Genomic DNA, 59,886 nt, shown 5'->3' with positions numbered 1-59,886 from the left:
ATAGTAATAGTTAATAATAATAACAGCAATAATAATGCTAATTAACCATTAGGAGGTAACGGACTGCTCGCTCCTACTTTGTATAATCGTGGGATCGGCGATACGTTAATAATAATAACGATGATAATAATAATAATAATCCTTGCATTTGATACAGCGCCACATCACGCAAAGGCTCAAAGCGCTTCGCAGGATATTGCTGCAAAGTGGATCGACCTGTTATGTTTTGTGGGCGAAACACGGCAGCCAATTGCGCACCCGCAGGTTCCCATAAACAGTAACGCTCCCATCACCAACCAATGTGAGGTTTACTGTACTGGTATTATTCTAACATTAAGACTGTTATGTTCGCATCGGTGCCAGAAAGCATATCGTATCAATACTATGCAGGTCAATTCACTCTGCAGAATATTGCGTGGAGCGTGTGGAGACGTCACAGAGACATGATAAGGCACTGTATCAAATGCAAGGATTATTATTATTATTATTAATGTATCACCGATCCTACGATTATACAAAGTAGGAGCAATCAGGCTGTTACATCCTAATGGTTAATTAATCTCCACTGACTTTGAGTTGGGAAGTGAGGCCAGATGACATGTACAGTGGTACAGTTGTGGCATCCCAAATGGAAATCCTGTGCAGCTAAGGGCTGTGATGTAGATCATTGTGCAGTTGACACGTTGCACAAAGCTTTATGATTGAGAAGTTACATATACTGTAGTTGTTTGTGGCCTTGTGTATTATTAGAATGACATGAGATAGATCACATGGCAGTTTGAGGGATCACCAAGTCCAAGGTATTTGAGAGAGGCTACAGTAGAAATGACTGACTCAGACATTCGCTATAAAAAACTTTCTAAGATCTCCTTTCGTGCTTAACTTACCAGTTGCTGTGCAGAGCAGCAGTGAAAGTGGACGGAAAAGAGGCTTCTCACTTGATTTGTTACCTCCCCCTGTGACAACAGAGGACCATCTTTTACCTTTGGCCCCCGCATTCACTGTAAGTGAAACTTTTAATAAATTATAGAATTCCAGCAACGCTCGGTACATGTGTGAACACGGCAGTTTGCACGGCTGCAGTAGCTTAACGTGTAATAATTTGTCACAACAACATTGTTGAAAAGCAGCTTTCTTAAAAACGAAAACAACCCACACTCTTTTCCTCCCTGCAGTTTTTCAGTAAAAATGGTCACGCTATATTGAAGTGCAAGGATTATTATTATTGTAACTTAACCATATTCCACACGTACAGAGATTTAAAATTCATAAGCAAACTTAGCCTCGTGTTGCTAACACTATTTTGTTAATTCCAGGGAAATGGGTATTCTGGCTATATTGATTCTCCCTTTACTGGTGGTTGGAATTGCTGGGATCGTTTATATTTACAAAAAAATAATGCGACTCATGTCCAAGTCAGCTGTGAGGAACAAAGTGGTGGTTATAACTGATGCCATATCAGGGCTTGGCAAAGGTGAGTTAGTTCTTTTCTGCTTTTTAAGTGTTTCTGGAAGCTTGAGACTAGAATACCATTATCATCCCCTCTTTATCTTTAAATCCCTCTTGAAGTCTTACCTCTTCGACTACACCTTTGGTCACCTTCCTCTCCCCTTCTCTCTCTCTCTCTCTCTCTCTCTCACTCAGTGTCCAACCCCACCATTAAGTTGTCATTGTTATTGTTATAATCCCTCCAAAACCAAAAACAATAATAAATTGGTCATTTTCAATCTACGACTGTTTGTGGGACATTGCTGTGCGCAATTGGCCGCCGCGTTCGCCCACAGTGTGTTCTGTGAAGCGCTTTGGGACGCCCTCCCGACGTGAAAAGCGCTATATCAAATGCAAGGATTATTATTATTGTTATCCAGTAATTAAGCTGCTATTAACAAGTCCAGTTTAATAGCAGATCGCACCCTGACGATATTTGACTATATATTTTAGAATGAATTAATCAAGAGAGATGTTTGAATGATTTAATTTCATTTTAACTCCCATTCTCCCATTACAGTTCAAGCTGTTTCTTATATGCAGCCTGGCCTCAACCACCCTTGTCTTCCATTCCAATCATTAATTACCTTCTGTGTGTTGTTCATTCTGAAATTACCTTCTTTTTTCTGTTGTCTTGGTGTATCTGAAAGTATTATTCGGTGCTCAAGCCCATTTATATACCTCTCTAAGATATTGCTTTTCAAGGCTAGACGATCAGACTGATCCATCTAACAGTGTCTGAGTCAGAAAGTTGTGGGTTCAAGTCCAATGTCGGGACCTGGACCTCCCAGTTTAGGCTAACATCCCCACACAATGTTGAGGGCGCACTGCATTGTCGGAAATGCTCTCTTTCGAAAGAGCCATTATACTTAAGCGCTGACTACCTGTTCAGGTGGATGTTAATGATTCCAGCAATGTGGGACTTCGCTGTATGTAAATTGGCTGCCATGTTTATTTCACAATAAAATCCTGTGAAACACTTTGAGATGTCTCAATGACTTGACAAGGTGCAAATTCATGGGTTATTATATTAGTCTAACTTTAAGATTAAAGATTGAAGTACTTTATTGTCATAAACTCAGTACTGAGAGTTTGATGGAGCACCGCATAAAGTTCTGGGTGCCCTATTACATAAAGAACACCAATGGTTCACATGGATCAAACCAGGGAGGAGAGGCTACGGTTGCAAATGTTGGGTTGAAAATTGGGTCTGTTTTCACTGAAACAGAGAAAATTAAAGAATGAACTTGCTTTAAGCATCAAGCATTTTTAAAAAAAAAAACGAGCCCCTGATCTTCTAACCTGTTCCATGTCCATAGTGCTCTGTTCAAAAAAAAAACTTTGTAGTGTCTGCCCTAAACATGTCCTTCACAGCCCTGAGCCTGTGACCTCTTGTCCTGCTGCCTTTGCATGTCTGAAAGTATTCTTCAGGGTTTGCTTTCTCTGTCCCATTCCTGTATTTATAGATGTGTCTTTGGAGCTCGAACACTGGGATACAGTGGCAATTTGGCCCAGTGTTGTATATTCCAGAAAAAAAAGGCATGAATTAAATAGTTTTCATGTCCATTATCTGTACGGTTTCATGGAACGTTACTGCAAGCGTCACCATCAAACTGTAGGATTAACTCCACGCAAGTGATATGGCTACCATCACTGCCAGCTGATGTCAAAGCTATTTACGTAACCTTTTAACAGCATAAACGGCTTAAAGCTACATATAGAGTGGTCAAAATGCCTTCAGAGCTCTTCTAAATCCTATATTTAGTAGCTCTCTGCCTTTCTCCTATGCTGAGCAATTAACCTTTCGTTTCGCTGTAACGTTCAGTTTAACCCTTAAAGTGTCACCCGAGTGCAATTGTGTTTCCACAACAAAAACACAAAGACTCTCTACACACTCGGTCTCAAGTCCCCAAAAATGGGTAAATAACTTAACGGCCAAATCATTTGACATGTCCCAATGTATTCTGATGGAAAGACACTCTATATTATCAGTTAGCTGTATACAGGAGGGAGAGGGATCAGTCATCCTAATAATAATTCTAGCATTTGGTATTCACCTTTCACATTGGGACACCGCTATCAAGTGGAACACAATCTATCTTATATTTAAGTTATCAAACCCTCTCATAATTTTAAACACCTCTTATCGGGTTCCCTCTCAAATGTATCATCTCTGGGCAAAAACATCTCTAATCTGTCCAACCTTCTGCATCCTGATCTGTCCTCTCAACCCTGGTAACTTCCTCGTAAATCTAGGCTGCACTGCCTCTGGCATTGACTGACGTTACCAGTTTAATTCTGTGCTTCACAGAGTGTTCCAGAGTGTTTCACAGTGGCGGAGGACGGGTAGTTCTGTGTGGAAATGACTGGGAAAAGTTAGAAGCTCTACAAGAAGCCTTGAATGACGTGGCTGACCCCAGCCAGGTGAGTCTATTGGAAACGTGCCGTCCTCTCAACTCTAAAACCATGTACGAGGGATTGAAACATAATTGTCTCCACTGCTCAATAGGGCGAAGAAGAAAGAAAGCTGATTATATATTTTATATGAAATATAATCATTGCTAACAATTTGCAGCTGACCACAATAATCATTTCCTAGAAAACATAAGTCCCTTGTAACTAATGGAAAATAACATAGATTTTACAACATTTTTTGCATTTAATTAATTTTGACCTGAGAGAAGAGATAGGGCCACTCTTGTGATCTGAGACATGTCATTATTGCAGTCAGAAATCATCGGAACTTGTTTGTTTACAGACTTTCACGCCAAAACTGGTGCACATGGATATGAGTGAAACGGAAACCATTCCCAAGATGGCTAAGGAAATCCTCGAGAGCTTTGGGTGCGTGGATGTGCTGATTAACAACAGCAGTGTGAAAATCAAAGGAGGAGCCCTCAATGTTCCTTTCGAAATGGACAGAAAGATAATGGACGCAAACTACTTTGGACCAATTACCTTGACCAAAGGTAACCAATAACAACTTGGCCGAAACTTGCTGACATCACTGATGCATGGTTACATTTTCTTCTGAGATTATAAATTCCCTCAAACCTGTTTTCAGCAACCACTCAAGGACGCCCGGACCAGTGGGCTTTATATAACGGAGGCCTTTGAGTAAGGGTTTGTTGATGTGTGAGGAATTTCTAAGGATAAGCAAAAATGCAGTGCACATATGAACTCATAAATCAAACTGGTTTTAATAAACTAATAAATCAATGACAAAATACACACCATTACTATTTCCGCTTGCCAAACATTTCCTTGGGCCCACGTGTGGACTCCCGCTAGAGCGGATCTGGCTACCGAAAAGGGTGTCTGCATCTGACAGGACTGAAAAAGATTGGTCACTGATTCCAATAGACAAGTGGTTGCTAAATAGAAGCAGTTTACTATGGAAAATCATTACGGACTGTTCCAGGGTGGTTGTTGACAGCAGGTGGTTGCTGAATAATAATAATAATCCTTGCATTTGATATAGCGCCTTATGTCGTTGAGACATCTCAAAGCGCTTCACAGAATATACTGTAAAGTGAATTGACTATATTTTGTGGGCACAACATGGCAGTCAATTGCGCACAGCAGTGTCCCGCAAACAGTTGTGGATTGAGTAACCAGATTATTATTATTATTTAACATTTTTTAGGGGATTATTACCCCTGGAAAAGCGATCCGCCAATAAAGGTTCCTGGGAACTGACGTTTTTTGACATCTTTGTTTTCCTTCACAGAGCTTCTTCCCTCCATGATATCCAGACACACAGGTCAGATCGTGTTGGTGAATAGTATTCAGGGAAAACTCGGGCTCCCGTTCCGTGCTGCCTGTGAGTTTTATACGGATCCAGTATTTTTCCCCCCCTCCCCATACTCTCACTTCCTTTCCTAAATGCTGTCCTAGCCTGGGATATTCCATTGGGTGTCAGCTGCCCTCCGCTACCTCATCTAAGTGGCTATTCTTCATGTTCCATGCTTTTGCCTACAAAAGACCCAGTCACTACACTTTACAGTAAATCCATACACTGTGTACAACTTGGCTGTTGGGTTCGCCTACAAATACACAGCCACTACACTTCACTGTGAAATCCTATGAAGCGCTTTGAGCCGCCTCAATGGCATGATAGGGCGCTACATTAAATGCAACGATTATTATAATGATTATAATCCTTTGATGTGCTTCAAGATGTGCTCCAGATGTGAAAAGCACTACATCAAATGCAAAAATTATTATATTCTAGTGATCCGCCAATTAAGAACATAGGAATTAGGAGCAGGAGTAGGCCATTCAGCCCCTCGAGCCTGCCCCGCCATTCAATACGATCATGGCTGATCTATTCTACCCTTAATCCCTTTATCTACAAGAAATCTATCAATCTCAGTCTTGAATATGTTCAAGGAATTGACTAAAAACCGGGTTCCTACTTACTGCTAGGTAACCAGAGACGTGTGTGTGGAGTAAGGAAACTTGCCCAACGTTTCGTCTCGCCCATCATTATTATACCCAGTAAAAGGCATCCTTTACCTTGTCCAAGCACAACAACCCACCAAAAAAAAACAATGTCCCTATTGGCGGCAAACAAAGCAACGCAGAAATGTGTAACGCTCTGCAGTATGGATGACTTTTTTCACCGAATGTTTCTTTGTACCTTGTAGATGCTGCTTCTAAACACGCCGTACAAGCCTTCTTTGACTGTCTGCGAGCGGAGGTGGCAGAGTTTGGCATCACCGTGAGCACCGTGAGCCCCACGTTCATCCGCGCTTATCACCAAATGCCGGACACTGGGAATTGGGAGGCATCCATTTGGAAATGTAAGCAACGCTACAAAATACGTGTTGACCTTCTTCTTCGACCATGCTTATGGTCACCTCACCTTACGGTCTTCTCGTCCTCTTCTCTGTCCCACTCTTTGGAACACCATCCCACAGTCCCTTCGTCTCGCTCCCTCCCTTGCCCCCTTCAAGGCATGCCTCAAGACCCTCTTCTTCGACCGCGCCTTCGGCCACCCTTGTACCTCTATCTTCCCTGCGCTCCACCCCTTCTGATCCCAACCCCCAGCTTGGGTGCAAATCCCTGACTGTCCAGTGCCTTGGGGCATTCTCCCGACACAAAAAGCGATGGGTAAATGTAATTTGTTGTTGTTGTTCTTAAGCGCTTAGAGATGCTGCCCCGCGTGAAAGGCGTTATTTGAATGCAAATTGTTGTTGTTGTTTCACAGTCTTGTGCCATTCAGTCTTTTTCAGGAAGTTGGTGTATGGTGTCCACCCAGTAGAAGTGGCTGAGGAAGTGCTCTACACAGTGAACAGGGGGAGTAAGGAGGTGGTGATTGGAAACCCTGTGCCAAAGGCATTCATCTACTTGAGGACATTCCTTCCTGAGATCTTCTTTGCAATCGTTGCTGCTGGAATCTCAGAGCATCAGGGTGCAGAGGAAGAACAATAGCACCCTGTCTCTCCACTGCTCGCTCTCGTCAAAGCCTTGTAGATTTGATGCCTTTATTTCCATTAATCCACTTTGCTGGTCCCTCTCCTGTATGTCTTAGCTGATGGATTTCATCATCAACTCTTTTCTTTCTTCTTTTAGTTTCCCTCTTTCCTCTCACTTCCTTGTTCTCTCTCGCTCACACTGTTTCTCCTCTCTTTCAACTGCGCAGTCAGTTGAAAAGTTCCGTATGAGTCAAGATACAGTTAATAATAATAATATAATCCTTGCATTTGATAATAGCGCCTTATCATGTCTTCGAGACGGCTTAAAGCGCTTCACAGAATATACTGTAACGTGAATTGGCTGTATGTTTTGTGGGCAGCCAATTGCGCACAGTAGTGTCAAGTTACAGTTCCACCAATTCTACATTAAGCCAAATTGTGAAGGTCATCTTTCCTCACATCGTGTGACACTCCTTAAGAAATTCACAAACTATGAGATACATTTTCTAATTTTAACAAGTCATAAAGCAAACATCTTTAAGTCTTTTATGGATTCTGAAGCTTATTATATTTGCCAGCTATTTATCTTATGTTCTATTCAGTTTAATTATTACTGCCCCAGTTTACAAGCATTTGCTGGAACATGCTCTACTAATAATAATAATAATAATAATAATAATAATCCTTGCATTTGATATAGCGCCTTTGACATCAAAAGGATTTCTCAAAGTGCTTCACAATATATACTCTAGAGTGTCATGACTGTATATACGTAGGTGAACAATATAATGTCCACTGCAAGATATTATTTATGCAAGTGTGGCAACCCTGTCCCAAAGGTTCTTTTAAGTGACTCAATCCTTTATGACCTTTATGAGATTGACAGCCTGATTATCTAATTGGGGATGAAACTGATACACAGCCAATTAGATTAATGGGAGTTAGGATGACTTGGGTCCCTTGACACCAGACTTTAAACCCTTCGCTTGTTTAGCTCAAATATATCAATGTGAAAACTACTGCAAGGATTATTATTGTCATTGTCTAAATTTATACCACAAGCCGAGTTTTGGGTTTATTGGTTTCAGCCAGGCGACGTGGGAAGCTAATTTGAACCTAGTCTTCCCAAGGTTAGGCAGGAGAAAACCAGCCAGGGTTCTTGCTCCATGGACCGCTTGAGCAACTGAACGTGTGGAGAGGTCAGGCTTTCTTATGGCACCTGCTACAGTCCATTGACCTGCCGACATTCACTGGCATGGTTTGCTCATGAACAATGGCTGGGGGAGGGAGGGCAGAGGGGTCCAGGGTGCAACCAACGTCCGTGCAATAGCACCCCAAGACGAGAAAGCTGGGGATCAGGAGCAGAGAGCAAAGCAGAGAGGAGAATTTAAAATCAAAAGGACACCCTAAACTTAAAAGAAAAGAAATTCAAGATGACAGACATCGTCACCTCCCATTTTTCCCATGCTGCTAGTTGGTCGTCATTGGTTTAGCTTCGGAAAGTAACTCAAAAGAGAGACTGTGTAGGTCAGTGTGATCCAGCAAATAATGAGTAATTTTTAATTGTTCTTTCATGGGAATCCAACCGTGTGCCAAGGTCACAGAAAGGGAGATGAGGAAAATGGACCCTCCCTCCACCTCCCCTCCAAAAAAAGGGTGCGCTCGGGAATGAAAGGACTTGACACAGGTCAAGAGGCAGAAAGTTACACAGTACACAATCTATTGCTTAAGAAAATAGAAAAATAGTGAAACAATAGATCTGCATCTTTGCCAACCATAATTTCTAACAATAATCTGATATATTGACAATAATCTGATATAAGAGTCTCAGCATTACACAATTTCTGTGACCATGTATTATGTAGGCAAATGAAGCTGCCAGTTTGTGGGATGCCCCACAAACAGCCTTGATGTGAATGATTGCCTTATTTTATCTTGGAGGGTGGGGATCATTTGACAGGTAGGTAGGAAACTTTTACTTTGAAGCCTGTTTCCTGGAGTTCTTAAAGAACTGGGTGCTGTTACAACAACAACAACAACAACAACAAGATTACATTTATAAAGCGCCTTTCACGTCAGGAGGACGTCCCAAGGCGCTGAAATGGGACATCACTCGCCACAGCACTCCTAACCACTAAATATCCCCAAGGTGCTGCAAAATGACACCGATCCCAATGTAACATCTGAAGCCTGCTCCCAGCAGAAGTGTTAATAAAGAACGAAGCAGGTGTTGTGCTTGCTAAGTTGATAGAAATTTTGCCATGTTTTGGTTCTTCAGTGCATGCTCAAATTCACTTGTGCTGAACTTAGTTGCTTGGCAGACTGACTGACATGTGTGAATCAGCAAAGTAACTGTGCAGCTTTATGTCGGACATGAAAAATAATCCTTGCATTTGGTATCGCGCCTAGGCATCTCAAAGAGGTTCACAGTTTCCGTGAAGTGAAGCGACCGAGTATTTGTAGAGAATTTGTGCATAGTGCAGTCCTGCAAACAGCTAAGTAGTGAATGGCCAACTTTATCTGAGGGTTTGTTGGACAGGACAGGGAGACTGGGAGAGAGACATTCCCTTCTCTTTTTGAAATACTGTCATGGGATCTTTATTGTCAACATGAACACCAACTTGGATTTATATAGCGCCCTGCTGAGTGGAGGGAGCAGGCAGGATGGTAAGGGGTTAGGAAGTCACAGAGGTAGGCGGGAGCAAGGACATGGAGGGCTTTGAAGTTGAGGACTAGGATCTTGCACTGTATCCTCTGTGTGATGGGAAGCCAGTGGAGTCGGGCAAGGATGGGGGTGATTGGGTCACGGAGCCTGGTGTGGGAGAGGACATGGGCTGCAGAGTTCTGGATGATCTGCAGCCTTTGGAGGGAGATGTTGGGGAGACCGACAAGCAAGGAGTTTGCACTGTCAAGCTTGTGTGTTATGAATGCGTGTATGAGGGTTTCGGTGGCCTGTGGTGTGAAACTGCGGCGGAGCTGGGCAATGTTGCGGAGGTGGGGGAAGGCAGAGCAGGTCATGGCACGGATGTGGATAGAAAGGATAGTTGACGGGCAAACAAGACGGGCATTCCACAATGTATTTCAAATTACTCTAAAGTGGGCAGTGCAGGTGGATCCTTTTTGGCTGCAGTAATGCATAAAAAATGTTGTCCACTATTCTATTAAATGTATAATATTATATGCATGTTAGGAAATTATATAATTAGTGTTAGGCTATGATATATCGGGTATTAATACCACTTCTAATGTCTTTTCTGACCCCAAATTCCTCCCGCTTAATCAGTCATTGGTCTCAGAACTGTTTTGATGTGTGCAAAATTGTTGCCTCGTTTGCAGTCAGTGTAGGTGACAGAAAATATTGTGACGGTCGGATTTGGTCTGACGTTAACCTTACGAGTGCTTAACAAAATGCAACTCTTTCTTCTTTCCAACTGAAAAAAAATCTTAGTGAGTATTTTCATATTTGTAGCTTCCCCCAAAAATCGCTGTATCATTTTATCAGTCAAATAACTTACTTGCGTAAATGTGATTTTTACTCTCCCTCATTTATGTCATTTCCCCATGTTTCGGTGCTTATTTACAAGGTAAATGCATATGTTTTCAGTGCAGGATCTTAAGATATACCGTGACTCTGAGAACGATAATTCTTCCTTTCTGTCTATAATGCAGATTGAAAAGTTCTGTGCAAAATATAATTTAAAGTGTGGAAAGTTTTACCTTTTACTGTGAAAATGTTATCAATGTTGTGCTGACTTTGTGTGGAATACAATAAGTATAAAATAATCTCTGCAATTCATATCATGTTGTCGAAATGTCTCAAAGTGCCTTGCAGGAATTTAGTGTGAAGCGCAGTGACTGTGCATTTGCAGGCGAACACATCCCTCAGAGGATTGAGTTCAAGATGTTACATACCTGTTCACTTCCTCTGCTGGGCAGGTGATGACCAACTCCATGTCCGGTCCACCATCGGAGATCAAGCCTCGTCCATCCCGGAGCCCCTCTGCCTCACCCCCTCCCTTGCCTCTTTTAAGATCCATCTCAAGATCTTCCTCTTTGACCGTGTGGTTATCTTCCCACCCGCACCCCCCTTGCCCTTCACCCCTCTTGACTCTGACCCCCCCCAGCTCGGGTCCAAACCCTTCAGTGTCCAGCGCCTTGGGATGTCCCTCCTGACGTGAAAGGCGCTGTGTAAATGCAATTTGTTGTTGTCGTTTATTTCATTTATTTTAATGAAACTGCCACACTAAAGCTTTTGTAGAATTGGAGGAGATTTAGCAATGTAACATATTTCAGAATCACATTAAAGCAGCAGTAAATTGATCAGCTCAGGGAGACTGGAATACACAGGCCAGCAATACAAGGGTTAACAAAGCTACAATTCTGAACCGACAAAGGGAGTGAGTACAGTGAAATGAAATAGATCTTAGTGTCAAAGCCATCAATGATTACGGATACAGGTTTGTTTTGCTACTTTGCTTCGTCGTACAGAAATTGCGGTCTGGAGTAGCCGAAAAGCACAAAGTCAGGTTCGTACAGTTTATAGAGCTTTTCGATCAGATTGATCGGAACGTCTCCGAAATATTTCCTTAAGAGGTTATTGGTTGTCGCACTCTGATATTTTGACGGAAACTGAAAAGCAACCTTGAGGTTGAGAAGGTTCATTAAATACGTGATGTCCTTGTCCATGGTCTCAATTTTCCCAATGAAGTCATAGTCTATCTGGCAGGGGTGGCAGATTTGATAGACCTGGCGCCAGTGGATATTAAAAAATCCTTTCTCATTTTTTGGGTCCAAAAGATACTGAATGAAGTGGGTGAAAGTCGGTTTGATTCCCATCTCAAACAGTTTCTTACTGTTTTCGGGGATGTTGGAGACATTGCCATACAACCTGAGCATTCTGGCAACATGATGGAAGACATACGAGTTTGGTGACTCAAACTTATTTCGGAACAAGGAAATGAGCCGCACAAAGGGATGACGGACAAAAATAAAGGTCTTGTGAGTATCCAGGCGAAGCTGCACAAACGTTTTGAGATCTTTATCGCTCTTCCATTTGTCAAAGAGGCCATGTTCGATGCCAGGTGGAAGGTGTGCCAAGTCTTTGTACACGGTGCTGTTGCTGACAATCGCCAGGACCCGCTTCCAGTTGCTGCAGGCAACTTTGGGTACAGCGCAATACACCAGTTTAACATTGTCAATCGCAATGAAGCTACCAAACTCTCTCTTCGGAATTTCATCGTAATCCCAATTTTTTCCCGGGAAGGTAAAGTTGGGATCTGCGCAAGCAGCAAGAAGCTTCTGTTTCCGCTGCATTTGGATCTCTAACAAGGTAGCGGGTTTATCTGTAAAACGGACTTTCTCACGAGAGCTGGACCGATGACTTATCTGAACAGCATGCCAGGTTTGTTTTGCTTCTCTTTGGTGCCAGTACAGAATAAACAGGATTTGTGCAACAAGAAAGATTGCAGCAAGTCCTCCACAAGACCAACACGCACGGAATTGACGCATTATACCCAGAGGTTTCCTTGTGTTTGTTCCCTAACTCTGTGTTTCCAAACTGTGCAGCCAAAGCAGGATTCTTGTAAAGATATGCTTCCAAAAGAGTTTCCTGGTGGAAATGATTTTGCCCGTTTAAAACTACAAGCTACATGCATGTGAAGACCAATATCTATCATGACCAATGAATAGCAGGTTAATATTAATAGGGTTATTAACCCCGGAAAGCAATCCGCCAATCGACTAATCACCGATTCCTACTTAAAGTGCTTCATAGGATATACTATAAAGTCCTGGAGTCCTGTAGCTTAGTGGTTGGAGTACTCGCTTCACAAGCGAGAGGCTTTGGGATTGATTGCTGGGCAGGGCGAAACGTTTGGCAAGTTTCCTTACTCCCATGCCTTTGGTCACCCAGCAGAGAGTATGAACCCGGTTGTTAGTTGATTGGCAGATCGCTTTACCAGGGAAAATAATCACTTAAAAAAAATTGAAAAACAAAATTTGGTCCCTCACTCAACCCACGACTGTTTATGGGACATTGCTGTGCGCAATTGGCTGCCACGTGTCGCCCACAAAGTACACAGTCAATTCACTTTACAATATTTCTGTGAAGAGCTTTGAGACGTCTGGATAAATAAAACGCTATATCAAATGCAAGGATTATTATTATTACAATATGAAACAAATAATCCTACCTTCAATTCCTGATATAGGCTCCTCTCGCTCTCTCTCCGTCTGTGGCTTGTTTCTCACAGCCCTATATTGAATTGCCCACAGCAGTTTGCAGCTCTGTCAACTCTATGGCGGTTTGGCAGGAAAAGTCTTGATTAGGACTGTTACCTACTGTTAATATCAAACCGAAAATTTTGCATAACTCAGTTTGGCAGCTGTGGGTGGAGTCTTTCATAGTGTAAAGTGATCTCATGGCAAGTTAAATATTTTTTTACTTGCTGTTTGCTGTATGAAAATGAGTAATCGATTGTAATAGGAGAATACACCCCGTCACTGTCCTTTATCATTATTGTTAATTAACCTGCATCTATAGTGAGCTAACAGGTTGTGATAATGGAGTCCTGTAGCTCAGTGTTAGAGCACTCGCTTTGCAAGTGAGAGACCTGAGTTCAATCCCAGGCAGAGGGCCAAACCTTGGGCAAGTTTCCTTACTCCACACAGAGCCTAATAATAATCCCTTCAAAACCAAAAACAATAATAAATTGGTCATTTTCAATCTACGACTGTTTGTGGGACATTGCTGTGCGCAATTGGCTGCCGCGTTTGCCCACAAATATACAGTCAATTCACTTTACAGTGTGTTCTGTGAAGCGCTTTGGGACGTCCTCCCGACGTGAAAAGCGCTATATCAAATGCAAGGATTATTATTATTATTATTATTATAATTGGGCACCAAGGAATAACTGAGCCCCAGTATGAGGCTGGGGGCTTGGAAATGTGAGAGGAGAGTCTGGAGAAGGTGGAGTACAACAACAACAACAACAAGATTCCATTTATAAAGCGCCTTTTATGTCAGGAGGACGTCCCAAGGCGCTGCACAGTTGGGTCATGACCCGAGCAGGGGGGAAATGGTCAGGGTGAGGGGAGGGAAGGGAGGGAGCGAGGAGGGGGGAAATGGTCAGGGAGAGGGGAGGGAAGGGAGGGAGCGAGGAGGGGGAAGAGAGTCGAGAGGGGAGCTGAAGGCTCAGTCAAAGAGAAAGGTTTTGAGACCGGCCTTGAAGGAGGAGAGGGAGGAAGCGGCGAAGGCACTGGGGGATGGAGTTCCAGAGCCTGGGGGCTGAGAGGCTGAAGGCCCGACCACCGATGGTAGGGCGGTTGGGGCGGGGGACGTGGAGCAGACCGGAGCCAGAGGAACGGAGGGTACGGGCAGGTAGGTAGGGGGATAGTAGGTTGGAGAGGTAGGAGGGAGCGAGGCCGTGAATGGCCTTGTAGGTGAGGATGAGGATCTTGAAATCAATCCTCTGGGGGATGGGGAGCCAGTGGAGGCGAGCGAGGGTGAGGGTGGGAGTGATGTGGTCGCGGTGTCTGGTGCGGGACAGTACACGAGCTGCAGAGTTCTGAATGACCTGCAGTGTGGAGGGAGGTGGCGGGAAGGCCGGCGAGGAGAGAGTTCCCATAGTCCAGCCTTGAGGTGACAAAGGCGTGAACCAGGGTTTCAGCAGCGTGAGGGGTGAGGTAGTGCCGTAGTCTGGCGATGTTCCGGAGGTGATGGAAGGCGGTGCCAGTTGTGGCGCAGATATGAGGGAGAAAGGACAGCTCAGGGTCGAACAAAACGCCGAGGTTCCTGACTGGCTTTGAGAGGTGGAGAGTGCAGCCTTGGATGCTGATGGTGTCAGCGCCTGAGGTGCGGAGGCGCTGACGTGAGCCAATCAGGAGGGCCTCGGTTTTTCGCACGTTGAGCTGAAGAAAGTTGTCTCTCGTCCAGGACTCGATGTCGGACAGGCAGCTGTCAGGACATCGGGGGTCGTGGAGTTGAGAGTAGAGGAGGAAAGGTAGAGTTGGGTGTCATCCGCATACATGTGGAAGTTAACTCCATGTCTGCGGATGATGTCACCACAGGGGGAGCATATAGAGGGTGAAGAGGAGGGGACCGAGGACAGAGCCCTGAGGGACACCACATGAGACAGTGCGGGGGGTGGAGGAGAAGCCATTTGTCGAGACAAAGTGAAGACGGTGAGAAAGGTACGACCTAAACCACTCAAGGACAGTGCCTTGAAGGTTGAGGTGGGAGGACAAGCGGTGGAGTAGGATAGCGTGGTCGACCGTATCGAATGCTGCCGATAGGTCGAGGAGGACGAGGAGGCAGAGGGAGCCCTGGTCACAGATGGTCAGGATATCATTGGTGACCTTGACCAGGGCAGTTTCTGTGCTATGGGCAGCACGGAAACCTGACTGAAGGGGTTCGAAAAGTGAATGGGTGGAAAGGAAAGAGCGCAGTTGGGAGGCGACAACTCTTTCCAGGACCTTGGAGAGAAAGGGGAGGTTGGAGATGGGCCGGTAGCTTGATAGCTGCGACGCATCAAGGGAGGGTTTTTTCAGGGTGGGCGTGATGATGGCAGTTTTTAAGGGAATGGGGACAGAGCCAGAGGAGAGAGACAGGTTGACAATGTCGGTGATATGTGGGGCAAGAAAGTGGAGCTGGGAGATAAGGAGTGGAGTGGGGATGGGGTCAAGGGAGCAGGTGGTTGGTTTCAGGGATAGGATGAGTTTGGTGACAGAGGGTGGGGAAACGGGTACAAAAGTGAGTTGGGGAGGATGGATAGCAGTCGGAGTGTGGGCGTGAGGGGGTGGGGGGTTGGTGGATGTTGGAGGGGAAGTGGCCGCGGAGCGAATTGCCTTGAGTACAGAGTACAGAGTACAGAGGTAGAGATTCCTTGTTAAAAATAAACCTTTCTTGTTTTGTTAAAACTACTGTCCCAGTTTTATTTTCTCAGGAGGGACCCACGCTTTCCTACATAAATGTGAATTGGGTAATTGATAGAAAATGAGTAACAGATATAAATCAATCAGAGTTGAGGGGAGGCTGAGTGAATGAGATCCCGGACGCAGTGTTTGAACACAGTAAGTGTCAAACCTGAAAGGAAAATTCCTTATGATTTAATTAACGAGTGAAATAATGAGTGGAATTTGAATTTTAAAACAATTGTTTGCTTTATTACAGTTCAACAGTTATACAGAGAGCATTGAACCACTGGACAAGATAATGGTAGCCAGTGATGGGTAATGATCAGTTACCTATCCCAGGGAGAGGAGCAGGCAGCTCTGCATCTCACTGACTCTGACTAAAACTGCTTCTTTTACATCTTTTATACCTGTAAGCAATCCCAGAATTTTGAGTTCTCTTAAGTTGACCAGAGAAATCTGCAAAGACTCATGGACCTGGTTACTTCATAAAAGCTGATGCATATATGACGCAACTGCATGGATGCAATGATAATGGCAGATGAAGTTTGTCCTTGGTTTTACAGCTGGTGTTTTTAACAACACGTTGAACAGACCAAAAAGGTATAAAGAACCAGAAATTTTGGGGTAAAAGGAGAAGAGGTGAGTTTTGGGAAAGGACCAGCTAACTGCAACCAGTCTCAAAGAAAGAGGAATGTACTACAATCAATATGGATCGACGCACATTAACAAGTCGATTCCTCCATCAAAGCCACTGTATGATCCAATCACCCATTGCAGTGAACTTTACTAACCCGTCATAAGCATTATTTTGATTTGATGAAATGTATAATCTTTTACTACATTTCATCAAAGTTAAATTTTATTACTTCAAACGAAATCTGTGTCAGTTCATACTTCATCGGAGGGTCACAATTTATTCGAACTTCACATATCCCAAAATTCTAACTTCTACATGCAGAGAGCCAGGCCAGGTCAGAGAACCTATTTATCCGACTGTGGCTGAGAACCATGACGCACCATAGTAGAGCTTGATAATATGTGAGCATAGTTTAATAAAATTTATTAGGCACTGAAGTGAAATGTTAATACAACAACAACAAAATGACATGTGTATAGCACCTTTCACATTGGAAGAACGTCCCAAGGCACTGGACTATCAGTGTTTCGGATCCGAGCTGGGGGTCACTATCGGGGAGGGTGGAGGGCAGGGGGGGATGGAAGGCGATCGAAGGCACGGTTGAAGAGGAGGATTTTGAGATGGATCTTGAAAAAGGCAGGGAAAGGGGTGAGCCAGAGGGACTGAGGGATGGAGTTCCAGAGGGTAGGTGGGAATAAGGCCATGGAGGACTTTGAAGGTGAGGATCAGGATCTTGAACTGTATAGCAAAAGGGATTAAGGGATATGGGGATAAGGCAGCGTCAGGTTATTAGCTGGAGTTAGATTAGAAGATCAGCCATGGTTGAATGGCGGGGCAGAGGCTCGAAGGGCCGAATGGCCTACTCTGCTCCTACATGTTATGTTATGTATCCTCTGTGTGATGGGAAGCCAGTGGAGTTGGGAGAGGACGGGGTGATTGTGTCACGGAGCCTGGTGCGGGAGAGACACAGGCTTGTAAATAATGATTAGTTATGGAGGATTATGTTATGTATGATCATGACTATAAGTGTTGATTCATATGATTATGGGTAATGTACTCAGTGTTGTTTAATAAGGAAAATGGGCAATTGAATGACCTATGAAACCCCTGAAGTCAGCAGTAAATTTAACCTAGCGGTCAGCAGGCTGGTACAAACTGGTTTAGAGCTCTCAAAGAAGTTAGAGCAAGTGACATTTTCCAGAATGTCAGAAAACAGTTTCAAGGCCAGGACAGCGAGACTGGGACAAGGAGATTAAGAGCCAGGAGAAGAAGTCACGAGGGGCGAAGGAATGTGTGAGAACTCATCACTGAGGGGCAACGATATAATGAACACCAGGTGCAGGTTAAGATGAGCAGATCTGAAGGAAGGTAACCGTCAAAAGGTGATGTGACTATAAGAGTCAACACTTTCAGAAACTGAGTGAAATTGTCTCGGATCGGGGAGAGAACAGAGGAGGAGGCTCTGTGGCCGCCCTTGCGAAGCGCTGACCTCTCCGACTGAAACCACAGAAACTCAAGATTGAGAAGGACTCCTCGGAGGACGAGCAGGAGGGCTGAAGGAGGGAGAACCACACGGACTCCGAGTTAAAACTCAGAGACCAGCAAACCGGCAGCTTTTCCAGTCGATCGTGCTGATCACCGGAGAACTCCGGACTGCAGACTTCAGGGGAAAGATCGACTAAGGCAGAATGGCACAGACACACCAGAGGGAGGCAGGGGCAGCCGAGAGAGAGAGAGAGAGAGAGAGAGAGAGAAAACAAAGCCTTGTCACAGACTCCAGAAACCAGTCGGATTTAACCGCTGATCCAGTCTCCTTTCCCAGCAAACCTGTTCTACCGACCAGGGTGGTTGACTGCTAGTTACCGGTAGTATAGTTTTGCACTTCCACACATCCATGCATAACGCGCCCTCTTTCACTTAAAACCTTTGATGTTATGTGATTCAAACTTATGATTTATCGAACTGTATTCGGGGTTAGTTTGCGACCAACTACGGGAAGGCATTTGATCTATTATCTGTTTAGTTTAATGTCTAATGTTCATTTAACCCTTAAGGTATAACCAATCACTCACCCTTGTGAGTCTTTCAACATTCGTGATGTCAGTCACAACCAGTTATTTTGATTAAATTTACTTATACTATCAAAACGGTGTTCAGATCTGTGTGTGTGTATCGATTCAGCAGTGGCTGTTTACAGTTGGCGAGCCAGCCAGGAGGAATGTAGTACAAATATACAGTCAATTCACTTTACAGTGTGTTCTGTGAAGCGCTTTGGGACGTCCTCCCGACGTGAAAAGCGCTATATCAAATGCAAGGATTATTATTATTAACATGGATGGCCCGAGTTTGATTAACACACACGTGAACAACACAATATTCTAGGATAAAATTGTCACTGTGGGTAACGACATTAATAAACAGTGGGGGCGGTGGGGCCCGACAATAGTCGACCAATATGTCTGCAGTCTGTGGAGGGAGGAGTTGCGATGGCTGATAAGCAGGGAGTTTGCATAGTCAAGTCTGGATGTTATGAGGGTTTCGGCGGTCTGCGGTGTGAGACAGTGGTGGAGCCGGACGATGTTGCGGAGGTTATAGTCTCTCTATCAAAGAGGTTAAGGATTATAACACCTATATCTGTGTTATTCTCCCTCATCAAACAGGTAGTTGGGTTTTGGATACCCAAAGAGTAGAAAATCTGGTTCGTAAAGTAGATAGAGCTTTTTCCTCCAACTTATTGGCACAGTAGCAAAATATTTGTTTATGAGGGCAGTGGTGCTCTGATTAGTATATTTTGATGGGAAGTGGAAAATCGTTTCAATGTTTAGAAAGTTAAGTAAATAACTGTTGTCCTCATCCATAGTCTCCATCTTTCCAATGAAGTCGTAGTCTATCTGACAAGGGTGACAGGTTTGGTGAAACGGTCGCCAGTGGATGTTAGTAAATCCTCTCTCATTCTTTGGGTCCAACAAGTACTGAATGAAGTGAGTGAAAGTTGGATTGATTCCATCCGCAAACATTTTCTCACTGCTCTCTGGGGCCTGGGAGACGTTGTTGTATAACATAACCATTTTGACGGCGTAGTTAAAGAGGTACGAATTGGGTGACTCGAACTTATTTCGGAACAGAGAAATCAGTCGCACAAATGGGTGGCGGATGAACAAAAACGACCTGTACGATTTGAGGCGAGGCTTCATGAAGCTACTGAGATGTTTGCCTTTTTTCCATTTGTCAAAGTAAGAATGCCCGAAGCCGGTGGAAACTTTATTGGGATCTTTGTGCACGTTGAGGGCTGCAAGGACTCGCTTCCAGTTGGTGCAAGCGACTTTGGCAACTGCACAGTAAGCGATCTTCCTCTGGTCGATTGCAAAGAAAGTTTGAAACTCTCTCTCCGGAATGTCATCGTAAGACCAGGTTTTCCCTGGGAAAGTAATGCCGGGATCTGCACAAACTTCACGAATTCTCAGTTTCCTCTCCTCTTGGATCTGTAACATGCTTAGGCGACTGTGGGTGGGATGGGTGAGCTGCAGGGAACCGGAATGGCTTGGCATCACAGGTTTCCAGGCGGGAGTGTTTTGCCTCTGGCACCAGTAAAGAATGATCAATGCCTGGACAATCAACAGCCCAGCAGAAGCCCAGAAGACATGGAGTCGAACCATTATGTTCAGAAGTTCCCTGAGGTTCCCAAACACTAGGGTCTAAATTCCAATGGATTTAACCTGAAACATTTTTAATATGTGAGAATGTTAATACTCCAAATTCAGGAGTTCTGAATAATATGCAGCTTGTGAAGGGAAGAGTTGCAAATTGTCTCCGTCTTCCCAATGAAGCAGAGTGTTGGCCTTTGCAAGCCTGGACGTGATGAAAGTACGGGTAAGTGACCCAAGGGAAGAGGTAGTGGCAGAGGCGGGCAGTGTTGTGGACGTGGGTGAAGGCTGAATGGGTCGAGGCACAGATGTGGGTTTTAAAGGACAGTTGAGAGTTAAACAGGACACTGAAGTTCTGTACTGGCTCAGGAAGGGTGAGAGTGCATATGTATAGAATGATGTTATCAGCGCCTGAGATGAGAAGGTGAGAAGATGCTGACAGGGGTCAAGCAGGAGGTACCTCTGTCTTGTCAACTGGAGAAGGTTAGCTGTCATCCAGTACTGGTCGTTTGATAGACAATCTGTCAGGACAGTCCTGGTCCCGGAATCGAGAATGGAGGCAGAGAAATAGAGATAGATTTATAGAGATAGAGTTGGATGTCAATAAACAAGGCAAACAGGATGCTGGGTTATATTGCTAAATCCGTTGAGATTAGATTCCACAGACATCATACATGAGCTGTAATGGACTCTGGTCAGACTACACTTTGAATACTGCATACAGTTCCGGTCACTGTGACAAAGAGGGGCTTCCCAGGTCTCAGGGAGAGGAGAGCAACAAGGGTAATCATCGGTGTTAGAAGAATGACTGAGGTCCCTTCTGCCTGTTCAGGTGGACGTTAAAGATCCCGTGGCACTTTTCGAAAAGAGAAGGGAGTTTCCCTCTCCCAGTGTCCTGGCCAACAATATTCTAAATAAAATTAGTCTTTTGTTTCATAATAATAATCCTTGCATTTGATATAGTGCCCATCACGTCTTCGAGATGTCTCAATGCGCTTCAGATAATATACTGTAATGTGAATTGACTGTATATTTTGTGGGTGAAACCTAGCAGCCAATTGCAGACAGCAGGGGTCCCACAAACAGTCATGGATTGAGTGACCAAATTATCATGGCCATGTGTGGGACATGTTTGCGCCCAAATCAGCATTTACCTACAAAATACAATCACTGCACTTCACAATAAATCCATGTGAAAGGTACCATATCAAATGCAAGGATTATTATTATAATCAAAACACGAAATACTGCAGATGCTGGAATCTGAAACAAAAACAGAGAGAGCTGGGAAAACTCAGCAGGTCAGGCAGCATCCATGGAGAAAGGAAAGTGAGTCAACGTTTCGGGTCCACAACTCTTCGTCAGAACGGATTATTGTTATAATTTCATTTGGCCTTATTTATAGAACTAATTAAAAAATAGAATCACACCACTTTTACGATGTATCCTCTGAGGTGCTTTGAGACAAGGCAGTACATAAAAATAAAAGGATTACATTTCAATATAAGTGCAGAGGATTCACATTAGGTTACAGATTACTTTATTGGGTATTTTGCATATCAGCACATACTTAGCATGAAGGTCATTGATCTCTATCACAAGAAAATATTTCTTCTCCAGTTTCCATTTCTAGATCACCATCTTTTCTTGGCATACGTGTCAAAAGCAGAACTTTGTCCTTCTATGTCACATTTAAAACTATTTATTGTCTCCACCTTCCTGTTACAAGAAAATGTCACAACACTGGTTCCCCTGCAACAGAGAAGGTTACATGGAAAAGGGAGGGGAAGGAAAGGGCGTATGTAATCTGCTAGAAGTTTTCACAATTCTCAATGCTTTTGGCATGATAAATTGAGTAAGAATATAACAAGGCGGTATAACTCTTTTTTGAAGGATCATGACAAGTAGAGGCTGGTCGAATTGTTTTATAATTGTTTTCTGAAGTGGATTGAAAGAAGGATAATTCGTATTGCGTTGTCTACACAGCCGGTGGTGAGCACAAGGGAATTACCACAAGTGACTGTTGAAGCCAAATCAATCATGGCATTTCCAAAGCAATTGCATTGCTACTTCAGGAAAACTAATATTAAAAGGAACAGGGCTAGAACAGGGCAATAATAATCCTTACATTTGATACAGCGCCTTATCACGTTTTCGAAACGTCTCAAAGCGCTTCACAGAATATACGCTAAAGCGAATTAACTGCATATTTTGTGGGTGAAATGCGGCAGCCAATTGCGCACAGCAGTGTCTCACAAACAGTCGTGCATTGAGTGACTGAATTATTATTATTATTTGGTACATTATTATTAAGATTAGGATTAGGTTAGAGAATTCCAGTGGTTGAGGGAGCACACGCACAGACACAATGGGTCGAATGGCCTCCTTTCATACTGTTAGGTACGAAAGGTATACCTAAACCTCCTAAATAAAACCACAATAAATTCAACTGACCTTCTTATCCTCTGCACTGCTCCATCAATTACGCAGTTGACTAACAGCTACTAGGTTGTTAATACTAACAACTTTATAATATTTGATAAAATGCCGTACACTCAGCAGCCAATTATGTTATGTATCCTCTGTGTGATGGGAAGCCAGTGGAGTTGGGAGAGGACGGGGTGATTGTGTCACGGAGCCTGGTGCGGGAGAGACACAGGCTTGTAAATAATGATTAGTTATGGAGGATTATGTTATGTATGATCATGACTATAAGTGTTGATTCATATGATTATGGGTAATGTACTCGGTGTTGTTTAATAAGGAAAATGGGCAATTGAATGACCTATGAAACCCCTGAAGTCAGCAGTAAATTTAACCTAGCGGTCAGCAGGCTGGTACAAACTGGTTTAGAGCTCTCAAAGAAGTTAGAGCAAGTGACATTTTCCAGAATGTCAGAAAACAGTTTCAAGGCCAGGACAGCGAGACTGGGACAAGGAGATTAAGAGCCAGGAGAAGAAGTCACGAGGGGCGAAGGAATGTGTGAGAACTCATCACTGAGGGGCAACGATATAATGAACACCAGGTGCAGGTTAAGATGAGCAGATCTGAAGGAAGGTAACCGTCAAAAGGTGATGTGACTATAAGAGTCAACACTTTCAGAAACTGAGTGAAATTGTCTCGGATCGGGGAGAGAACAGAGGAGGAGGCTCTGTGGCCGCCCTTGCGAAGCGCTGACCTCTCCGACTGAAACCACAGAAACTCAAGATTGAGAAGGACTCCTCGGAGGACGAGCAGGAGGGCTGAAGGAGGGAGAACCACACGGACTCCGAGTTAAAACTCAGAGACCAGCAAACCGGCAGCTTTTCCAGTCGATCGTGCTGATCACCGGAGAACTCCGGACTGCAGACTTCAGGGGAAAGATCGACTAAGGCAGAATGGCACAGACACACCAGAGGGAGGCAGGGGCAGCCGAGAGAGAGAGAGAGAGAGAGAGAGAGAAAACAAAGCCTTGTCACAGACTCCAGAAACCAGTCGGATTTAACCGCTGATCCAGTCTCCTTTCCCAGCAAACCTGTTCTACCGACCAGGGTGGTTGACTGCTAGTTACCGGTAGTATAGTTTTGCACTTCCACACATCCATGCATAACGCGCCCTCTTTCACTTAAAACCTTTGATGTTATGTGATTCAAACTTATGATTTATCGAACTGTATTCGGGGTTAGTTTGCGACCAACTACGGGAAGGCATTTGATCTATTATCTGTTTAGTTTAATGTCTAATGTTCATTTAACCCTTAAGGTATAACCAATCACTCACCCTTATGAGTCTTTCAACATTCGTGATGTCAGTCACAACCAGTTATTTTGATTAAATTTACTTATACTATCAAAACGGTGTTCAGATCTGTGTGTGTGTATCGATTCAGCAGTGGCTGTTTACAGTTGGCGAGCCAGCCAGGAGGAATGTAGTACAAATATACAGTCAATTCACTTTACAGTGTGTTCTGTGAAGCGCTTTGGGACGTCCTCCCGACGTGAAAAGCGCTATATCAAATGCAAGGATTATTATTATTAACATGGATGGCCCGAGTTTGATTAACACACACGTGAACAACACAATATTCTAGGATAAAATTGTCACTGTGGGTAACGACATTAATAAACAGTGGGGCGGTGGGGCCCGACAATAGTCGACCAATATGTCTGCAGTCTGTGGAGGGAGGAGTTGCGATGGCTGATAAGCAGGGAGTTTGCATAGTCAAGTCTGGATGTTATGAGGGTTTCGGCGGTCTGCGGTGTGAGACAGTGGTGGAGCCGGACGATGTTGCGGAGGTTATAGTCTCTCTATCAAAGAGGTTAAGGATTATAACACCTATATCTGTGTTATTCTCCCTCATCAAACAGGTAGTTGGGTTTTGGATACCCAAAGAGTAGAAAATCTGGTTCGTAAAGTAGATAGAGCTTTTTCCTCCAACTTATTGGCACAGTAGCAAAATATTTGTTTATGAGGGCAGTGGTGCTCTGATTAGTATATTTTGATGGGAAGTGGAAAATCGTTTCAATGTTTAGAAAGTTAAGTAAATAACTGTTGTCCTCATCCATAGTCTCCATCTTTCCAATGAAGTCGTAGTCTATCTGACAAGGGTGACAGGTTTGGTGAAACGGTCGCCAGTGGATGTTAGTAAATCCTCTCTCATTCTTTGGGTCCAACAAGTACTGAATGAAGTGAGTGAAAGTTGGATTGATTCCATCCGCAAACATTTTCTCACTGCTCTCTGGGGCCTGGGAGACGTTGTTGTATAACATAACCATTTTGACGGCGTAGTTAAAGAGGTACGAATTGGGTGACTCGAACTTATTTCGGAACAGAGAAATCAGTCGCACAAATGGGTGGCGGATGAACAAAAACGACCTGTACGATTTGAGGCGAGGCTTCATGAAGCTACTGAGATGTTTGCCTTTTTTCCATTTGTCAAAGTAAGAATGCCCGAAGCCGGTGGAAACTTTATTGGGATCTTTGTGCACGTTGAGGGCTGCAAGGACTCGCTTCCAGTTGGTGCAAGCGACTTTGGCAACTGCACAGTAAGCGATCTTCCTCTGGTCGATTGCAAAGAAAGTTTGAAACTCTCTCTCCGGAATGTCATCGTAAGACCAGGTTTTCCCTGGGAAAGTAATGCCGGGATCTGCACAAACTTCACGAATTCTCAGTTTCCTCTCCTCTTGGATCTGTAACATGCTTAGGCGACTGTGGGTGGGATGGGTGAGCTGCAGGGAACCGGAATGGCTTGGCATCACAGGTTTCCAGGCGGGAGTGTTTTGCCTCTGGCACCAGTAAAGAATGATCAATGCCTGGACAATCAACAGCCCAGCAGAAGCCCAGAAGACATGGAGTCGAACCATTATGTTCAGAAGTTCCCTGAGGTTCCCAAACACTAGGGTCTAAATTCCAATGGATTTAACCTGAAACATTTTTAATATGTGAGAATGTTAATACTCTAAATTCAGGAGTTCTGAATAATATGCAGCTTGTGAAGGGAAGAGTTGCAAATTGTCTCCGTCTTCCCAATGAAGCAGAGTGTTGGCCTTTGCAAGCCTGGACGTGATGAAAGTACGGGTAAGTGACCCAAGGGAAGAGGTAGTGGCAGAGGCGGGCAGTGTTGTGGACGTGGGTGAAGGCTGAATGGGTCGAGGCACAGATGTGGGTTTTAAAGGACAGTTGAGAGTTAAACAGGACACTGAAGTTCTGTACTGGCTCAGGAAGGGTGAGAGTGCATATGTATAGAATGATGCTATCAGCGCCTGAGATGAGAAGGTGAGAAGATGTTGACAGGGGTCAAGCAGGAGGTACCTCTGTCTTGTCAACTGGAGAAGGTTAGCTGTCATCCAGTACTGGTCGTTTGATAGACAATCTGTCAGGACAGTCCTGGTCCCGGAATCGAGAATGGAGGCAGAGAAATAGAGATAGATTTATAGAGATAGAGTTGGATGTCAATAAACAAGGCAAACAGGATGCTGGGTTATATTGCTAAATCCGTTGAGATTAGATTCCACAGACATCATACATGAGCTGTAATGGACTCTGGTCAGACTACACTTTGAATACTGCATACAGTTCCGGTCACTGTGACAAAGAGGGGCTTCCCAGGTCTCAGGGAGAGGAGAGCAACAAGGGTAATCATCGGTGTTAGAAGAATGATTGAGGTCCCTTCTGCCTGTTCAGGTGGACGTTAAAGATCCCGTGGCACTTTTCGAAAAGAGAAGGGAGTTTCCCTCTCCCAGTGTCCTGGCCAACAATATTCTAAATAAAATTAGTCCTTTGTTTCATAATAATAATCCTTGCATTTGATATAGTGCCCATCACGTCTTCGAGATGTCTCAATGCGCTTCAGATAATATACTGTAATGTGAATTGACTGTATATTTTGTGGGTGAAACCTAGCAGCCAATTGCAGACAGCAGGGGTCCCACAAACAGTCATGGATTGAGTGACCAAATTATCATGGCCATGTGTGGGACATGTTTGCGCCCAAATCAGCATTTACCTACAAAATACAATCACTGCACTTCACAATAAATCCATGTGAAAGGTACCATATCAAATGCAAGGATTATTATTATAATCAAAACACGAAATACTGCAGATGCTGGAATCTGAAACAAAAACAGAGAGAGCTGGGAAAACTCAGCAGGTCAGGCAGCATCCATGGAGAAAGGAAAGTGAGTCAACGTTTCGGGTCCACAACTCTTCGTCAGAACGGATTATTGTTATAATTTCATTTGGCCTTATTTATAGAACTAATTAAAAAATAGAATCACACCACTTTTACGATGTATCCTCTGAGGTGCTTTGAGACAAGGCAGTACATAAAAATAAAAGGATTACATTTCAATATAAGTGCTGAGGATTCACATTAGGTTACAGATTACTTTATTGGGTATTTTGCATATCAGCACATACTTAGCATGAAGGTCATTGATCTCTATCACAAGAAAATATTTCTTCTCCAGTTTCCATTTCTAGATCACCATCTTTTCTTGGCATACGTGTCAAAAGCAGAACTTTGTCCTTCTATGTCACATTTAAAACTATTTATTGTCTCCACCTTCCTGTTACAAGAAAATGTCACAACACTGGTTCCCCTGCAACAGAGAAGGTTACATGGAAAAGGGAGGGGAAGGAAAGGGCGTATGTAATCTGCTAGAAGTTTTCACAATTCTCAATGCTTTTGGCATGATAAATTGAGTAAGAATATAACAAGGCGGTATAACTCTTTTTTGAAGGATCATGACAAGTAGAGGCTGGTCGAATTGTTTTATAATTGTTTTCTGAAGTGGATTGAAAGAAGGATAATTCGTATTGCGTTGTCTACACAGCCGGTGGTGAGCACAAGGGAATTACCACAAGTGACTGTTGAAGCCAAATCAATCATGGCATTTCCAAAGCAATTGCATTGCTACTTCAGGAAAACTAATATTAAAAGGAACAGGGCTAGAACAGGGCAATAATAATCCTTACATTTGATACAGCGCCTTATCACGTTTTCGAAACGTCTCAAAGCGCTTCACAGAATATACGCTAAAGCGAATTAACTGCATATTTTGTGGGTGAAATGCGGCAGCCAATTGCGCACAGCAGTGTCTCACAAACAGTCGTGCATTGAGTGACTGAATTATTATTATTATTTGGTACATTATTATTAAGATTAGGATTAGGTTAGAGAATTCCAGTGGTTGAGGGAGCACACGCACAGACACAATGGGTCGAATGGCCTCCTTTCATACTGTTAGGTACGAAAGGTATACCTAAACCTCCTAAATAAAACCACAATAAATTCAACTGACCTTCTTATCCTCTGCACTGCTCCATCAATTACGCAGTTGACTAACAGCTACTAGGTTGTTAATACTAACAACTTTATAATATTTGATAAAATGCCGTACACTCAGCAGCCAATCACCATAAAAAGTTTATCTGAAGAATCTTGGTATAACCTGCCCTTGTCCTACATGAGTAAAATGTGGAGTCCTGTAGCTCAGTGGTTAGAGCACTCGCTTTGCAAGTGAGAGACCTGAGTTCAATTCCAGGCAGAGGGCGAAACCTTGGGCAAGTTTCCTTACTCCACACAGAGCCTAATAATAATCCCTCCAAAACTAAAAACAATAATTAAATTGGTCATTTTCAATCTACGACTGTTTGTGGGACATTGCTGTGCGCAATTGGCTGCCGCGTTCGCCCACAAATATACAGTCAATTCACTTTACAGTGTGTTCTGTGAAGCGCTTTGGGACGTCCTCCCGACGTGAAAAGCGCTATATCAAATGCAAGGATTATTATTATTATTATTATTAAATGTTAACCAGCTGAATTATGAGAAAGGCAATGCCCTTAGGATGTTTAGCCAGCAGATTGGGGGTGGGTGGACGGCAGGGAAGGAAGCAGGGAGATTGAAAGCACGTAGCCAAGACATCCCGAGGTGCTTCACACAATATACTGTAAAGTGAATTGATTATATTTTGTAGGTGAAACGCGGCAGCCAACTGTACCCAGCAGCGTCCCACAAACAGTCGAGGATTGAAGTGACCAATTTTTTTTTGAAGGGATTATTACACCTGGAAAAGCGATCTGCCAATCGACTAACAGGTGGGTTCCTATTTACTGCTAGATAAAAAGAGGCGTATGGAGTAAGGAAACCTGCCAATATTTCGCCCTGCTGGGAATCAGGTATCCTCTCGCTTGCGAGGCGAGAGCACTAACCACTTCGCTATGCGACTTCTGGTAGCGTAATGGTTAATCTAACCTTGAAGGTTGCACTTGTGCGATCAGAGTTCATTATGTTGGAAACAATAAACACTAAGCATCCATTGTCAACTGTGCCGGAATCTCTGATACTGATGACAATCCCACACAACTTTGCACCCAGCAAAGTTTAAGATCCTCTTTGCCATCCTTTTTATGGTTTAATGTGCTGGAAACACTTGCCAAGTTTTTCTTGTGGCTTTCAAAATATGTTCACATAAATGTCAAGCCAACGTTGCAGATCGATGGATAGACAGAAAGCCATTGATATATTCTTTACCATAGTAAGACTTTGTTCCGTGATCTTGGCAATGTGTAGATTTACTTTGGCAGGTCTCCATCTCATGAAACTGGTGACAAGAAATGATTTTGTTGAGAAAAATAACTTTGAGCTTCCGCCAGATAATGACGAAAGTCTTAGTTTCCTCTTCAAAAACGATGCCATAATAATAATAATATTAATTATAATCCTTGCATTTGATAGAGTACCTTATCATGTCTTTGAGATGTCTCAAAGAGCTTCACAGACTATACAGTACTGTAAAGTGAATTGACCATATTTTTGGGGCAAAACACGGCAGCCAATTGACCTTTCACTTTTCGACTATATTTATATATATATATATAATATTCCTTGCATTTGATTTAGCGCCTTATCAAGCCTTCGAGACGTCTCAAGACGCTTCACAGGATATACTGTAAAGTGAATTGACTGTAGATTTTGTGTAGTGCTAAGGGATCTTTAATGTGCACCTGAATGGCGGGGCAGGCTCGAAGGGCCGAATGGCCTACTCCTGCTCCTACATGTTATGTTATGTTATGTTATGCTATAACAGGCATGTCGCATCTGAAGGACAACGCCTCCAACAATGTGACGCTCTCCCAAGACTTGGAGAGTCAGCCTGGACAATGTATGCTCAAAATCACAACTTTAGGCTTAGACCCACAACCTTCTGACTCAGAGGCAAGAACTCTGGATCACTCTAACCTCCACTTTGCCCCCTCTCTCCCTTTTTTCAAGTCCCGCCTGAAAACCTTTCTCTTTGACCGTGCTTACGGTCAAGCCCCCACCGACACATGCCCCCCCCCCGCACCTTGGCTTGGAGTCAGGCTCCACCACTGTTAAGTAGACGCTCTGAGACGCTACCTTGTGTGGAGGGCACTATATAAGTGCAAGTTATTGTTGTTGTTGTTGCTACCAACCGGGCTGGGAGGTACACCAGCACAAGACAGCAGAGGGGACATGGCTTTCTGATCTGGGCAGTAAACCTTTTACAATTCTCTTTCATCCGGATCTTTTGTTCTCCTCTGTGTTGCTAATGTTCATAAACAATTTTTTTTTATTTTCCCCAGAGCAAATTTAACAAAAGTAACAGAAGGATGGTTATGTTCTGGTGATAAACATGGATTTCAGAAATGTGCTGCAGCGGCGAATACATTGGGTGTCGAGAATCAGATGCAATCTGGAGCCTCTTCATTGCCAATTACTGCGGATCCAATCGAGCAGATTGCAGGAGTCTTAAAATCCAGTCAGAACTAAATAAAAAAAAACGGCCTGCCTTACACTTTCTCTTACAATTTATGGTGGTGGTTTTTTTCACCTGTGTTGGATGTGCAGCTGTCAAAAACAAACCACTTTCTCTTGAAGTGAAATTATTTCCTTGGGTGGGGAATCCAGAACAAGGGGCACCATCTTAAAATGAGAGCTAGGCCATTTAGTAGAGAAATTAGCAGGTCGTCACTGACCCAAAGGGTAGTGTAATTATGGAATTCTCTCCCCACGAAGGCTGTGGATTATGGCTGATCCATACCAAGTCAGAGTATCAAGGGTTATGGGGCAAGGGCGGGTAATTGGAATTGAGGTACAGATCAGCTATGATCTAATAGAATGGCGGAACAGGCTCGAGGGGCTGAATGGCCTCCTCCTGTTTCTATGTTTCTAATGTCTTGCACTTTCTCATACTTACACTCGTGAAGACCTGAAGCATATTGGTTTAGAGGCAGACAAGTCTACAGGTTGGAGGTATAATGGTTGAGAGCTCAGCTACAGATGGTGGTGCAGAGTGGTCAGGGGAAGTGCACAGGACCGTGTTAGCTGAGAGTAAGGTGTACATTTTTTTCTTATCACCAAACACAGGACACAAAGCTGAAAGAGAATGAACAAGACACAAAACGTGTCCAACGCTTTGAGACATCCTCCCTGTGTGTAAGGCGCTGTACAAATGTAAATTGTACTTTGTATAAGTGACTGGGCATGTAAAAAAATCCCCCAAAGAAAATTAAAAACATGGATTCAAATTGACAGCAAATCCTGGTAATAATTGCACGACAGAATATATATGTATATCAGCATAATATAGCAGTGCAGAATTTTAATCGATGCCTGAGATTCATTGAGATTTGATTAATATCGATCCACAATAAATGAAATGCAATTAAATTAGATTTGATTGGACTCAATCAATGGTTATCTATGTTTTAAGATGTACATGCCTAATAAAAGCAGCAAGTAAGCAGAAGCATTTATAGAATTCCAAACGCGGTTGAATCTGATTAAGCTGTAACGAGCCAGTCAATAGGCAAACAAGAGCTCTCTCAATGCTGTTCTCGATCCACTAGAATATATTGTAAAAAGCTTCACAGAATATACTGTGAAGTGTAGTGACTGTATATTTTGTGGGCGAAACGCGGCAACCAATTGCGCACAGCAGTGTCCCAAGAACAGGCATCGATCGTTTGACCAAATTATTATTATTTACTTGGAAGGATTATTACCCTCGAAAAGTGATCCGCCAATCGACTAACAACCGGGTTCCTACTGACTGCTTCGTAAACAGAGTACCAAATAGGGCTCACAAATTTCTATTGTTCTATGGTTCAATGTCTTTCAGCCTCAGTTCGGGTGCCCAGTGAGCAATGTTAAGTGCTCTGAGATGTCCTTCCTTTCCCGACTTGAAAGGGGCTATATAAATGTACATTGTATTGTTTTACGAAATCGATGTGAAGCACAATTTTACTGTCATTTTAAATGGGAACTCACGGAAACAGCGAATCTCAGATTTAAGCTTCCAAAAAAAACACACTATTTTGGCCGAATGACAAGTTGTGCAAAACAATAGGAAAGAGAGTTAATGGCTTTATCCAGGGTTCAAGGAATAGTTCACCTCCGAGGATTTTAAGATCGTACAAACACCTTAATTGCATTACATCCTTTTTCATTTCTTCCCGAGTCACCGTTATTATTATAGAGTGAAATAATTGACTTCTTCAGAAGGAAAAGGTTTAAGAGTGTCTCTAACCATAATTAGATTGGCGAAGAATGCAGAGCCATTGAAAAATGTACAGCAATGGGAGAAAGTGTAGAATAAGCAAAACCCATTTGCTCCGTACTTTTCTCAGGCAAGAAAAAAAAATGAGATCAATAAAGTGTTCAGTAAAGTTATAATTCATATAGTCTTGTAGGCTCCGCAAATGTCTGACTCAGTAGTTGACTCTTCGATCATTTCATCTGTGCCCGTTGGAGCTAATCGTTCATGCTTGGAATTAAAAACATTCTTTAGGGTCAATCTAATACTCGTGGAAACCCATCACCATGCTAAAATAATCTCACAATGTACTTTTTTGACCTTGTCTTTGGTTCCTTCCCCACTCCCTCATCTCCCAATCCCAGTTTGTGTGCTCAGCCAGCACTATAAATAATAATAATAGTCCTTGCATTTGATACAGCACCTTATCTTGTCATTGAGATGTCTCAAAGCGCTTTGCAGGATGCAATGTAAATTGGATTGATTGTGCAGCTTGTGGGTGAAACGCGACAGCCAGTTGCAGACAGCGATGTCCCACAAACAGCCAGGTGACATTCACCGTCAGGGCACCGAACAATAATAATAAGGATATTATTATGAATTAGTATAGAACCTTTCATGTCACGGTGTCCCAAAGCGCTTCACGGGATATACTGTAAAGTGTTGTGACCGTGTGTTTTGTGGGCGAATGTCACTCTGTGTGAGAGACCAGAGGGGAAGAGCGGAGACCAAGTAAATGTTCCAGCTGCTGTTAAATCAAAAATGAACTTAGGAGGAGGATGTATTTGTGCCTACCGTAGCATGGCATCCAGTTTACTGTGCCATCTGGCCTGCTTAATGTGTACAGTCTAGTAACACATGCATTTATTTACCTGCTTTCTGAGAGTCATACGCAGAGACTGTTCACTCACATCTGTCGTTTAAAGAGAAATATGTGTGCAGCAGCTTATCATTAAATCATTCTTTTTTTCTTACATTTTCTATTCGTGATTTATGTAAATTAACAGAGCGTTACCATTGTTAAAAATTAATAATAATAATCCTTTCAGTTGGGAGGTTGACCGTAAATTGCTTTGAGATGACCTCCTGACGTGAAAGGTATTATATCAAAAGTAAATATGCTGGGAATCAAAGTCAGGTTTCTCGCTTGCGAGGCGAATGCCCGTCGATAAGACGTGAAAAGCGCTATATTAAATGCAAGGATTATTATTATTATAACCACAGAGCTACAGGACTCCAGTGGTTAGAGCACTCGCGGGTAACAAGCTCACAACATTCTTAAAAGTAATGTTCCATAACTGATACGGGACCTTATTTTATTCTTCAACGTTACAATGGTTCCAAGACTTGAAGGTAATTACTTTCAAATGCTAACTCCTGAAATCAGGAATCAATGAAAGAAGTTACATAATCGACGAGTACAGTATAGTGGTTTCCAATTTTTTTTAATATACAGCTCCTGTTAAAAGTCTCTTCTTGATATTCTTCTTTCCCACCTGGAGAGAGTTTAAAACCTTTCCAACCCAGGCTCGCGCACAAAGGGGTCCTTTTAGGGGAGGGAAGAGTTTGTTCATTTCTTTGTTGCGATGGGAACCTTGCTGCGCACAACTTAGTTGCCTACAAATACTCAGTCACTACAGCTGACGTCAATTGCCTGTGAAGCCTTTTGAAACTTCTCAATATTGTAGATGCCTTACCAGATGTAAGTGTGAGGACTAGAATTTTATGTACTTTATTTGATTGCAATTTGTCAGATATTCTCAGTGCTTTGACGTTGACATCACTCGTCTGAACATTTCATTGATAAATCCACAATAATCTCCATTTTTCCTTCCTATGGAGCAGATTATGCAACTATCCCATTTAACACACTCTCTCAGTTTTTGTTCTCTGAACAAACTAATTATTTCACCCAACCCCTCTCCTTCTGAATCTGATTGCTTTATACCTATTACTACTGCTATTATAAATCATCCACAGGTTTTGTTTTGGATTTTCTTGTCATATATATAGGTGTGTACATAGTTACATAGAGTCCCAGGATTGACCCAGCAAGTACATTGTGTGTAATTTATTTACAGCCCCAAAACATTTATTTTTCTTTTTACTACTCACTGGTTCCTGCTTTTAAGGCAATGTCCTTCTCAGTGCCATATTTTACTGCCTTTACAAAGTAGTTATATCCATTAATCCTGTTAAACCTTGTTCACAAACAGTGGTTGCCTCTGAGTCAGAGATTGTGGCTCAAGGTCCATTTCGGGACTTGGAACCTATGCAGTCTAAGCTGATATACCAATGCGATGCTCTGGGTGTGTTGCATTGGTGGAGGTGCCATCCTTTGGATGAGATGTTTAACCAAGTCCGCGTCTGCCTGTTCATATGGATGTTAAAGATCCTATGGCACTGTTTGAAAAGAGAAGGAAGTTTCTCTCTCCAATGTCCTGGCCAACAATCCCCCCAAATAAACTTGCTCCTTCATTTCCTGGCTGTTTACGGGATGCTGCAATATGCAAATTGGCTGCAATGAGTGGTCAGAAAAGACAGTCACTACCCTTTACAGTATATCCTGTGAAGCGCTTTGAGACCTGAAAGGCACTATACCAAATGTATGGATTATTAATATATTACTTATAAGCCAAAGCCCTTTGGTGTAGGATGGTCCTTGAGGGATAAGCGGTGGGAAGTTTGCCAGATACTGCTTTCAATGGCAAGCTATGGTTTTTAACATATTAAACTCCACCATTAACCCAACCTGAGCCAAGTACTCCCCAGAATTAGGTAAGCAGGATGTATCCGTCCAGGGAGAGGGCAGGGCGCTCATTCCATTCCAACAACCTATCTCTGGCATTTCCATGCGTCGGTCAGATGTATGGAATTGGCAGTTTGGTTTGGATACTATTAAGCACGGTGATGAGTTTCCGCATGTTTCAGACACCTGGCTGCCAAAGAAAAAAAAATCCCTCAACTAATAATAATAATAATAATAATCCTTGCATTTGATATGCGCTTTTCACGTCTTCTCGACGTCTCAAAGCGCTTCACAGAATAGACTGTAAAGTGAATTGACTGTATATTTGTGGGCGAAACCCGACAGCCAATTGGGCACAGCAGCGTATGTCCAACAAACAGTCGTGGATTGAAATGATCAATTCTTTATTATTTTTTTGAGGGATTATTATCAGGTGTGTGGAGTAAGGAAACTTGCCCAAGATTTCGCCCTGCCGGGAATTGAACCCACTTGCAAAGCGAATGCTCTAACCACTTAAGATCCGTTTCAAAAGTTTTTCTCACGACGGATGTAAAATGTACTAAACCGCACTTCCCGGTGCTGTTTGTGACCTTTCTGAGGATTTATTTTGGTTTCTTTATCTTCAGAAATTGCCTTTCCCGCCTGACACATAAGGGAGGTGTTTAACAAGACCAGAAGCAGTTCAGACACTCTTTCTCAGTCCCTTGTGGATCCGAACAGCACTGGTGGAGTCTGATAATGACAGGCGTGGTTAATGAACAGGAAAGTCTCTGTTCTCTAAGAGCTTTCGTTTACAGGTAATGTCGATTTTATTGGTGAGAGTGGTGCGAGCAGTTCAGCTGCAAAAAAATCTAATTTGGCCCCTGCGAGTTGGGGGAAGATGAAGGAGATCTTCCTGCTGTGTCCAAAATCATTTCAAAATCCTGGTCCTCACCTGCAAAGCCCTCCATGGCCTCACCCCACCCTACCTCTGCGACCTCCTAACCCCCTACCAACCCACCCGCTTTCTCCGCTCAGCCGGCTCTGGTTGCTCCACGTCCCCCGCCCCATCCGCCCCACCATTGGCGGGAGAGCATTCAGCCGCTCTGCCCGCAACCTCTGGACTCCATCCCCTAATCACTCCGCCTCGTACCCTCCTTAGCCTCCTTCAAGTTCCGCCTCAAGAACCTCCTCTCCGACCATGCCATTGGTCACTCCCTTTCCCCTCCCTTCTTCCCCCGACCCCAGCTCGGGTCTGAAATGCTGTCACTGTCCAGTGCCGTGGGACGTCCTCCCGATGTGAAAGGTGCTATACAAATGTAATCTTGTTGTTGTTGTATATCACCAGCTCCGCGAGGCACAGTGAGATGAGTGGAGGGGGGGGTCAAGCAAGCAAGAAATAGATCAGCCCTCGCTACATCTTCCTTCCTTACAATGTAATTTACCACGATTCTTGGAAAGGTTCCGTAATCTTTTGGATAATGAATTTTCCGCGCACTCATCGGGTGGTGCTGTGTCTGGGCTGGTGTCACTAAGGAACAGAACGGAGAGAGCAATAATGATCGCAGTCTGATTAGAGGTACCTCTAACTTTGATCGTCTTTCCCTCCCCATCCCTTCAGCTCCGCCCGCGGCCTGGGTGCTCACCCAGCATTTGGGACGGTGAGAAAGGCACTGTGTAAATGTAAATTGTATTGTAATGGGCCGCGAGGCTGATTCATTTGAATTCGGGGATGAATTTTGGATAAGGAAGGGAGAACATAAACCAGGAGAGACCGGGTTAAAGTCTCCACGGTTCATTTGAAGTAGAGACGACAGGGAGACCCTTTGCACCACCCCCCCAACCGTGCCCTGAATCACAAGTCAGACGGGAGCAGAAATTAATATCACAGTCAGAGAACGAGAATGGCCATCTCACTAAGAAGTGAAGCAAAACTTGCACTTTGATTATGAAAATGTGAGCGAGAGGAAGCAATCCAAGTGATCTAGATTGCCTGGCTGTTCAGAAACTTGCTCGAGACTTCCTTCTCCGTTTCTCCTCTGGTCGGGGGCCAAATGTCAAGATCTTGTCCGATTGCTTTGTTCAATACGTCACTGTTTCTTTGGCATTCGGTGCACTAGGTGGCAGCCTATTCCATAAGTTAATCACGGGCTCCCTCAGGTTCTGTTTCACTTGTGCCTTGCTCAGAAAATAACTCTACATCTACACATCTTATTTCCTATTCCCTGGTCAGGGTTCCCTGCTGGAGATGCGGTTTGATGGCGAGGACAGCCCTGGAACCTCATCCTTTTCGACCGTGCTTACAGCCACTTCCCCGAATCGACACCCCACCCTCCACCACCCACCAGCTCCACCACTGTTAAGTGTTCTGAGAGAACATCGTGCTTGGAGGACGCCATATAAGTGCAAGTTGTCGTTGTATGTGCTGCTATGATGTCTGATGAAGCTCACTGTCAACCTCACGTATGAAGAACAAGAGTCAATGCATGGAGCAGAGGAGGCGATGGGAGAAAATTGTCAAGACAGAAAAGAACTGTAATCTCTTAAATTCTAACCTATATATAGTAAAATATAGAGTAATAGTAATTTGGGCAGGAATAGACCATTGATTCATATATGCACCCATCCAACTTCCCAAACAATTTCAACCCATCTGTTTCGTAATCCAACAGCATGAGTTCTGTGTCAATATTTCTAACTCCCTAGAATCTTTCTCATATGAGATGTTCACTGCTTCAAACCCAACCGCGCTCCCCACTCTGTCCCACTTGGAGTATTTCTTCATCTCAGTCTGCCCCTACCTCTTAACTCTCCTTACAACACTGTTGTCCAGCAGCAGCAGTGTCAATCTGGCTCAGTCAGTAGCACTCTCGTCTCTGAGTCAGAAGGTTGTGGGTTCAAGCCCCACATCATGACTACGCCCGGTCTAGGCTAACCTCCTGTGTAGGTGCTGTTGGTGATGTGCTGTCAGAGGATTTGTCCTTTGGATGAGATGTTAAACCAAAGCTCCTGTTTCCCTGTTCAGGTGGACATTAAGGATCCCAAAACACTTTTCAAAAAAGTGAAGGGAGTCTCTCTCTCCTGGTGTCCTGGCCAACAAACTCCCAAATAAAATCAGTCATTTACTTCACGGCTGTTTGTGGGACATTGCTGTGTGTAAATGCGTTGTTCTGTTCACCCATAAAATACACAGTCACTGAACTTCACAGTAAATCCAGTGAAGCGCTTTGAGATGTCTTAACGATGTGATAAAGCGTTGTATGAACTGTGAAGGACTATTATTATCCAGTCCTAAATTAAACCTTTATGCCGCATGGCTTCCAGCTACAAACTAACGAAAAACTCAATTTATAGTCTGTCCTGGTAAAATTATACATTTAAAGTATTGAATTGAATGACTTGTGATACTTCTGAAATTACATAAATCCCCCCAAAAGTTATTTGCCACTATTTTTTTTCCCAGTGACCATTGGCGCTCATGAAGTTGATGGATCTCAACGCTGCAAATGGAATTTTCCAATTTCTTTGGTGGATTGCTACACATTTACTCAGGTTCCACTGCTCTTTCTTCATTGTAAGTGTTACAGGCTCTCGATGATTAAAACTCCAGGAGTTTCAGGATAATCACAATGCGATTGAGCCCATGTATTTGGTGGCAGCTGAGCTCAGTTTATAGCTCTCCCCCTCCGAGGCATAAGGTTGCGGGTTCAAACCTCCGAGTTGTATGTTGTGTGCAAAATGCGGCAGCCAATTGCAAAATGTTTGCAAAATACAGTCACTCCACTTACAGTAAAATCCTGTAAAGCGCTTTGAGACGTCCTCCTGATGTGCTGAAAGGTGCTATATCAAAGGTATGATTATTATTTTATCCCAGTTCCCACTTTACCATGACTTATATTCCCCTCCTTATCCAAATTTACCCCGATGATGCAAATGCGCTGGCTGCTCTTTTCATTGTTGTTTACGACCTTTACGTTGCTGTTGTTGTAGAACAAATCCTTTATCAATTGGACATTGCTGTTCTCTGCTGTTGACTCGTGGCTGCACTGTGTGCAGTGTCACAATTCACATGTACAACATTTCAGTGCAATGATTTAGAAAGGAAACACGAAAGGGCAATCCTTGTTTGTTTCCAGATTTATTTGGGCCTCAAAAGCTTTAAGTGAGGAGAAAGATCTGTCGGTATTGTTGATAAAATAATAATTCCTTTTCAGTCTGTTGAGTTTTTACTATTGGTCAGACTGATTGAGGGGGAAATGGGTTATTAGACCAGTCCTATAATAATAATAATAACAATAATAATAATCCTCGCATTTGCTATAGCACCTTAACACTTCATCAAATCATCTCAAAATGCGTCACTGGGTTTATTTTGAAGTGTAGTGACTGTGTTTTTTTAGCCAAATACAGCAGCCAATTTTTGCACAGCAATGTGCCACAAACAGCCATGTTTCATTTTATCCGGAGAAATGTTGGCCAGGACACCTGCAAATAACAGTATCACAAGTTATTCAATTCAATGAATTTAAATATATATTTTGTAGTGTTTCAACCATTGAAAGTTTCCCACTCAGCCCCGTCCCATCGCTGCTCCATGTTCACTCACTCACTCACTCACTCACTCACTCACTCACTCACTCACTCACTCACTCACTCACTCACTCACTCACTCACTCACTCACTCACTCACTCACTCACTCACTCACTCACGGGTTTCCCAGGCGAATCCCCGGATCGTGATCAGGAGCCAAGCTGATTTCTTCCTCTCCAGCCTGGAGACCCAGGAGACCCAGGAGACCCAGCCCCAGGCCCCAGCACAGTTTACTGACCCAAGACCTTTTGAATAAAATGCATAACATTGGTTTCAGCACTAGGGACAGTGATAATGTCCTGACACCAGCCAACCATGTCTGGTCTTGTGAAACAGGTTAATGGTTCGTTGATTGTCACTTCTGCATTTTAATGCTAAGGACCCAAGTCAAGAGGCAGAGGGGACAGAAGGTATCAGTCAGCCAGTGAGCTAGGATTCTGATTAAAAACAACTCAAATCAACCCACTGCCTTGTAATGAATTCCTATTGTGTAAAGGAGTAGATTGGAAACGCAGATCCTGAGAAATAGCCACTGCCACAATAACGCTGTCAAATACAAGGGGCTGGAATAATTGGTGGTCAATGTTATTTTATTATTGTACCTAAGACTAGGTGGAATTTGGGGTCTCTAAAGGGGGAAACAGTTACCGGCAAGAGCCAAAGTACAGATAAAACTCAGAATGCGATTCTCCAAAATGCCGGTACAAATCCTAGACTCCTGGTAAACCACAACACTGACTTATTTGGTCACTGAGAAGTTTAGATAAACGGTGGCTGTGGCTCTTGCTTTGGAGCGTGATAATAATAACAACAATAATAATCCTTGCATTTAATATAGCACCTCATTATGTCTTTGAGACATCTCAAAGCGCTTCACAGAATATACTGTAAAGTGTAGTGACTGTATATTTTGTGGGCAGCCAATTGAGCACAGCATCGTCCCACAAACAATCGTGGATTGAGTGATCAAATTATTATTTTTTATTTTACTTATTTGAAGGGATTATTACCCCCAGGAAAAGCGATCCACCAATCGACTAACAACTGGGATCCTACTTACTTCTGGTGATCAGATCCGTATAGAGTAAGGAAACTTGCCTCAGGTTTAGTCTTGCCCGGGAATCGAACCCGGGTCCTCTCGCTTGCGAGTTGAGTGCTCTAACCACTGAGCTACAGGACCCCAGGCAAGTTTAATTTATTGCCTCAAAGTCAAGGGAAATCCCCACCCTGTTGTCCCCCGCCCCCTGCAGGCTGGGGCTCGGAAAATTATATAAAAATCACCGAGCAACGACGTAAATAAATTGTCAAAGCATCGCTGATCCATTGATTAACTGAAGCGCTGTAAAAAATGTCCTCACTAATCTGCACAGCCCCGTGACAGACCTGATTACCAGCTCACCGCAGAATTTGTGGCTGGGCTGAGAGCACTGCCGACTGACAGCCAGGCTTCAAAATAAATTTTAAAAATCAATGAATAAAATTACGAAGTTATTTATGTCCACTTAAGTTCATTTTATGGCCCAACTGTCCTCCTCGCAGAATCAAACGGTGACTGCAACATTGATGGATGGCTTTTCATCAGATTGCAAAGAGACAGAAAAAAAAGTGTCCGATCCCCAGTTCTCTAATTTTACCTGTCTGTTATATCAATATTACCTTGTGTGTTAAATAAAGATCTTTTACCTCAGCGCTACATGGCTACAATGAATATTTAATATTCATTTTCAATGCTCCTTTCTCACATTTGTATTTGAAGGGTAGTCTGCAATGATTGCTCCATGCTTAAGATTGTCCCTCTCTTCTAGCGATGATCCAGGCTGGCTGGTCTGGAAGTTGGTAGATGTCTACCTCTTTGTCCCTGCCTCCGGTCACCCTCTTCACCCCTTCTGAATACAACCCCCAGCTCAGGTGCAAATACTTGATTGTCCAGCACCTTCGGACATCCTCCCGAGATGAAAGGCGCTGCGTACATGTAACTTGTTGTTGTTGTTGTCTGTCCTCCGTAATGCTGTCAAGACATTTCAGACATCTGGTTGCATCTCTCAAGCACCTCTGAAAAATCTCTTCAACCATGCCTTTGGTCACCCTGAAATCCTTCCAGCTGCAGCTTAGTGCTCAGTGCTCTCATTGACGAGCTATTGGACTTGCCAATGTTGGGGGTGGAATTGGCATTGTACGTGCCTCGTGGCAGAGTGTAACCTTTTGCCAATTTCATACAAATCTTGGCAAGTGAGGCCTGTGAAAGTCTGATCAAGTATCAAAATCAGTTCAATTCAATGACATTGTTAGTTTGTGATTCAAACCAAAGTCATTCTCAGTCAGACACATGGCTCATAAAGATGTAATAAATGACTGATTATAGCGCTGGGAATGTGAATTGTACTGCATTGGCTGACATTAAATTTACTTTTCTCAAAACGTCGGTCATTTACTCAGGCTTGTCTACTCTTTAAATGAACGATTCAGATCAACCAACAGTGCACCGACCTGCTTCATGCCCAATCCACCCCATCATCGTTCTGCCCCTCATTCTGGAACTCTAGTTCAGGTGCCTAGCCCGCTATGTTAAGCGCTTTGAGACGTCCTCCAATATGAAAGGCGCTGCGTGAATGTAAATTGTATTGGGCTGTATTTATAACCACAATCTTATAACCTTCAGCCCATCTGATCTTCTCCCTCCAGCACACCCGCCCTAGCGTCCCCTCATCATTGCACCAAGCTGCTTCTTAAATGAATCCCAATGTCCTGGCCTCTACCACCTTTTCTCACAACCTGTTCCGGTCGTTAATTACTCTCTCCTACCTTCTGTTGCCAGTAGATTGGGGAGTGTGTGTGAGTGTGTGTAAGTGTGTGTGTGTGAAGGCACAATTATTCCGAGCATGACAATGTAAATTCCAGAAACTGGGAAACCAGAAAACCATCAACGTCCAATCTGAGTCTGAGTTGTTCTCAAGTGTCAGTTGTCTCCGCTAGATTGTGCAACCTTGAATGCAATATAAAACCAGATCAAAAGAAGGTTGAAATGCATGAAATTAATGGCAAATTAGCTCACTAGATTGGAAAGTGCTCGGAAGGAGGAAGCAGAAGTTGGTAATAGATGGAAAAAGCTCAGGGGGATGATTCAGTCTCTGTTCTGAGTCCCTGCTGTTCACATTATTCATAAAGAACTTGGAGGCAAGCACTTCACGTAATATTATAACATTGGCTGATGATAGCTAGCAATGTGGGCAGGTGACGGATATAAGTAGGATAAAAGCATTCGGCAAAGATCTGGCTCAATTGCTGTACACGCTTTCATACTCCTCGGGCAAACTGCACTCTGCAAACAACTGCGAAATCCAAGTTTTCATTTGTTTCCATGGTAAAATTCATTAATGTGCGTGCTACAATGAATATTTTGGGGCATATTGACAGGGTCTGGCTGAATGTTACATTCAGAGGAGATACGACGAGTCAGTGCACAACACTCATGCTCCAATGTTTAATGGCGCCCAGCAAAATGCAGACGTACTGAGATAATAATAATAATAATCCTTGCATTTGATGTAGCACCTTATCAGATCTTCGAGACGTCTCAAAGCGTTTCACAGATTATACTGTCAAGTGAATTGACCTGTATATAATGTCGGCGAAACACTGCAGCCAATTGTGCACAGCAGTGTCCCACAAACAGTCGTGGATTGAGTGACCAAATTATTATTATTATTTTATTTATATATTTTTTTTGAAGGGAATACTACCTCTGGAAAAACGATCCACCAATCGACTAACAACCAGGCTCCTATTTACTGCTAGGTAAACAGGGTTTGTGGGATGTTGCTGTGCGCAAGTTATCAGCTGCTCTTGGGTTTAAAAACACAATCACTACACTTCACTGCGTGTGAAGTGCTTTGAGATGTTTGATGTTCACGCTGCATCAAATGAAAGGATAATTAGCATCACAGAAACTGTTTTTGTAGGGAGATTTTTGTGTCATTAGCTTTCTCGACTCCTGGAATGACAGGATAGCATTAATATTCCGATAGCAATTAACAGAGAGGTTTAGGCATGATTCTTTGTACATGAAGTTTGAGGGTTATTTGCTTTGTGTTTTGTGTTTAATTGGTTGATTCTCAGCTTTGGTGAGAGTGAAAGATTAAAAAGTATGATAATAATATTTGCATTAGATGTAGCTCACCCACCAATTAAGGTAAACAAAGGCATGTGTGTGTGTGTGTGTGGAGTAAGGAAACTTCCCTAAGGTTTTGCGCTGACCTGCCCGGGAATCAAACCCAAGCCCTCTCTCTGGCGAGTGCTCTAACCACTAGGCAGGGTGAAACACTGGGTAAGTTTCCTTACTCCACACCCCTCTATTTACCTAGCAATACGTAGGATCCTGGTTGTTAGTCGATTGGCTGATCGCTTTTCCGGGGATTTGAATCTTTATATAAAAAAAAATTTGGTCACTCAATCCACGACTGTTTCGCCCACAAATATACAGTCAATTCACTTTACAGTATATCCTGTGAAGCGCTTTGAGACGTCTCAAAGTCGTGAAAAGCGCTATATCCAACGGAAGGATTATTATTATTATTCTTATTAAACTACAGGGCTGCACCCTGTGACTCAGAAATGAGAATGTGATTGACCGAGCCAGGCTGACACTGAATAGTGCTGAGCTAGTGCTCAGGGCAAGAGCAGCAAGGGATGTGTTCAGGTACCACTGTGATGGAGCTCAACATCACTCAGTCATCGTAGTATTTATAACATTTCCTGGGGATGGAATAGAAAGGCGAGAGTGAGGGCGATCTCAACTGTGCTCCTACACATTCTTCCTCAGTTTAATCACAGATATCAGGTGAACTCAATTTATTTAATTCTACCAATTAAGTTGGTAAAGGCAATCAGCAAAATATTTAGGCGGCATGGGCACGATTGTGATCAGCTGCAAGCGGACACCGGGAAAAGCAGCAGAAAATTTAATCTAAATGCTATTATCATGACATTGTAACATTCCTCCCTTTTGGGGGGCGGGGGGAACAAGGGAGTCAGAAACGTACGTTTACTTGTTAAGGTTAAGCTTTATTAATTTCATGTTCTCTTGGCTATTTAAGCCCGGGCTCAATGTTGACCGTAATTGCATTGAGACTGCCAATTAAAGGAAGGTGAATGGACTGGGGAGTTGGAGGTCTATTGCGTTCCTCATTACTGCTCCAACTCAACGGTCTGGATTCCAGCCCTCCGCCACGTAAACCGTCCATCTCCACATTTTGCTGAGATGCTCTTGCAAGATTGCTACCTGCGGCTTTGACAATGGATAGTGCTTTTTACTATTCATAGCCTTCGCTGGTTTGCTGTTCCAATTATTTATTTTTCTCCCCCGTGCGCTGCCTTGGAATGGCAGAGACGACCCCTTTTCTGATCTGCTGTTTACACTGATCTGATCGGATGTGATGGGTGGAAACGGAGATGGGAAACTGAGGTGAGGTGGACTCATTCTCTTAACACTGCCCCTAAAAGGAGACCCCAACACCCACCCACTCCCCCTCTCGCCCCCTCCCCCCACTGCCAAGGACGTCTCTCTCTCTGTAAAAACTGAAGAGCTCTAGCTTTTCTCAACGATTCTCATAGCTCATTCCTCCCACACTGGGGATCATGCATGTGCTCTCCTCTGCATTGCCTCTGTGACCTGGGCAGGCCCTCTTACGCTGTCTCCTTTTAATGATATAACTGGTGCTCTGTATTCTACACTATGAGTTTAACACAGTAATAAATGTTGCCCGCTAATGGACTGAGAAAAAAAGTGGTAATTATTACGTGGTGGATTGCATTAACTTTGGCTATTCTGCCATTTTCCAATATTTTAAAACCTATTATGCCAGCAGTGCAATTAATCACCATCCATCCAGCTTCATTATGGCCATCGGAATAAAGTCAATACTTTTCATTTCACTTTAAAAAATTTATGACAAATTTGTAATATTTAATGAGTTGAAAGCTCATGGCCGTGATAACATCCCTCATGAAGCAATACAAATGAAATGCTCTGACATTACTGCCGTGTCTGAAACAGACTCATTAGCTTGACGTGAGATAACTGTAATCTTCTGAATGGACGTTTCTGAAAAGGTTGCAATTGCAGATTTTTTTGGGTGGAGGCAATAAACCATGTGTTTTATCTGGCGCACGACAAGGCACCCCTGATGTCAATATATCTTTCTTTGGGATGTTGTCAAGTTTTCCCTGATTCTCTTGAAAGATGTTCAACAACCGTGTGTCAGCCTGGCTCAGTCAGTACGCCACACTCTCCTCTGAGAGAGAAGGTTGTGGGTTCAAGCCCCACGTTGGGACCTGGAACCCATATAGTCTAAGCTGACTATATCAATGCAGTGATGGGGGAATGTTCCTTTTTTGGAGGTGCCGTCCTTCGTTTGAGAGGTTAAACCAAAGTCCCGTCTATTCACATTCAGGTGGACGTTAAAGATCCCGTGGCACTGCTCAAAAGGAGAAGGGAGTTTCTCTCTCGTGGTGCTCTAGCCTGGCCCACATTCCCTCGAATAAAAATGGGAGGAATGGACATGATTAAACAGAGCTTTCAAAACCAAACACAGCACAGGCTGAACACACTTGGTTCGGACAGCAGTAAGGTTTTGAACCAAAACCTTGGAAGGAAGCTTATGTCAAAAGTTTGGCTCCAGGTGGCTTCTCTTCCCATGATACCAAGCTCAGGTTGATCAAATGATGGTCACATCACCAGCTGCAGATGGTATCTTGTCTGTAACTAACCTTTGCCTCAGCTCAGCAACGGAGGAGCCTGTTTCTCTCTAATGCTCCTATTTTCCAGCTGTGCCCCAGAGAATCCCCTGGGAACATCCGTGGAGAAATGAACATGCAAGCGGGCGAAAGCATCGCCGATTAAAAAGATATGTTCCCTAGATTACAAACAGCTCAATCTCATTCAAAACACAGCCCCATATTAATGAGAACTTAACTCGTGTAATCAGGAATGATTAGGTCTAATTGAAGGTGTGGTTACTACAAGAGGTTGGAATAGGTTGGTGGAAAATTGGCCAATGTTATCAGATTGTTTCCATTATGCTAAATGCATCAGGGCTGATTTAAGCAGACTGGATACTTCCCGATGAGAGAATGGAAAGGCAATGCGAATATAATAAAAGAGAAGGCATGACGGAACGATACATTTCAGTTTAATTCACTCCATTGGGCTCTTCGACGCTGCATTTCTTTGCAATTGCTAAATTCTTCGTCAGCGCATCAGAACGTGGGATTAAGGGGAATCTGAGAAATTCCAGGGATCAACCCAAACTCCCCCATACCATCAGTGAAAGCGTGATGATCAGTGAGAGATTCCGACCTCAGTCTTGGAGGTCACAGAGAGCAGTGCCTGCCATTATTAATAATAATTATCATTGCATTTTAGGCGTTTGCCTACAAAATACACAGTCACTACACTTTACAGTATATCCTGTGAAGCACTTTCAGATGCCTCTCGTTGAGGCGCTATATCAAATGCAAGGATTATTTATTGTTTTATTTTAGTATAGTGCCGATAAAATTTGAACTTGCCCACAGCAATTTCCCACAAACAGCCAAGAAGTGAATGATCAATTTTATTTGGGGCGATTGTTGGGCCAGGAGACTGGGAGAGAGAAAGTCCCCTCGCTTTTCGAGCAGTGCCAGGGGATCTTGAACTTGAAACAGGCAGATGGGACCTCAGTTTAACATTTCATATGAAAGACATATCGCTCTGGAGTAATCTAGTCAAATCAGCCCTGACATAAAAGCCAAGACTCTTTGCGAGTCTCATGATCTACTGAGATACTCCAGGGAACCAGAGCATCCTTTGTATTGAAGGTCAGTATGTGATTTTATGTATCTAGACAGTTGGACTCAAGCACATTGGAGACCCTTTGCACTTGGAACTCAAGTGACTAATGATTTGATTAATACGCACTTGTCATGCTCATTCCTGTTACCAAAGGCATCCTATGCAAAGCCATGTCACTTAGAGTAGGTACAATTGGCAAAAGAGCCAATGTCACTTCATTTGCCCAGCCCCGTGAGAACAGCATCATCCTACTGTCATTTACTGAAGGTTATGTAGCTTTACATTCCGGCGATTTGTGCAGCTATTTATTATTCATACAAAGGTGAAGCTAATTTTCATTAAGTAGCAGATTAACGGATATTTTTCTTGGTCGGCAAAGGCTCAGGGAACAATTGCTTAGTGTCTAATGAATCATAATAGGCTGTGATCTGCAGGTACAGTTGATGGAATTAAATATTTATATCCGCTAGGCTCTCTTATCCTACTTCCTGGCAGGAATGAAAATGTGAAAAGTGACGCATGGAATCCAAAAGTTCCTCTTCAGTGTAGACACCTTTGCTGGAATGCCTGGCCCGGCACAAAGAAACTCATTGCGGTCGGCGTTTATCTCAATTCCCTTCTCTTTGTGAATTGGGCCGTGGAATACTTATTACGGGACGTCAATTTAACACCTCACTCCAAGGGCGGCACCTCCCACAATGTGGCACCCCCTCAGCGCTGAATGGGAACGTCAGCCTGGACAATGTGAGTTAAAAGTCCCAATGTTGGTCCCGAGCCAAACCGATACCGTTAAAATACTTTTCAGATTACGGAGGGAGAGAAGCAGTTTCTCTGGAGCTAACGTGTCCCGTAGGGTAGAGGTGAGTGTACCTGGGTTCGATTCCCAGGCAGGGCAAAACATGAGGCTGGTGTCCTTACTCCACATGCCTCTGATTACCTAGCAATAACTAGGAACCTGGTTGTTAAGTTGATTGGCGGATCGCTTTCTGGGGATAATAATCCCTCCAAAAAAAAATGTGGTCTCGGTATATTCTGTAAAGCTCACGAGCCGTCTCGATAATGTGATAGACTGACTCAATGAGAATTAAAGGTTACCATGGGGTGTCCTCAAACCTTGCAAGGCCGTGCACTGATGGGGCAGAGTATTCCAAATCTGGACAAATTCCCCAGCTCAGTGGTCTACCGAAGGAACGATGGAAGTACCTTTCAACCGCCATCATTCCTTTTGGATCTCTCTTAAAAGTTGTTTCAGCAGCAGGGGTCATTGTTGCTGTCAGGTAACATCAGTGAAACTGTGAAAGATTTGCGAAGGGTCCACTGTATTAAACGTCACGTGGTTCAGGATTAGTAAAGGACAGCTCGACAAAGCAGAGATACCAAGGATTGCGTTCAGTTACAGTAAAGTTCTGGTTATTGACTTGAGCAGGGATTCAGTCTCTCTGATCCAAGGAGGGTGCACGCAACTCTTTCTGCTTCTGAAGATTATGAGCTTAACCTGAAACTAGCTGAATCCTTTTTCCAAACGGATTTTGATCCTGAAATTGACTCTTTCCTGAAATGATTGCTTCCCCCTCAAAAAATGAAGTATAATTAAGGGAACCTGTCACGAACCAGACAGAGATTAGATGTTTTATGACCAGGACCGACTCTTTTCATGTCTTTGAGGTGTCTCAAAGCGCTTCACAGGATAGACTGTAAAGACTGTATATTTTGTGGGAGAAACGCGGCAGCCAATTACGCACAGCAGTGTCCCAAGATCAGTCGTGGATTGAATTTATTTATTTAGTCTGTGTGAGTCACATTTGGTTGTTAAGGATTTCACTGCAGAAGATTGCAGCTTAGGTTCTCATAATAAGCGAGCGCTAAGCAGTTTGATGGTAAGGGAAATCTTCAGTAAAAGGTTATTAGACTATTGAAATGTTTGCAGTGTAAATGGATGTAGTTCAGTTCCATCCAAATTCACTCTAAGCAGATTATTCTCCTACAAAACATTCATCAGGGCGTACTTCTCATGAAAGTATTCATAAAACATTTCAAATACATCTTGAATGCAAAAGATTTTGAGATTAAGTGCACACATTTCCATACCGAAAGCTTTGAATGGAGACCTTAAACAGGACCGAGACGGTTAAAGTCTTAAAATCATGTCAAGTCACGAATTAAGGCTTAGCAACTGATTGCTTTCACTGATGTTAAGGATTTTGCTCCTAATCTCCATTTACTGTACAACATGTCTTTACGATGTAGGCCCATTCCAATTCTCTCTGCTCGTTTGGAAGCTCAGTGCTCGCATATTGCAACCTCCCATTTTGCACGTTTACATTTAGTTTTGAAAATAAAATGAGAACGATTATGAGAGAGGTTTGGATGAATGCACAATGCAACGCAATTTGCATTTACACGTTTCCCCTATTCACGTCGGGAGGACGTCTCAAAGCGCTTGCCACTGCAGGCTGGGTGGGAGCTGAGGCGGGCTGGGGTGGGGAGTGGGGAGAAGATGACCGAAAGTGCGGTCAAAGAGGTAGGTTGTTAGACGGTCCTTGAACGAGGTGATGGAGGAAGAGAGTCGGAGGGACTCCGGTATGGAGTTCTGGGATCAAGAAGGTTCTTGTACTGCCGCCTTGTACACTTCTGAGAGATAAACAGCGGTAGGCTGCCCTGCCTGCAAGATAGAGCAGATTATACCAAGAGCCTGGGCAGCAGTGAAGAAACTTTGTGCTTATATGATGGGAAGCTGACTTGAGTGACAGGGAGCTCTGGGACATGAATTAACAACCATATGGAAAGGCAAGACGTGTTTGTTCCACCTGCGCTTTTAAGGCTGCCTGTTAGCAATTAGGCTGAATTAAGTCCGCACTCTAAACGTGTGGCTTCACAAATGGTAGCATTTTCTCTGCCTCGGAAGGAGGGAGAGAGTGAAAGAGAGAGACATGGGCCAGCTCAGTTTCAGCTCAGTGTAGCATGGAGATAAAAATGATATAAGGTATGGACAGGCTCACATTGGCCGTTAGAAACAAAGGGGAATAAACAGAGAGGATAGATGGGATTCACAATCAATACACTCCATAAATGTTTTCTCATCTGTCACACTTATTGCCCATTCAAAGATAACTAATCCCATTGACCCAAAGGGTCACTGATCTCTCCTAGTGATATTGAAGATGTAGTGTAATTCCACAAGTGTATACATATTGCATCAACATAGTGTCACTGACATTCACCTTCAATGCTCCAGTGCCATGTGCTCTTTGTATCATACAGAAATTATGCTTTAAATAAAAAAAAATTACCATCCTGGAGTCCTGTAGCGCAGTGGTTAGAGCACTCGCATCCCAAGCGAGAGGACCCGGGTTTGATTCCCAGGCAAGACAAAACTTTAGGTAAGTTTCCTGACTCCGCACACATGCCTCTGTTTACCTCGCAGTAAGTAGGAACCCAGTTGTTAGTCGATTGGCAGATCGCTTTCCTGAGGTAATAAATGTCACCAGCAAAGTAAATATCAGAATTCACATCATTATCCTGATCCATCTCGCTCTATCCCTTCCCCTATCCCAAACCCCAATCCTGCTTCCCCCATCTTGACCCCGATCACACTCCATCCCCAAAATATTCTACCTCCTCTCATTCTATGCCACCTGGTTCTTTCTGTCTCTCTCTCTCTCTCTCTCTCTGTCCCAGCAGTAACTAACTACTGTATGTCTGTCTCTATGTCTCTCTCTCACTCCCAGCAGGCTGTGTCTCTGTGGAGTATATCACATTCTAAGCAGAGAGAGCTCGTGTTAATGATTGGTGTTTGACAGACTGCACTGCGTATGTGCTTGTGTGTGTGTGTGTCTCTCTCTTTATAATTGTGCTCTCATATATATCCTCATATCAAAATTCTATGTACATCTGAGCTGGTTACCTATCTCCAGCTAGCTGTACCTCTCTACTTCTCTTTCCCATTGGCGTGTCTTGGCTTTGCTGCTATAATTTCAGATTTTCAACCAATCTTATCCACTGGTAAAAAGAAACATTAATCTGGTCCACAAATTAAATGGTGGAGCCTTATACACACGCCAGTTCAATATCATTGATATATAATCAATAAACAACTATGGTCTTTTCTTTGCCTCAATTAAATATAGCAATATGTTCCTTTTGGAGGGCAATCTGGTCATTTGCTAAACTGGGGTTCCTGTCATCGAGAAAGATAATGAGCAACTCAGGGTCAATAATGATTCTAATAACTAAACCAAATGATTTGATCAGTGTTATAATCAATCAAAAGCTGTCAATGCCATAGCGCCTCTGTAGTTGCAGTTTATAGCATTTAGGCACCGTTCTGTTGGAATACACACGAGGTAATGAATTTTTCCTGCAATTTATTCCTCCAAGTAAACTGGTAACACTGTATGTCCCAATGTCACAAATTCAATACATTTTCAGGTCCGTTGTCACGAATCCAATATTCTTGGAAACCCAACAACAGAAAATTGATATAACGTTGGGTCTTATATCACACAACATCTTCAATTGGTAACAGAGAACAACAGTTGATTCACAAAAGAGAGTTAAAGAAAAAAACAACAGCAACAAAGAGCAAAAAATTGCATTTACACATCTGGAGGATGTCCAAAGGCGCTGGACAGTCAAGGGTTTGTACCCAAGCTGGGGGCTGGAATCAAGAGGGGTGGGGGCAAGGGAAATTCACTGCCTTCTATATGTATGACAAATTTGGTCACTCAATCCACCACTGTTTGTGAGACAACGATGTATGCAATTGGCTGCCGTGTTTGGCCACAAAGTATATAGTCAATTCACTTTACAGTATAGCCTATGAAGCGCTTTAAGATGTCTCATTGATGTGATGAGACACTATATCAAATGCAAGGATTATTATTAAGTCATTCAGGTGTCTCAATGCGCTTCACAGAATATACTGTAAAGTGGAATGATTGTGTATTTTATGGGCGAAACGCAAATATGCAAGATGTAGTTGTTGGAGTCAGGCATCGACCCTTCGTGGATGAATGCTTTGTTGTATATTCTATTCATACAAGTTTAAATAAATTATTGGCCAAGGATTTTTTTATTAACATCTGGGCTAAATTAAGGCTGGAAAATTCTGCTCAGCATGTGGCCTGGAGCAAGTTAATTTCCAGCTTTTGACAAGAGAAGCCAAACCTCTGTACGTCAGCATCTTTGTCCTTGTATCTCCTGCCCTGTTTATTGCTTTCTCTTCGAGTCTTGCTGTTCGTGCCCCAATTGTGCCTGGGTCGGAGAGGGGAAGAGCTGGCCCAATCTGAGGGTCCAAATTGCTCAAACTTTGGAGTCCCGTAGCGTATAATTAGAGCGCTCGCCTCACAAGCGAGAGGATACGGGTTTGATTCCTGGGCAGGGCGAAACCTTAGGCAAGTTTCCTTATTCGACACTCACGCCTCTGTTTACCGAGCAGTAAGAAGGTACCCGGTTGCTGGTCGATTGGCGGAGTGCTTTTCTGGAGGTAACAATCCCTTGAAATAAATAAATCAAAATAATAATAATGTGGTCACGCAATCCATGACTGTTCGTAGGCCACGCGACTGGCTGCCGCGTGTCTCCCACAAAATACACAGTCAATTCACTTCACAGCCTATTCTGTGAAGCCCTTTGAGAAGTCGCAAAGATGTGATAAGGCGCTACATAAAATGCACGGATTATTATTATTAAAGTTGATGCCCAAACTGAGCACACAGATCGGGGACTCAAACCTGTAACCTTTCTGGTGTGTCTGTCCCTATCACTGTACCATGTAGTGTCTTTACCATCAGGACATCAGGGGAACTTCTGATAAAAATATTTCTCCAAATCACCACTTATCTCTTCAGGCTCATAACATGGTTGATTGCACAGCGCAGGGTACAGGCGTATCGAGCTGCCGTGCGCGTTAAGAAACTGTTGCAAATGCAGCAGTTAGAAGATTACATATTTATTTACCGTTAGATCCTTGTTTAAGCCTCCTTAATGCCTCCCCTAGTATACAGTAATCTCACCTAAAGGGATTTTTCATTGAAAGAGAATGGCTTCAACATTTAGATACTTATGATGGGTTCTGACTCTAATCAAAGCCGGGGACTTACTGCAAGCACAGGGTTTAATACATGAGCTCCAGTAATCCCAGTCTGTTGGATCAAAATTTCATCGAGTGAGTCATGTGTGACTGCTTAAAGGTCAACGAGATGTATTCAGAAGCCCTGTAGTGCTTCTGTCGAGAGCTGCTTCTCAGTAGACCTGCACTACGCAAACACTGGTAATAACATCGCTAAATACTGGGGAAGGAGAATGGTTTGTTGGGAAAGGAGCAATCGGGTTTTTTTTAAACCTGGGACTTTTTTTTTCTTGAATTGGAATAGAACAGTGACAATACCAAACCCTCTCCCCATTTAAGCTGTGGCGTTTCTTCAGCCTCCACGAATAAAGTCAACCCAGAACAATACTTTTGGATGCAACAAGATGGTCGTGAAGCGGACATGGGTTTACAACTGCAACTGGGAGTTTGTTGGAAAAGGCAGCAGCCAATTTGCACGCAGCAGGTCCCACAGACCCCCATAAAGCGAGTGGCCAATTTCATTGTTGGGCCTTACGATCAGAATGAGTAGATTTCTGTTGGGAAATAATATCTGGGGATACAGTATATAGTTTGGGACATGACTTGTCATGAAAAAAATAATCCTTGTATTTGATACATCGTCGAGACGCCTCAAAGTGCTTCACAGGATATACTGTAAAGTGTAGTGACTGTGCGTTTGGTGGGCCAAACGAGTGCCAGGATAATGGAAGGCGAATGTGGGTGTGTGAGTGTGGCGTGGGGGGAGGGTTGAGGGGGGAGAGTGGGGCTGCAGTGTATTATTGAGTGAGAGGGCAAGCTGCTTTTCCTGACCCGAGAGTACTGATTGGTGACTCTGGGGGATTGAAGTGAAGTGTACCAATCCTTAGGAATTTACATCTCTTCTCTCGATCGACTCTCACAAAGGCAAATCAATAATAGATTTTTTTTAAGGCTTACAAAGTCATACAAAAAGGATAATAGTCCACACATTCCACTTTCTTTATTTCAAGAGTACATCATCTGTTTGCACCTCTATTAAGGTCAGTTTCGCAATCCCTGTCCGTGTTATTTCACAGTGTTAAAGGTTAAATATAAAAAAATATAAAGTGTGACTGTGTCACACCATTTTACTGTTACTTCTTTTTCAGGCCGGTCACTTCTTTCCATTTAATAATAATAATAATTGCATTTCATATAGCACCTTTCATGTCGGGAAGATGTCTCAAAGCGCTTCACAGGACACACTGAAAAGTGTCGTGTCTGTGCATTTCGTAGGCAAACCTGGCAGGCAATTTGTACACAGCTGTGTCCCACAAACAGTTGTGGAGTGAGTGACCCAAATTTTGGGGGGAGGAGGGATTATAATCCCCAGAAAAAGCGATTCACCAATCGTCTAACAATCAGGTTCCTACATACTGGGTAAACAGAGACATGTGTGTGCAGTAAGGAAACTTGCCTAAGGTTTTCGCCCGGGCCCCGGAATTGAACTCGGGTCCTCTCTCTAACCCTCTTTGTTTGATGGAATTCCCAATGGCCTCTGCGATTGCCTAAGACCAGGTAGAACTGAGATGGCCCCATCAGGCTTGGCTTCCCTGTTGAATCTCCCAGTATTGACAATTACGACCTCCCTCCTGGCAAAAGCTAATAAAGATTCCATGGTAATTGGAGATGGCCTCTTTTTTGAAGGTAATGTCAATGGGAATCCATTTTGCTTGACCGTTCTCATTAGTGATGCAGTCAGGCACAAGGACCTCTTGTCATTCTCCCTCTTTCGCACATGTGTCTTGCTCTCTGACAGCCTGTCAGAGTTAATAGATCACCCTTGGCTCCATTTGCCTAATTGGGGAAGTTCATGCATTGCCTCTGCTTATTAGGTGGTATTGATCCACTCCACACCATTGGCTGTCAATGGAAACCAATCACATCTCAATGTGTCGGGGCTGTCAACTTATTGGAATGTAAAGTGTTGGAGGAGAATGCAAGGAATTTTAAGATTTTGTTTTCCTCCAGCCTGTTAATAATAAGAGTATAATTGAGCAGGAGCCAAGGAAGGAAGGAAGGAAGGTAGGTAGGGAATTTATTTAGCAATTTTACCAATTGGATGTTGGCTTGGCACAGCCCACAGAGTTTGGCACAGTTGGAGGGGTTCAAACCGTTTCAGGACTTTGAGCTCACGGTCCGAGCTGACAGTCCTCTGCAGTCCTGGAAGAGGGCTGCATTTTCAGGGCCGTTGTCTGTCCTTCAGGTGAGACGTTAAAGCGAAAAAACAGAAGGTAGTTTGCCCCGGCGCCTGGCCAGCAAGCCTCCAGATAAATTGACCGTTCACTGCATGGTTGTTTTTGGGACCTTGTTGTTCACAAATTGACTGCTTTGTTTGTCTACAAATACACAGTCAATACCTTACTCTTGATCACAGCAAGTTATCGGTGAAGCAATTTTTGACTTTGTAGGTGCAGTATCAAAAGAAAGATTACTTATAATGGATAAGATCCATTTTAACACTTACCTTGAAAACTTTCATTAACCACAGCTTTTCCCCCAAAACTTCCTGCAGTGTAATGATTGCACAGAGTTTGGAATAGTTCCAACTGTGAGTTAGCTGATCTGAGCTGAGTGGCATGTTAGAGTTGCCTTATACACCTCAGGGATAGGAAAGGGGAAAGAACAGCCAGGTTTCCATTTGAGCAGGTAACCTCTGATGGAAAATGTATATATGGATAGATTTTGGACTGGGCTGTAGTATCTCCAACGATGAGGCGCTCCAGAGTGAAAGGCCCTATATAAATGCAAGTTGTTGTTGTTGACTAAATGTTCCCCTGAAACTCACTGACTCGACTCAATCATGAGGAATAACCACCCAAGGGCTTGGGAGGGTAAGCTCATGGGCTATTAAATGGCAAATTAAGTTTAATGCTACTAAATGCAAGGTACCAATAGCATTTCACTAAATCGAAATGTATTATCTTGTATTCAGTCGCCTTAAACTAAATAGGAACTTACTACCTTAACTATAGGAAGTAAGAATGACTCTTCGAAAATAGTTTTTTTTTCCCCCAGTGTCTTGACCAACAATTCCTCCAATAAAATCATTTATTGGTCATTTATTTCCTGGTTCCTCCTCGATCCCCTGATATAGCCCTACCCCCTCAGGGTCCTTCAGGATACTCCTATCCCTTTAGCAACGATTCTGGGACTTACCAGCCACCATTGGCCTCTTCTCTGTTGGAGCAGGAGCAGGTTGTCTTGCCAAGCCTGCTGGGTTGTCAGCCATCTTGGGCCCACATAAACCTGCATGTTCCTGTCAGGAGTGTTACAGTATTTGTCACTTTTGTAATCATCCCCTAAAATATAATAATAATTTGGTCACTCAACCCAAGGCTGTTTGTGGGACGCTGCTTTGCGCAATTGGCTGCCGCATTTCGCCCACAAAATACAGTCAATTCACTGTACGGTATATCTTGTGAACCGCTTTGAGACGTCTTGAAGACATGATAAGACACTACATCAAATGCAAGGGATATTATTTTGTCTGACTGATCATTCTAACCACTGCATCGATTACTCAAGATGTTTTTTTTTCAGGGCTACACCCATCTGGCAAGTTTTGTCCAAGTCGATCTCTGCCTCTCGACTCCACTTTGCTGAACTCGGGTAAGTGTTTTTTAATCGCGAACCAGGATTAGATGGAAGGCTGCATGGAAGTGAACGTCTTCCTTTATCTGTGTAAACAACCGTGGAAGCCAATTGATTTGCTGTTCAAAACACACCCAGCGTTTACAAATCAAATAACATCTTCAGTAATGGACATTGGGAAACCCACAGCCTGGTCCGTGCCAGAGGAGGACACACGGTCATTTATAGGAAATCTTGACTCGAATGTTTATCAGGAAATCTAACTTAGTATTTGAGCCTGAAACGATTGTACCGGAATTTGGTGTGGGAGGGGGCGGTTGGGGGGGGTCAGCCAGCAAACGAGGAGACCTAACACCCATGCTTTGGAGTATCTAAACCAATGGTGGCCAACTTGTGTCCACTACCCCACCCCCAACTCCCCTCCATCCAACAAGTCTCGGTAAGTCCGTGTTCGATTGGTAGTGTGCTTTCAGTTCTTGCTTGATTGACTGTTTCTTGAATTATGCTGTGAATCAAGAAATACTTAATCACAAGAACATTTATTTTGTTGGTCGACCACAAAGGTCCAAACCAGACTGAGAACTCTACACTGTGGGAGATATTCTTTGGTCTGGAGTGGACAAGGCGCATTCTCTCCCCAGAGATTATTAGGTGCAGGTTGGCAAGACCCAAGGTTTAGGAAGTCTTTACCATTGCAAACACTGGCTGATCTTTCTTCTGTTTGTCCAACTGGAACCACACCACCCATTGGGGGTTTGGCCTTGCAGAGTTCACAGGAGCTGAGCGGGAAGAGTCACTGGGTTGCAATTTTATTGAAATCTTCCCCGTTTACGCATGTTGCAGCCAGTGTTGCTTGCTTAAATAAATTGGTACATTTGAGCTCGCAAGCAAGCCCAGTTGGGCTTTTTTTTTAACTGGAGAACCTACTGAGGTGTGGAGAAGTCTTGTGAATAAGCAGTGTTTAGTCATGAATATTTGAATTATAAACCTGTAAGGCTGTACACGGACAGACACTTGTGCAGCACCAAGTAATTGATAGGCAGGCTGATTGAAAGTCGAGACCGTCAGGTCAATAGTTAATGCACTCAGGGTTCCTCAAGCTCGGAGCTGTCGTCTGCGTACAAACAAAGGGCAAGATGATTTTACACTCACATTTAGCATTGCTCTATCGTGGAGATTTGAGTTACTTTTTCAAGTACATTTCCCCACTCCCTCACTCCACCCCCACACTTCCCCCTACCCTCTCTTCACATGCCCCCATCCTCCCCCCTTTGAAATTTAACAATAAGCTGAACAATTGATCAGGTGCAGTCCTGTCGGTTAGGGGTTAGAGCACTCAACTCACAAGCGAGAGGCCCTGGGTTAGTTTCCCGGGCAGGGCAAACCATTGGGAAAGTTTCCTTACTCCATACTCACGCCTCTGTTTACCCAGCAGTAAGTAAGAACCCGGTTGTTAGTAGATTGGCAGAGGGTAATAATCCCTCCAAAATTTTAAAAAAAGAGTATTAATTTGGTCACTCAATTGTACAATTGGCTGCTGCGTTTTGCCCACAAAATATATAGTCACTTCACTTTACAGTGTATTCTGTGAAGCGCTTTGAGACGGCTCGATGACGTGATAAGGTGCTATGTCAAATCCAAGGATTATTATTATTATATTATTATCAGGAAGAGCAGTTGAGGCCAGGAAACTGGAGTTCATTTAAGCAAAAAAAAACAGCTGGATGCTGTGATGGAAGGAGATGCTGGGAGGGTGAGATCAAACAGGCCGAAGGGCCTTCTTCATCTGGACCTCTCCTGTGATCCTGTGAATCCTACCAAAATGGTTCCGCCTGACTCACCTTTGATCCTAACTCTCTCCTTATGGGCTGGAGGGCAGGGGTAAGGGTAGGGGCAGGGGCATAGACAGCATTCCCTCAGCTCAGAGCTTTGCACCGACAACACAGTTCATACTGAGAACAAAATGCTTTGCTCTGATTTCAAAGTCGGCACTTCCTATTGATTTGTAATCGTGCATTTTGCCGTCAGGGGTTTCCTTGCTAATTGTGTGCCTGGGCTGAAATCCCCAGACTCGAATCTGTTTTTGCTATCAAATCAAACCAATCTCACAGGAACATTTGGCTAAGATTTGCCATTGCTCCTAAGCGTTCCTGTAGCTCAGTGGTTAGAGCACTCGCCTCGCAAGCGAGAGGACCTGAGCTCGATTCCCGGGAGGGTAAAACGTTTGGAAGTTTCATTACTCCACACGCTTCCTTAGCCGCAGCTCTTACTTGAGGCACCTAATTCCCATGAACAATGTAGTTGCCCTTCGCTCATTTCAGTTGCCCCAGGAAGACATTCTAGAAATAAAATGAAACAGGTGGGTATGTGCACACAGCCATATTCAATTCCCCCCCGTAACCTTCTCTGCTCTAGTGAAAACATCCCCAACTTGTCCAGCCTCTCCACATGAGGAGACTTGCGTTAATAGAATCCATTAAGAAAAGCACTCTGTGAGAAGACAGGAAAGACACTATTAAATCTGTCTGGGTTTTCTTGTTTAATATAATCCGAGCTGTGGGTCGGAAGCGCAGGTGGGATAATTGTGGATTTGCTCATATCAATTAAAAGTAAATTGACGGCTTGGACCGAAACACATATCTCCTTGGTGAAGGTAACCTATCCCTCTGAGCATGATCTCATCTGTTTTCCACCCAAAAGACCCAGTGACACAAAGTAAATACAGCCTCGGAATCTTTACATCGCAGGCCTCACGAGTTCAGAGCCCGAGACATAGATGTGAAATTAAGACAGGAAGTTTCTAATGAAGGATTTCGTCACAGTAGCTGGGTTCACTCAGCGATTGTTTTCGTTGGAAGTCACAGGACCCTGAGAATGTGAGAAGGGACTG

General features: G+C 43.4%; 4 protein-coding genes and 2 long non-coding RNA genes across 6 annotated transcripts; 3 read left to right on the top strand and 3 right to left on the bottom strand.

The window, feature by feature from the left end:
- The first annotated feature begins 853 nt into the window (after positions 1–853).
- Positions 854–6,924, top strand: dhrs7cb (dehydrogenase/reductase (SDR family) member 7Cb). The gene is made up of 7 exons (XM_007888835.2): positions 854–1,003; positions 1,317–1,474; positions 3,800–3,912; positions 4,247–4,457; positions 5,219–5,311; positions 6,138–6,293; positions 6,716–6,924. Exons 2-7 carry the CDS (start codon positions 1,321–1,323, stop codon positions 6,922–6,924), a joined length of 936 nt encoding a protein of 311 aa, XP_007887026.1. The 5' UTR covers positions 854–1,003; positions 1,317–1,320.
- Positions 6,925–11,113: 4,189 nt separating this feature from the next.
- On the bottom strand, positions 11,114–13,265 carry LOC103175681 (carbohydrate sulfotransferase 12-like). Its single transcript, XM_007888837.2, has 2 exons — positions 13,100–13,265; positions 11,114–12,516 (listed from the first exon to the last, which is right to left on the bottom strand). The coding sequence occupies exon 2, from the start codon at positions 12,414–12,416 to the stop codon at positions 11,376–11,378; it is 1,041 nt and encodes a 346-aa protein (XP_007887028.1). The 5' UTR covers positions 12,417–12,516; positions 13,100–13,265; the 3' UTR covers positions 11,114–11,375.
- Positions 13,266–19,012: 5,747 nt separating this feature from the next.
- On the bottom strand, positions 19,013–22,628 carry LOC121850501 (carbohydrate sulfotransferase 12-like). Its single transcript, XM_042342459.1, has 2 exons — positions 22,557–22,628; positions 19,013–20,174 (listed from the first exon to the last, which is right to left on the bottom strand). Exon 2 carries the CDS (start codon positions 20,112–20,114, stop codon positions 19,098–19,100), a length of 1,017 nt encoding a protein of 338 aa, XP_042198393.1. The 5' UTR covers positions 20,115–20,174; positions 22,557–22,628; the 3' UTR covers positions 19,013–19,097.
- A 1,714-nt stretch (positions 22,629–24,342) lies between these two features.
- Positions 24,343–27,991, bottom strand: LOC121850503 (carbohydrate sulfotransferase 12-like). Its single transcript, XM_042342483.1, has 2 exons — positions 27,887–27,991; positions 24,343–25,504 (listed from the first exon to the last, which is right to left on the bottom strand). Exon 2 carries the CDS (start codon positions 25,442–25,444, stop codon positions 24,428–24,430), a length of 1,017 nt encoding a protein of 338 aa, XP_042198417.1. The 5' UTR covers positions 25,445–25,504; positions 27,887–27,991; the 3' UTR covers positions 24,343–24,427.
- A 665-nt stretch (positions 27,992–28,656) lies between these two features.
- On the top strand, positions 28,657–36,324 carry LOC103175682. The gene is made up of 3 exons (XR_487520.2): positions 28,657–28,685; positions 35,522–35,692; positions 36,223–36,324. It is a non-coding gene; the product is annotated as an uncharacterized LOC103175682 (long non-coding RNA).
- Positions 36,325–37,212: 888 nt separating this feature from the next.
- On the top strand, positions 37,213–41,409 carry LOC103175683. Its single transcript, XR_487521.2, has 3 exons — positions 37,213–37,409; positions 38,338–38,448; positions 41,271–41,409. It is a non-coding gene; the product is annotated as an uncharacterized LOC103175683 (long non-coding RNA).
- The last annotated feature ends 18,477 nt before the right edge of the window (positions 41,410–59,886 follow it).

The sequence above is a fragment of the Callorhinchus milii genome, unplaced genomic scaffold (assembly GCF_018977255.1).
Source record: "Callorhinchus milii isolate IMCB2004 unplaced genomic scaffold, IMCB_Cmil_1.0 Scaffold20, whole genome shotgun sequence".
In the NCBI taxonomy this organism is placed as follows: Eukaryota; Metazoa; Chordata; class Chondrichthyes; order Chimaeriformes; family Callorhinchidae; genus Callorhinchus; species Callorhinchus milii.
The sequence above is the reverse complement of the archived record's forward strand: the minus strand, read 5'-3'. Positions and strand labels throughout refer to the sequence as shown.

Coding starts and splice junctions, on each gene's coding strand:
- dhrs7cb (XM_007888835.2), top strand. CDS start 1,321: ATGGGTATTCTGGCTATATTGATTCTCCCTTTACTGGTGGTTGGAATT. Junction 1,475..3,799: donor CATATCAGGGCTTGGCAAAG/GTGAGTTAGTTC, acceptor TGTGCTTCACAG/AGTGTTCCAGAGTGTTTCAC. Junction 4,458..5,218: donor ACCAATTACCTTGACCAAAG/GTAACCAATAAC, acceptor TTTCCTTCACAG/AGCTTCTTCCCTCCATGATA.
- LOC103175681 (XM_007888837.2), bottom strand. CDS start 12,416: ATGCGTCAATTCCGTGCGTGTTGGTCTTGTGGAGGACTTGCTGCAATC.
- LOC121850501 (XM_042342459.1), bottom strand. CDS start 20,114: ATGGTTCGACTCCATGTCTTCTGGGCTTCTGCTGGGCTGTTGATTGTC.
- LOC121850503 (XM_042342483.1), bottom strand. CDS start 25,444: ATGGTTCGACTCCATGTCTTCTGGGCTTCTGCTGGGCTGTTGATTGTC.